Consider the following 72,089-nt stretch of genomic DNA (forward strand, 5'->3'; position numbering starts at 1 on the left):
CTTTAAAAATAAAATCAAAATTAGTCAACAGAGTCAAAATGAAAGTTGTAGAGCACGGTTTTACCTACGCGTGAATATAAAGAGCGTCGAAAATGGAGCTTGTATGCGAAAGTTATGAATTTTTGAAGTTCGAGACACAAACTTCGAGGCTAGAAGAACGCTCAGCATACTAAGGGGTACATTTAGTGTATAGATGTACGCCCAGCGTACTTATATTTGCTTGGTTTGGAATTAGCCATGTCGTCTTTCCTTTGCATGCAGACACGTATCGCATACGTCCGAAGCTTGGATTTTGATCAGACGCCACGTTTGCTTTTACGCGCAGCGTACGCGGTCTACAGCCACCATAGAGCCTTTTAAGGAAGTACGCCCCACGCACCTGAAGATTATGCCCCGCCTAATGCAAGGCTTCGGCCACTATAAATAGAATGCGAGGCATCCAGATTTTTATTTACAAAATTTACACCTTTACACCTTCTACTTTCTTTTAAGCTGCAATAAATCCCCACAAGCCTAGGGTACCTTCCTAGCACCTTAAAAAATCCTCGGAGAGCCCGAAGTCTCTAAGAAAAAGAGTTTTTGAGTCGAAACTCTGCCCGCACAAAGCCCGGTTTTTCAGTAAACCTCCCGATTTCGTCGAAAAAGATTGTTTTAAGGGAAGAAGTGTTGTCTAACCACCGTCCAATCAAGTAAGTGTCTAGTTACTTTCATCTTACACATAGATATAAAGTATTTTCTATAAAATATGTGTTGTATGTGTGTGTGTGTGTGTGTGTATATATATATATATATATATATATATATATATAGTTTTGTTTATTAGAGATGGGTGTTGAATGAATGTTTTATACAGGTTTTAAAACTGTATATGTATTTTTATCTTCAAATATGTTGGGTAAAACATGGGTAGATTAAATAGTTGATGTGTGATAAAATGATGAGAGGCCTCGATGTTGTTGTTGTTCCAGTCATCTAGCGGAGTATAGATGATGACCACGGACCTTTATAGACAGTTCAGTGGAACGCTAGCAGGCTCGCAGCCTGTAGGTGTTTGTGAACGATGTGTTCACCGGTGTACGCCATCCCCCTCATGGTTGCCTTACGGACATATATGGTTGAGGAATCCCCTTAGCAGTATTGTCCATCCCGATAATGATTCTTAGGTTAGGTCCTTGTAATAGGTGTTTAGGGACGTAAAGTGAGGATAACGGGAATGGGTAATCAGGGTTATTGTTGGTTGATGAAATTAATAAATTTATTATTGGATGATGAAATTAATAAATTTATTATTTGTTGGTTGAAAACCCAATATGCTCACCAGGCTCCTAGGCCTGACCTACTCAACTTTCTATATTACATGTAGTGGAACAAGAGCATAGTTGGATGATGACGAGGGATTTTTGGAATATAGGCCAATAGATGTAAATAAATGTTGTAAGGCCTATATTGTAATGTTTATGCTTTTGATCTGTACTGATGCTGACATCCCAAGTTTGTAATGAAATGAAAATATGCTTCTTTAAGAAATGCTTTGATAAATTTTTATCATATTTATGGCACAAAATGCAAATTTTTCACTAAGCATAATAGTCTCCAGTATCTCTTTAATCAGAAGGAATTGAACAAGAGACAACGACGCTGGCTAGAGTTGCTTAAGGATTATGACTGTAAAATACTTTACCACCCTAGTAAAGTAAATGTTGTAGCTGATGCTTTAAGCAGAAAAGTGAGACTTGAAAAGAAAAGGCCAAGAGCATTAAGAATCAAAGTTGTCTCAATGATTGTAGAAAGCAGCAAGAAAGCTCAAGAAGAAGCTTTAGAGAAAAATGACCGAAAGGAAGAATGTTTAGGCAAAACGTTAGTGTTCGATACAAACGGTCAAGTACTAAAGGTATTCAAAGATAGGATTTGGGTACCTAAGACGAGAGGAATAAGAGATCTTCTGATTGAAGAAGCTCACAAGACCATGTACTCGATTCATCCCGGCAGCACAAAAATGTATAGGGATCCAAAACCCTATTATTAGTGGCCGAAGATGAAGCTTGATGTTAAAAAGTATGTGGCTGAGTGTGTGACATGTGCGAGGGTTAAGGCACATCATTAGAAAGCGTATGGGAGTTTAAAACCTTTACCTGTACCCATGGGTAAATGGGAAGACATCACCATGGATTTTGTGACTAAACTGCCTAGAACGAAAAGCGGTCACGACATGATTTGGGTAGTCGTTGATCGTTTTCCTAAAGGTGCACACTTCATAGCAGCTAATGAAAAATGGTCTATGGATAAACTTGTAAATGCTTATGTGAAGGAGATAGTAAGACTTCACAATGTTCCATTAACGATAGTATTAGATCGTGATAGTCGTTTTATGTCAAGGTTTTGGAGAAGTTTACAAGAGGAATTGGGTACGAAAATGTGTCTAAGTACAGCCTACCATCCGCAAACCGATGGTCAGAGCGAATGAAGAATTCAAACATTGGAAGATATGTTGAGAGCATGTACCCTGGAATTCCACGGTAACTGGGCTGAACATTTACCTTTGGTAGAATTTTCCTACAATAATAGTTTCCACTCGAGCATCAAGATGACACCTTATCAAACTCTGTATGGACAAAAGTGTAACACCTGGTTCCTACGTAATTTAATTATAAAATGTTTCATTTTGTTATGGGACGCGGCAAGTTGGAGGCCCCAACTCGTCGAGTAGAGGTTAAAATTAGATGCAGGAAGAAGAACCTACTCGCCGAGTCGGATGCCCTAAATCGACGAGTAGGCTTATTGGATGAAACTCTAATATTTAAGGTTTTCACCCTATTTAAACACCTTAACTCTCCATTTGTGGCCTCCCTCATCGCCTCCTTGTGTCCAGAAATCCCTAAATCGAAACCCTAACCTTGTTTAAGTGTTCTTGAGCCCTTTTTGTGTGTTTGTGGTGGTTGTGAAGCTTGAGAAGGAAGAAGGGGTGTGGGAGTTCAAGTGAAAGCTAGTAGATCTAGAGGTTGTGTCCCATTTCCAGCTTGTTGGAGGTAAAAAGCTCCAACCTTGACCCTCTATCTCTTAGATCTCTAGCTAGGTTTCATTTCCACCTTTTCTAAGCTCTTATAGAGTCATACTGTGATTTTGTGGCTATGAAGGAGCATGACTTCGGATCTGGAACCATAGAGGGTTCTTATGGTATAAAGGTGCCAACTTTATGGCCATAAGCACCCCATGCATCTTGTAGACTACATTTTATGGTTCAATCTTAAAAACACACACATGCATTCTTGATTTATTGGTTCCTTCTTCTGCACATACAAATACACTTCAGATTTTAGATTTTTGAATTTTCTCTTCAACACGCACACATACACGCTCCAAATTTTAATTTTTTGGTTTGTTCTTTAACACACAAACATTCATAAGCACGCACACACACTCCACATTTTAGATTTATGGATTTGTTCTTTAACACATGCACACAAACCCACACTCATGAACAAACATAAGGTTCAAAATCTAAAATTAGATTTTAGATTTCCAATTTGTGTTTGAAAATCAATTTTATATATCATGTGTGTGTTGCTAAAGCAATTTTGTTTCTGAGGATGAACAATCAAGAACTCAAGATCTTCGTATGTGATTTTAATTTATGGAACTCAAGAACAATCCCATTATCGAACTTCAAAACCCTTAATTGAGTTTTCTGGGTTTGGTGGTGGTGGTTGGTTCTTTGAATGATAGTTAAGATTTGGAGCGAAGGTGGATGTTGTGACAGGTAGTCCTTTTAACGGAGGTTGAGTTCAAGCAATTAGGTGGAGTCAAAAGAAATGGTGGTGGTTTCTCCTTTGAGTGGCTACAGTTTTTTAAGGCAAATATAGAGGTGATCATGTGTAACGCCTCGTTTTGAATCGTTCCCATTTCAGGGTGGTGATCAAGGAGTGGGTATTGGCTGAGTTAGAACCCTTGAAGAGCTGATTTTGGACTCATTTCGAGGTGAATCATGTGGTTTGGATGAGCTGATTATTCGGTTTGTACTTTGGAGCCCAAGGGTACCGGTAAGGAAGTCGATTCGGGCCTTTTAGGGACTTTGAATTTAATTTCAGTTGGCTTTCACGCTAAATAAAGTTGATAGAAGTATAGGGCTTCTCTTTAGCTTTCCGTGGATATAAATAACATCAAAATCGGAGTTATAACGAAGAAGTTATGGCCATTTGAAGTTAGAAGGGTTTGGGTCAAACCGGATACGCATGGCGTACCAAGTAAGAAAGCATGACGTTCAAAAGGAAAATGGACGCGGGTGCATATGGGAACGCCCTACGTTCGTCTGGGCAGACTAAACCGTAATTTTCATGTCTTGGACCCTATTTAAACGCCTTAACTCACCCCAACCCTTATTTCCTTCAGCCTCCATCCTATCTAACCCAAAGAATGAAATGATAAACCTCTTGCATGCATTTTGATCTTACTTTAAGTATTTTTGGTGTTGATTGGGTGATTTGAAGAAGAAGGTGTTTAGATAAGAAGCAAGAGATTGAAGAGAGCTTGTAGATCCAGAGGTTTTACATCATTTTCAACCTATTAAAGCTATAAAGTTCTCATCTTGGTGCTTCTACATCATAGATCTAGGTTCTGATGGATATTGTCCCTTTTTGGTTTCAGTAATGGATTTTTATGGTGCAAATCCATTTTTGGACTTAGGGTTGCCACCCATGAAGCTATTTGAGCGGCTTGGGCAGGAAAGTTGCCATCTTTAAGGTCCTAATGGGTTCATGCAAGAGTTATGACCATCTTTAAGGAAATTGATTGCTATTACTTGAGATTGGGACTTTTGGATGCAAGAAAAGTCACTTTTCCCGTGATTTTATGGTCATAGAGGTCCTAAATAGCTTGGATCTATGTCTGGGTAGCATGACTTAAGCATTAACTGCTAAATGGCCAGTTTTTGGAATCTGGACGTGAACGCACTGTGTAGGGCTCGAGAATGCATTGTATTCCCGCTGAGACTCACGACAAGGATTTCAAAGGAACGCCCAGCATTCCACAGGGGAACGCTCTGCGTGCGTGGCATCCTTGGACTAGATTATTATGGGCCTCAGTGGATTATTCTTTTGGGCTGACATTGGATTTATTTCATATTGGACTTGAGGGAAGGCCCATTTGAGAAGATGGGCCCAATATAGAAGAGTAGGTCATTAGTGGGCTTAGTAAGAATATATAGATTTGGGCCTAGGTCATGGGTCCATTTAGCTTAAGGGTAAAATGGTCATTTTACCCTAAGATGGATTGATGTTTTGGACTAAGTGATATTTTGCTATTAATAGCTCAGGAAGATGAAAGATCAACAGTTCAGGGATCTGCCAGCTAGCAACGAGGGTTATTCGCGGGATTCCACAGTCATCCTTAGGAGGTGAGTTTTCTCCAGTAGGAACGGGTTTAAGGCAACAATGTCAACATGTTTATGTGTGTTAGTGTATACCACATTTAGATCCAATGTCGTGGTTAGCCCGATGCAGTTTATATGTTCCGAATTTCGGTCCGATGATGGGTGGTACCCGAGGTAGTAATGTATGTTTAGTTATACTTGTTGCCTTTGTGATACTTGTATGTTCCTGGTAGGGAGGTGAGTGTGGGTAGGGGCCTGTATCTCATCACTAGCTGAGGCTGGACGAGGTTCCATATCTCATTAGAAGCAGAGTAGGGGCGGGGCGTAAGATAGGCGGGGCCTTGAGATTAGCAGTTGCAGTATAGCAATTGTTTGTTATGTATTAGTTTGATTATATGTTATTATTTGTATGTGTATAGTGGGCGGGGCCCGGAGATAGGAGGGGCCTAGTAGAAACAGATCTGTATACCGAGCAGGGCTCGATGCCAGGCAGGGCCTCATGCCGGGTGGGGCCGATATCGGAGCTAGTCCGATGTCGGACGGGTCCCGATGCAGCGGGCAGGGCCCCAGTATATGTGCTTATGTGTATGTTGTGTGGTAGATTGCGGAGCTCACTAAGCTTCATGCTTACAGTTTTCAGTTTTAGTTTCAGGTACTTCCGATAGCGGAGGGAAGAGCTCGGGATGACTACATGGCACACACCAAGAAGTTTAGCCTGGGATGTTTACACTAATCAAAAGAATATGTTTTGAAATGATACGATGATTTGATATAACAGTGTTTGTTTATGAACGAAATGGTTTGATAAATGTGGTTTTGTTAATGGTTTAAAACGAAATTTTTGGACTGTATTTTTAGGATGTTTCAAGTTGGTATCAGAGCCTTGGTTTGAGGGATTCGGACACACTCTCGGGTTATCTGAACTCAATCTAAGGAAGTGGTATAAAATTTTCAAAGGAAAATTATTTTTATAAAAGAACTTTGAGAAAAGAGGAAAGAGCTTTGAAAAGGAGAAAAAGGGTGTGGTGCAAGCAATCAGCCGAGCTCATGTAAGTTCTCCCAGATTACCCATACAAGTTTATATTATGATATTTGTATTAGAACGACATGCTAGTTTAGGACTAAGGATCTAGGAGGATGTCGTATGTGTCTGTTATATGTGTATGAGCTTTATGAGTTGCATGCTAGTACAGTTTCCTGATTAGAGGATAAACAACCTAATTGGATTTTGTGGTTAGATTTTCTTTTTGTCTGAATGTTACTTGCTTTGTGATTTATGGGAATTTGAGTGATGGGAGTTATCCATTAGGTGAATATGTCAAGTCACATGTGATCAAGGTTGAATAATCTCAGAGTGCTGGATTTGGCCCTATTACGTAGCTCTCGTTTGAGTCTAACAGTTGTAGGTACGAGTCCGTAACTCAAAGGATTATCTGAACCTCGTCTGTAGTGACTTAAGAACATGGTTTGGTATGCAGAATTAAAGAATACACAATGAACTTGGTGATTTGGGTGTTTAAGAGATGTATTCGAATATGTATAGTGTTACAAAAAGGATCTCGATCTAAATCTACATAAATAACACACACTTACACACTCAATGTTTACACCTCTCAAGCATACCTCTACATGTGGAATGAACTCACCTTATATAGAGGTGTTTACATGTCTCTCTCTCACTCTCTATCTCATGAGTCAAAAGGCTACTGCACCACATACAAGTGGGTCTTACAAAATTCAACACATTACAAAGTCATACATGGATAACTTTGTATCCCAACATTCTCCCCCTCAAAGTTAGGAATGTATTACCCACTTCAAATCTTCCAAAATCAAGCAACTACGCGATTCGAGCCTCAAGCGTGACACATGTCGAAATGAACTTCAAATCTTCAATTCTTCCATGATTCTTCAATTTGGGCTCTAGGATGTGAGATCATATGAACCGAGCATCAACGAATGATTACGGGATTCTCAAACTCTAATTAATCACCCAAAAGTCGAGCATAAAAACACACCCCGAAAATCTTCAATAAATCCAAACCCATTTCGAACCGAAATCACTTCCAAATCTCCAATCGTATCATTTCATAAACTTCAAAAACTCAAGGTCACTTCGGTCTTCAAATTCGCATAATATGAAAAATTCAACTTCGAATTTCCATATAAATTTCCTCCCTCTTATAATCAAAATTTGATTATAAAACCTTCAAAGAAAGAGAACATGCTCAATTCAGAATTTTTCGTGTCAAAACTCCCCCTTAACATGTAGCATAAACTTTATGCTTTAATCCAGAAAATCCAAAAAATCTTCAATTTTTAGCTTCGTTCACGAACCGCCTTTGACAGAATTTCTCAAAAATGGGTAGAAATTGTCATTTTCAAAATTCTGCAGTGACCCGGTGCGTCCAAAACAACCAAAAATACGAAACTCTCCCCTTTTCCAAAGTTGGGTAGAAAGCATCAATTCGCATAAACTGCAGGGGCCTGAAATGCACATTCTTCAAGTTTTCAGTAAAATCAGTCCAATTTCGAAATTGTGTATGAAGAGCCAAATTTTCGAAACTTCAAGGACTACTTTCAAAATTTCTACCTTTTGTCCCAAAATGTCGAAAATATGTCCTGATGTCGAATATGGACTAGTGCTGCCAAGCTGTCAAAATTTCAGGGACCAATGTCGAAAATTCTCCATTATTTCTTTCAAACTATCAAAAAATACCCCAACTTTCGAAAGTAAGTAGAAACTGCCAAATTGTCGAAACAATAAGGACCAATTTCGAAACTTCATCTTTTTCATTCCAAACATACGAAAAATTGTCTCAACTTTCGAACTTACCACCTGATTTCAAAATGAATTATAAAGTGACAATCATTCGAAATATAAAGGGCAGTTTTCGTAACTTTAACAGATTCTTCTCCATTTTTTGTTTCGTAACGAATACACCCATCGCATATTCCTTCGCTAATAAAATTTTTGAAACCAATTAAAATCAACCATTCGCTTTTTATTCATCAACATATTGTCCTTCACACATCGACTCCAAACCATGACCCATATTTCGAAATCATGATCAATGTCAAAACCATCGACATCAAATCCATTCACGAGCACATACAACTCTATCGACATTTATATCGATTCCAAATCTTCGATTCGCACATTGACCAACACAATGAGCCTTTGCCATCATGATTTCTTGTTTTCGTTAACACATCAATTATAACCATTCGAAATCAAAATCTCAACTTTCATTCTCAATTCACTTCTCTAAATCATTCAACAACTATAAACCCAACCAAATTCAAAATTGATTTTCAGAGTTGAATAAAACCTATTTATTGTGTTCGACACCATGAACTCCAAACCAAACAAATTTCAAAATTAAACCTCAAATCAAGTATGATGTCAACATCCACAGCCCAAATATAACTTGTACAAGCTAATTTCACCTTCCAATTCAATGAATTAACCCATATAAGTTGAGCTTGACTTTTTCTGGGATTGACTTTTTGAAGTCAAACATCAATAAACACGAAATTGATGAATCTAATGTCCAATTTCAGATTAAAAAGTGTTTAAACAATAGTTCTTTGTCACACCCCAAAACCAAGAATGGCGGAAACGTTCTGGGGCGGAGGACGTCATGTACAGTATCACAACAATGAATAGTAGTAAACAAGCAACAACATCATCCATTGCATTAATAATATAATTTTAATACAAGTGTTCTGACATGTTTAATAGACACTAAATTATAAATCAAAATGAAAGATGAGTCTTGAATGAGCTCCATCTTCTCTAAACCTTGCATCGGTACCTGTCTACTGTTGACCTGAGGATACAAGTTATTTTGAAAGAGAATATAACTTTAAATCTGGTGAGATCATAAGAATTCTAGTGTCTGTATTTGTAATAATGTATTTGTAAGAATGTATTTGTAAGACTGTATTTGTAAGTATGAGTATGTAAAAGTTTTGAATAACCTAGAAAACCCTATACTTCCTACTGAAAGTAGCCTTCTACCAAGGCATCTAGTATCTAACTGTGTCTATTGTAAGTGTGTATTTTCCCAAATCTAACTATCATTAACCAAAAATATAGTATTTACATTACCGTGCATCGTGTGAATGTTCACGAAGTGAATGTAATGGGGAAATAATAAAGTACTGTAGTTTTATAATAAGTGACTACTGCTGTAATAACTACCTTAAACCAAATGAAATTTAAAGTAACATGTGATCGACCTGTATCCTGCTACCGACTCAATAGTAAAACGACGATGTAAGACACCATAAGAAATGACATTTGGCACCCGTAGACTTGCAAGTCCCACTGTAGTGAGTAACAAGGTGTAGGATAGTCAATCCAATATAGATCTATACGCAAACTCATACGCTCCCCAATTAAGGAGATTCTGGATACAAAAACGATCATGGTAGGTAGTGCCATGACCCGTTTAATAGCTCCCATAACTGAATGTAATATATATGTAATGTATGTGCTAGCTGTATTGTGTGTTCTTCCTCTGTCTAGCCTGTATGTTTGTTTCTCATCACTATGTATTATGTTTGTTTCTCATCACTATATATTATGTTTGTTTCTCATCACTAAGTATTATGTTTGTTTCTCATCACTATGTATTATGTTTGTTTCTCATCACTATGTATTATGTTTGTTTCTCATCACTAAGTATTATGTTTGTTTCTCATCACTATGTATTATGTTTGTTTCTCATCAATATAAGTTATGACTCATGTATGGACTGACTCTTTGTATGATTCATTGTTCTAGTATTAGTATTAGTAAGACCCTAAACTACGCCTATTGTAGCTTACTAGTAATATAACTTGTACGTATGAACATGGAAGTATACCCTTGCTACCCACGGGGATTGAATTGACTGGAAGAACCTTTATGACTATATATATACACATGATATATAATTAATAGTTAAACGACCTTCGGACGGATACCCGATACCCTACTAGACCGCATCCCAACGGGGAAAAGGAAATAAGGCGGGTTAGCCTTCCTAAGTCCTTCAAACATTACTTATATAACTATACATATCTAGGCATGCAATTGACAATATAAAAGTATAAAAGAAGTTTTGTAAAAATCTTTGAAGAGTTTAAAAACTAAGAAAAGGTGACTTGATGTCAGTTTGTAAAATAGTTTGAAAACAGTTTATTTGATAAGAACAGTTTAAAGTATAATGAATCCTTTGTTTTGGAAACACAATTGTAACAAATTTTTGAAAAGAAACATTTAGTATGTAAGACAGTTTGATAAAGAGTTGTAAACTAGTAAAAATGTTTTGGAAAGTCATTTGAAGTAATCTGTTTGGTAAAACCGCTAAAAGTGTAGTAAATCTATTTGCATGCTAGTTATTAATCACATGTGATTGATTTAATAACTAGCATGTTTCAACTTGTATCCCCCTTATAAAGCATTTAAAAACATTTAACAAGGTTAATTAAGGGGTATGAACTCACCTGTAGTGAGCGGATCGGATAGAAGTGTCAGACAAGGTGCTAGGTGTCAAGTGAGGACTTGAACACACACAATGGTCCTAGTTAACATATAATCAAACATATATGTATCTAATTAGTTAATTAATAACTAATTAATCAAGTTAATACACCCTAGATCATAGAAACACTTTGATTCAAGTGCTACAGGTACGAAAGGGTTGTATGACATGGCATTGGAGTTTATGGCCCATGAACCACCCCTTTATGGAGTTTGTGGCCCATGACCATTTCCCCATGAGTTTAGGGCCACAAAATCATGGTACTAAGTGCCAAATTGTGTTTTGAGGTCTTACAAGTCATGATTGGGCATCAAATGATCAAGTCCAAGCCTTAGGAAAGCATTAGGGGCATAATAAGAACACCTTGTGGAGTTTACGGCCAAATGACCATATTCTTATGTGTTCATGGTTGTAAACTCTCTTAGGGACATGTTTTGATTGTTGTTTAAGGTCTTAAACACTTCTAGGAAGGTTCAAGGTTGGCATCCAAGGCTTAGGAAGGGACTAATGTCCATTTTACCACTTAAATAGGGGATTACGACCCAAGAACATCCTTGGCCGTAAACTCCTTTGTTCTTGTGTTATTTGATGATTTTCAAGTGTTATAAGGGTCATACTAAGCATACAAGAAGCTATAGCAAGTGCACTTACAAGATCGGAGCTTGATTGGGTGTTTAAGTTCCAAGAACACTATTGTGTGTTCTTGGTGTTTTGAAGATCTAATGAAAATCAACAATTGAATGGATGAAATGATGTATAATCACTAGTTGTTATGATATAACAACAAATCAAGCCAAGAAGTACTTACGTTTTTGAGAAATCGGGTAAAAGATGGGATGGTAGTTGAGAGTGTTTTTGAGTTTGCTCTTGAGATTGGCAGTAAGAAGTGAGGTGTTTTGGGGAGTAAACTCATGCTTAAGGCATGAGTTAACGGTTTTGGAAGGATTTATGGCCCAAACATAAAAGTTTGGCCGGGAATTTCCTAACTACGTGGTACTAGCGGTTTTGGAATTTCAAGACTCGAGACGGCACTTCCTTTCACCCGTTCGTTTGAAGATTATTATAAAAATAATCAAACGAACTTTAAATTTGCTAACAACAAATAAAAATGAACTTGAATTATAATTTGAAGTGATTGACTTTAGGGTTTGACTGAACGAAAATTTCGGGTTGTCACATTCTTCATCTCCTTCAAATGTTTTTTATCGATTTTATCAAAATCAAAGATATAATTTGACATTTTCAAATTTGACTTGATCATAATCAATTTTTAATGGAACAACTCAAATCCAATCGATTCACAAGTCTAGATAACAAACAACTGTTAATCGATTAACATAAAAATGGAAACGAGAACAAAAACGCAAGATTATGCTGAACAAAACACGAGTCTAGGTTATCACTAACGTACATCCTTTTAAGCATATGATGAAGATGAGTTACAACGTATTTGTATCAAATGGGTTTAATAAATCATTGGGCTCAAACAATTCGGATAAATAAAAAAAACGTATGGGCTCAATGAATAGTATCTGATAGAAATTTGGGCCATATGAATTGTAATCAACAATTATAAATTGATCGAAGATTTGTTTATATTTTTGAATATGAATCAAAATGATTTCAAATTCAATTTTGAGTTTGATTTTTAATTCAAATGAGCAGTTACAACTGATAATCGAATCAAACACATGATAATTGGATTGGATTGGACTTTGATCAACAAAAAATTTTATTGGATCATACCAAGTGGGTTTTTCAAAAAAAAATTGATCCAACGAGTCAAAATGATCAAAAGTCAAGAACGCAACGCATGAATCAACAAGATTAAGAGAGATCATAGAGAGAGACTCACCAAAAATGCTCCAATTGTGACAAATTTTGCCAAACCGAGAATCGTTCTTCAAGAAATCGCGTTGATCTTTGAAGAGTCGCTTTGATACCAAATGTAGTGACTTAAGAACATGGTTTGGCATGCAGAATTAAAGAATACACAATGAACATGGTGATTTGGGTGTTTAAGAGATGTATTCGAATATATATATATATATATATATATATATATATATATATATATATATATATATATATATATATATATATATATGGTGTTATAAAAAAGGATCTAGATCTTAATCTACATAAACAACACACACTTACACACTCAATGTTTACACCTATCAAGCACACCTCTACATGTGGAATGAACCCACCATATATAGAGTTGTTTACATGTCTCTTTCTCACTCTCTATCTCATGAGTCAAAAGGCTAATGCAACACATGCAAGTGGGTCTTACAAAAGTCAACACATTACAAATTCATACATGGATAACTTTGCACCCCAATAATGTCACATGTAATGGTATTCAGGTAGTGGCTAATTGGCATTATGAAGATACCTTTAGTAGCTGAGGACTAGGTTTGGGTTGGAGGTTACCCTAGGGCAAGCCTAGGATGAGAATAGTGTTGGGAGCAATAGTAGTAGTAAGGGACTTGGTGGAGTCAAGGCAATTCTTGAGGAAAGTACAGATAAATGTGGAAGGTAGTATGGGCCCATAATACTGAAAGAAGAGGATATGTACTTGATTTAAGAAGGGTTGAGATAAAACCTGGGAACTTGTAGTGCATGTGTGATCCCTCAGTAGTGATGAGTATTTTGATGATAGTTATGTTATATTGCAAGAATGGTGACTTTACGTGAGAGACCAATGGGCGGTTCAGACGCCGGAAAGGGATCAGGCTCGGGTTCAGGAGCCGAGCACATCGATGAGCAGATGAGAGAGTTTATATCCGCTAAGATTACCCGCAGTATTCTGGACCGAACTCCTATGATCTTTGGTACGGTCAAAGAGGGTATATTGGAGATTTTGGATGAGAGGCTGAGAGCCTTCCCCGCTGAGATGGTGGCCTTGATGGGGGAATGTACACTGACATTTCGAGAGTTCAGAGCTTGTGGAGCTCCAGATTACCATGGGGCTAGGGACCCCATTGCTAGTAGTAGATGGTTGGAAGATGTTGCCAACGCTTTTCACACTAGCCGGTGTCCTGAGGTGAACAAGGTCTGACTCGCCTCCTGTATCCTAAAGGATAGAGCACGTTATTGGTGGGAGGAGGTTGGACATACCATTGGGGATGATTCTATGTTGTATGCGATGACATGGAGCGACTTCTCGGCCAGGTTCAGGGTCAAGTTTGCACCAGTTATTGAGGTGAAGCAATTAGCATGGGAGTTTCAGGACCTCCAGCAGACTACTGATACAGTAGCGGAGATCACTGCCAAGTTCAGAGAGAGAGAGAGAACTCCTGGTTTCACAGTATGTCGAGGATGAGGAGATGAAGAAGGCTTGGTACCACGAGATGATGAAGAGTGACATAAGGTTGTTTGTGATCCGGTCCAGTTGCAAGACACTAGAGGATATTATTGCTCGAGCCAAGAGAGGGAGATTGACTTAGAGGCAGACAAGAAGAGGAAACCAGGCGAGGTACAGATATCCGCAAGATCTGGAAAGAGTCCTAAGACATTAGATTCTAGATTGAGAGGTCATCAGGACCGCAACCGTTGTGGGAAGTGTGACATGACACATGAGGGTGCATGTAGGAGCGGCAGTAATGGCAATTCCATTTGATTCAGGTACGGCAAGATCAGTCATTATAGCAGGGATTGTACTACTACCACCACTCAGGGATTAGACCAAATATGATTCCATTGCAGTCAGCGGGGCCACAGAAGGCCTAGTGTTCGACTTTGGTTACTGCAGGACATGTGATAGCACCTGCCCCTGCGACTTTGAGGATTCTTGATAGTCGTGTGGGCCAGGAGGAGGCACCAGCGGTGAGAAGCAGGGTATTCCAACTGGTTACAGAGGAGACACGAGCAGCCCTTGATGTGGCAGGTGCATATCTTTCCCTTTTCCTATTAGCTTTTGTTTATGATTTTATTGCTATGGTATTGCATCAATGTTAGTAAGTATATTTTAGAATATTATATTTCATTCTTATGATGAAGTTATATGCCATCTGCATACCATGGATGTTAAGTTAGTAGTACGAAGATGTTTTCCTTAGGGCAGGTTCTAAGGATGCGGTAACTGCAGCAAGTGTGAGTGGGGCTCAACAGGTGTTTTGTTAGTCTTCTAGAGTGGTTAAGAGTTGGGACTGGTTAGTTTTGGAACATTAGCGATAGGAAGTATTGGTTGTGATTGACCCTTAGATGGAGAGAAGGATTGAGAATCCTTTCCAAGCTGGGAGCTGTAGGGATCTAGTTGAATCAAAATGGGGGAGAACCATCCATGTGGTCAGGGAAAGAAGTAAGTGCAAAACCAGGATGAGTTCGCAACTTCATTGGGAAGAGGAAAGCGGCCCAAGTGGCTGTCTGGATAGAGAATCGCACGAGTTTGTAGTTTGGGAAACATCCAAACATTGAGTTCGTGTATTCACTAGTAGTGGGACAGTACAGGAAGTGTCGTAGGACTACAGGTGAGTCGTAACATTGTTAACAACAAATTAGGGGAGTGTGGGCGAGGACCCATATCTCCTAGTTAGCAGAGTGTGGGCGAGCCCCGTATCTATTAGTCAGCAGGGTGTGGGTGAGGCCCGTGTAATAGAGCAAGTGAGATCAGGATCAGGAAAGGATAGTAGGTTGAGATTTGAGGAGGAGTGAACCTACATATCCCTAGATAGGTGAGACCTGTGGGAGAGGCCGCTCCGAAATCTAGATGGGTGAGACCCATGGGCGAGGCCCGTGTACTTATAGCAGTGCAGGTGGAACCTGGTAGAGACCGTAGGGTCAAGGTAGGTGATCGAGGATCCCAGGACTGATAGAGCTAGAGTGGCAAGGTAGATAGAGCAGTTTTTGATAGCCGAAGCTTCCTTCAGAAGTTGCTAGGAGCAACTAAGAGATGGAGTTTGAGTTCAGTAACCGGTGGGAGTCCAGTAACCAAGATGATGATAGATTAGTTAAGACCACGGTGGTCTCGGTTCATACGAAAAGCGGATAAGAGACAGTGGGACCTCCGGACAGAAGCAATGATAGGAGAATCCTTGCGTGAAGCATCCAGTTGACCGATTGGTGCTAAGCCCTCACAACATGGTCAAATAATCTCAGAGGAAAGGATTTGACTCTGTTGCACAGCTCTTTTCTGAGTCTAACTGTTGCAAGGATGAATCTTTTACTCGAAGGATTATCCGATCCATCATCTGGGTTGGGTGTTCAGCACTAAGACACGATAAGAGGATGCATCAGTAAGTAACGACGAAATGACCGGTATTGGGAGTGATTGGGATTCAGTTGCGGTGGAGGATTTATCCTTCATGGAGATGGAAGAGGGTTTTTCCACTTATGTATAGTTGCCTTGGCAAGGTCATCGATTGTGAAACGTAATGGTTACGACCCTCAGGATGCCAAGTGTAGCAGTCCTTTCGGGGATCAGACCGAGTAGACAAGGTTGTGCGTTGTATAAGACTTGTTGTGAGCATTCAGGTTAGTTCAGAGTGACTACAGTGTCCTGTGAGAAGCATCAGTTAGTTCGAGATAGATAGTGGAAGTCGAGGGGGTGGCGTGTGAGAAGTATCTGGATAGGTAACCGCATAAGACTTTGAGGATGAAGTCGAGTTTAAGTAGGGGAGAATTGTAACGCCCCGTTTCGAATCGTTCCTATTTCAGGATGGTGATCAAGGAGTGGGTATTATCTGAGTTAGAACCCTTGAAGAGTTGATTTTGGACTCATTTCGAGGTGAATGATGTGGTTTGGATGATTCGATTATTCGGTTTGTACTTTAGAGCCCAAGGGTACCGGTAAGGAAGTTGATTCGGGCCTTTTAGGGATTTTGAATTTAATTTCGGTTGGCTTTTAGGCTAAATAAAGTTGATAGAAGTGTAGGACTTCTCGTTAGCTTTCAGTGGATATAAAGATGGTCAAAATCGGAGTTATAACGAAGAAGTTATGGTCATTTAAAGTTAGAAGGGTTTAGGTCAAACCAGGTAAGCATGGTGTACCAAGTAAAAACACATGGCATTCAAAAGGAAAATGGATGTAGATGCATATGGGTACACCCCGCGTTCCCAAAGGAAACACATTGTGTTCGTCTGGGCAGACTAAACCCTAATTTTCGGGTCTTGGACCCTATTTAAACGCCTTAACTCACCCCCAACCCTTATTTCCTTCAGCCTCCATCCTATCTAACCCTAAGAATGAAACCCTAAACCTCTTGCATGCATTTTGAGCTTACCTTGAGTATTTTTGGTGTTGTTTGGGTGATTTGAAGAAGAAGGTGTTTAGAGAAGAAGCAAAAGATTGAAGAGAGCTTGTAGATCCAAAGGTTGTACATCATTACCAACCTATTGAAGGTATAAAGTTCTCATCTTGGTGCTTCTACATCATAGATCTAGGTTCTCATGGATATTGTCCCTTTTTCGTTTCAAGAATGGATTTTTATGGTGTAAATCTGTTTCTGGACTTAGGGTTGCCACCTATGAAGCTATTTGAGTCCCTTAGGCTGGAAAGTTACCATCTTTAAGGTCTTAATGGGTTCATCCAAGAGTTATGGACATCTTTAAGGATGCTGATTGCTATTACTTGAGATTGGGACTTTTGGGTGCAAGAAAAGTCACCAAGTCTGTGACTTTATGGTCCTAGAGGTCCTAAATAGCTTGGATCTATGTCTGGGTAGCATGGCTTAAGCATTAAGTGCTTAATGGATAGTTTTTGGAATCTGGACACGAACGCGTTGCGTTGCCGCTGAGACTCGCGACAAGGATTTCAAAGGAACACCGAACGTTCCACAAGGGAACGCCCTTCGTTCGTGGCATCAGTGGGCCTTTTGGGTCATTTCCTTGGACTAGATGATTGTGGACCTTAGTGGATTATTCTTTTGGGCTGATATTGGATTTTTTTTTCATATTGGACTTGAGGGAAGGCCCATTTGAGAAGATGGGTGGTTATTAGTGGGTTTAGTAAGAGCATATGGATTAGGGCCTAGGTCATTGGTCCATTTAACTTAGGGGTAAAATGGTCATTTTACCCTAAAAAGGATTAATGTTTTAGACTAAGTGATATTTTGGTGTTAATAGTTGGGGAAGACAAAAGATCAGCAGTTCGGGGATCTGCCAGCTAGCAACGAGGGGTTACTCGTGGGATTCCACAGTCAGCCTTAAGATGTGAGTTTTCTCCAATAGGAACGGGTCTAAGGCACCAATGTCGGCCCATTTATGTGTGTTAGTGTATACTGAATTTAGATCCGATGTCGGGGTTAGCCCGATGCAGTTTATATGTTCCGGATTTTGGTCCGATGACGGGTGGTACTCGAGGCAGTAATGTATGTTTAGTTATACTTGTTGTCTTTGTGATACTTGTATGTGCCCGGTAGGGAGGTGAGGCTGGACGAGGTTCTATATCTCATTAGAAGTAAAGTAGGGACAGGGCCTTGAGATTAGCAGTTACAGTATATCGATTATTTGTTATGTATTAGTTTGATTATATGTTATTGTTTGCGTGTGTATAGCGGGCGGGGCCCGGAGATAGGCAGGGCCTTGTAGAAACAGATCTGTATATCGAGCGGGGCTCGATGCTAGGCGGGGCCTAATGCCGGTGGAGGCCCGATGCCGGAGCTAATCCGATGTCGGGCGAGGCCCCAGTATATGTGCTTATGTGTGTATGGTATGTGGTAGATTGGGGAGCTCACTAAACTTCATGCTTATAGTTTTCAGCTTTGGTTTTATGTACTTCCGGTAGCGGAGGGAAGGGTTCGGGATGACTGCATTGCACATACCAAGAAGTTTTAGTCTATGATGTTTACTCTGATAAAAAAAAAATATTTTGAAATGATACGCTGATTTGATATAACAATGTTTGTTTATGAACGAAATGGTTTGATAAAAGTGGTTTTATTAATGATTGAAAACGAAATTTGTGGACAGTAATTTTGGGATGTTTAATCATGATGGTTTTTCTTTTGAATGATGAATGAATGTGAGGATAATAGTGGCTAAAGGTGGTGATGGGTAGTAGCATGGTAGTAACTACATCTTCAAAAAAGAAAGAGGGTAATTTTAGGGCTAGGTGGGGTGAGGTGGGTGTAAAACTTGTTTATTTATTTATTTTTAATTATAACTAGTTTTAAAATGTAAAACTTAAAATGGAAATAAAAATTAATAAAAAAGTAAAATAATGTTAATTTTTATTAATAAAAGAAAATGAAACCATATGGATAACCATAAAAGAAAATGAATCATATAGACCCAACATATACTCGTTTCCATAATTACGCAAAAAATTTAAATATTGGAAATCACGTAACCAATCATGTACTTTTTCTGATTAAATAAAAATAAAAATAATACTAAAATATTAAAAGGATAAATAAAAAATAAGATTGACTAAAAAGATATCTTATTTTTCGATATAAACATCCTATTTGGTTTTTAAGATATTTTTATTGATTAATTTTGTATTGTTTTCCAAAATAATTCACAAGCATTTAAAGGAGTTGAGGTAACAACTTCGAGGACTAGGCATGTAATTTTTGAAAACCATAAGGACTAGTCTTGTTAAAAATTAAAAAGTTACACTAAAACTACATATGGTGTAAACGAGAAGGACGAAAACTATAAGTTACTCTAATTTTAAATATATCATAGAATTAAAAAATGACTTGTAATAAGTTCTGTGCATAACAGCATTAATACATTGCAATCATTTATTTTTGTAAACTTATAGATTTCTATTAGTTTTTACAATGATATGGCATGTCGTTTTCTTATTACAATTTTTTTCAATAATTTATACTTTACATAATTTAATCTCTTTACAATGTTATAGCAACTATAAAACACGTAGTCTTTTCATGTAATTACGCGTCGAAGAAATACAAAGCTTTATGATTATCTTATAGGTTAGATTACTTGAAGATTGAAAAAGAAAACAAATGAGGTCAAGGTAACTTACGATGGAAACAATCTCCAACGACTCGGATAACTGGTGAATATATCCCAAAAGAAGTTTTGTAAGGTTACCTAAGTGGTTACTATTTTTAATATGAAATAAAAAGTAGACTCTACTACTTGAATAATCCACATTAATCGCGAAATTCTAGTTATATTTTGGGTATGTTCGGTTTTTAACCTTGAATTTCATGTATGAAATTTCACTCTTCAACCACCCGACTCATCATCATGATTGCTAATTTATTATGTTTAACAAGATGACCATCAACGTTTATGGATTTGCATGACTATGATGTGGATGCTTGGATCCCATTTGGCATGTAATTTTACCTCTCTCTCTCTCTCTCTCTCTCTCTCTCTCTCTCTATATATATATATATATATATATATAAGGATGCAAATATAATAATGTTGTAAAAATTCTGATTAGATTCCGATTTATCTCCAACTAATCTTAGGTGCTACCCGACCAAATAGAAGGCACCTTATGATTAATCTCTATATATATAATCATCGAAGTAATGGCAACCGATGAAATTTTAACAAATTGAATAATATCTATCTCAATAGAAACTATCTAAAAAATTATTAGTGTTTTGTTAATCATATTAACCCATTTGTTATGATATTAATAATATTTACGAAGTTTCTTATGAATTAGTCATATTTAATTTTTTTAAATTCAACGAATTAATATGGTCCCTAATTAATCTTCTTATTAATTTTTTATCCAACCAATTAATCTCTTAATCTCAGTCTTCTAACTAGCTAACATCAATCAACCGTTTTTTAGAATCTTAAACTATAGTAACTTTTGAGTCCTAGATCCATGTGGAAAGAAACCGAGATCCTAGCTCATTTTTAAAATGAAGAAACTTACCTTCTCGTCTGGCACCGAAGTTTAAACTATTGTGAAATGAGGAAGGAGAAGAGAAAGGATTCCAAACTTCTTAATCTAATAACGAACATAATTAAAACCACGCACTAATTAGGAATGTATTCAAATTTCGTTTAAATTGTTGGATTTTGATTTGAAACTTTTTCTTACTACTATTTACGATGATCCTAACAAAAAGTATGTTGTATTTTTATAAATGGGTTTTACAAATTAATTTAATATAATAAAAGAAGAATGTAGGTAGATAGGAAGTCAAAAGTCAAAGGGAAATTAGGAAGTAGAAGAGTGGAAGAAAGCATTAAAAAAAGTATAAAAAATAAATAAAAGGTGGGCCAGGGGTAACGTGTCAAACATCAGATGGCTCCCATTGGCCTTTTAGAGAAATTGGAGCCTAACTTCTACTTACCACGTGGTTTACGTTGCGTCCCACGCTCTCCTCTATCTCTATTTTTTGCCCACGTGTTTTTGATTAATTATTAATTTAACAAAATTCGTTCTTTAGAATAAGTTTAATCACCTCAAAACCCAATAAAAAAAGAGGTTTCTAAGTAGACTAAGGTGCTGTTTGTTTTTTTTGAGGCAAAATGTCTGCAGTCTGTGGATCACATCTGTAGACATCTGTAGTAGAAGAGGTGGACCAAACGTCTGCAGTCTGAAAAACGAAGACTGTTTGTTTTTTTAACATCTGCGGGCTACTAAAATAAATTGAAATATAAATAAACTGATTTTTTTAATTTCAAAGTGATTTTTTTAATATTTTTATGACTGTGTTATAAATAATTAACAAATCTATATTAACTTTTATGTATTATTGTATAAAAAATAAAAATAAAAATGATATAAATTAACGTATATATTTGATAAAAATCAACAACTTTGATTGCAAAGTTATAACTAAACATTATAATTAGTGATCAAAGAATTTGATACATAAATAGAAGGAAATAAACTTCGATTTTTTTAATTAAATCCATTAAAAACGTACCATAAATATTTTCTCGAGAAATTGACAATACTTCAACGACTATTAAATAATGTTTTACAAAATTTGGCAAAAAAATATAAGAATATATTATGATTTTTTTTCATATTTATATAAACAACTTCAACGACTATTATTGTAATAAATTTGTCAAAAATATCATGTTTGTATCGCCGGACGTTTTTTTTTTAAGTTTGTAATTTTTTTTCAAATTGTTTATCATTAATAAAGTTGGAAAAAATATAAATTAAAAAAAAACTTAAAAAAAATAAAGATATATATGTTTTTTTAGGCTACAAGATGTCTGAAGATGTTAGAAGACTCTGATCCACATCTGCGCCAAGAAGAGGGCGCGCAGACATTTTTAAGTCTACAGTCTTCAAAAAAACAAACAGTCTGCGAAGGTTAATGTCTGCGCGTGGTCTGCGCGGCGCAGACAGAAGAGACCACGCAGATCTGCAGACAAAAAACAAACACTACCTAACGCTCAGTATAGAAGAATAATAAGTTTTTATTTTCAAAAACCAATTTATGATAGAAAATATTATTTATTGTCTTATATGCTGGTATATAGTTTTCTTTTTGTCGATGTGGGATTAAATTTGTACCCCAACAATCTTCCCTTCAAACCCAAGTTCTAATTTGTACCCCAACAATCTTCCTTTCAAACCCAAGTTCCGCCCTTTGCCACCCTGTTCAACGATTATTCATCAGATCCAATCTTTTTCATACCACCGATACTTTCAGGACACGCTCACCTGATCTGGGCCATCAAGAAGATTTTTTATACAATGCTTCAGGATCAACTTCATTGGACCAGGAACTACTGGGGATTACGCACCAATGAGAGATTGAGTTTGCACCCCAACAATCTTCTCCTCAAACCTAAGTTTAGCCCTTGGGCTCCCCTTCAACAACAGTTCATCAAATTCAATCATTTTCCATACCGTCGATACTCTCAGGTAGGGGCGAGAAAAAATCGTACCGCAAGTAAACTTAACCACAACCGCAATAAAAACTGATGGTGATGTTTTCTATTTTTCAAAAACTGCAAATTTATGGTATGATGCGGTTATTAGTTTTCAAAAACCACAAAAAAACACACACACACCGCACAACATATATTATATACATTCTATTTTATTAATTATTAATATATTAAATATTAAAAATAAGACAAGATTCATGGATGAAAAAAATGATAAAATATTAGAAGACAAAAATATTAGTTTATTATAATGTTTAACTTTTGAAAATTGTAAAATTTGATAAGTTAATTGTCTTATATTTTATGGTTTCTCATTACAAGTAAAATGAATGAAATCTTAAAGCCGTTTGATCTCTAAACTATGGTTAAAAACCACACAAAATAATCGCATTAAATCCATACGATTAATAACTGAAACACAAAAAAACAAAACCGCACCGCAATAATAACCGTTTAACCACACCGCAAAAATAACCGTACCAAGCGGTTTTGAAAATGGATTAACCGCATTTGCAATTAGTGGTGAGGTTTTGGCCAATAACCGCACCGAACTGCACCGCGCTCACCCTTACTCTCAGGACACATTTACCTGACTTGGGCCATCAAGAAGACTTTCGATACAAGGCTTCATGATCAACTTCGTTGGACCGGGAATTACTAGGGATTACGCCACTTGCACTGACCACATCATTCGGGCTATGAACGTAGCTCTGATACTACTTGTTATGATCGCTACTAGTTCAACCATGTTCATCATAGAAGAACAACGATGTTCAATTTTCTAAAACTAATTGGTGATAAAGAGATTACTCATTGTCTTATATACTAGCATATAGTTTTTCTTTTTGCCGATGTGAGATTGTGTTTGCACCCTGACAAAACGATTGCTTGAAAAGTTAGTTATCAAGATACTTGCGGATATTTTAGCCACTAAGAGGAAAACCAACGAGTGAATGGTGTTATTTTTATCATAGTATATTAGGTTTATTCCACTAAAACCATTATGTTTACAACCTTGTTCTGTTTTAGCTCTAACTTTAAATTTTGTTCCTTATTTGCTATTATATTATAGAAAACGTTTTATTTTTGGGTCCTTGGCCGGTCACCAGCAGGTCATGGTGACGTGTGGGTTTCGTATTTTTCACAGTTTGCATCTAGCCCCAACATTTACGTATGAGTTTGCATTTAGCCCTAACATATACCTATGAGTTTGCATTTATCCCCAACATTTTTTTGTTCCATATTTGCCATTATTTTCGAGAAAAAACTTCATTTTAGCCATTGGCCAATCACGAATTGGTATTTTAAAATGTAATAACTTGAAAAAAGAAAAAATAATACAAAGGCAAGAGTCGAAGTTGCAACTTCTCCTTGAGTGGTGGAGTGTGTTAGCTACTAAGTCAATGGCTATTTTTTTTGTATTATCAGTGTTTGTTGTATTTAATGTACAAATATATTTTAAAATGATGGAAAATACCTAGTGTAAGTCATGAGTTCGTGACATCTAATAAACAATATGACATCCTAATCTTTGAGTCAATCAAAACTGTTAATTCATTCATAACTAATCTAAAGAAAATTAGCCATTTCTAATGACATATGTGTTGAGAAACCAAACACTTCTAAAGAGTAAAAACTATGGCTTCTCTTGGAGGGGCAGGGCGTGTTAGCTAGTAGGTCAACTATAACACCCGTTCCTCAAGGTATTATTTAATTTATTAAGTTAATAGTTGTTTAGGACTATCACTTGGACATTGGATTCATTTAGAATGGACTTAGGAAGTGGGCCGTGAAGATGGACCGCCCATAAGCCGTATGTCGGGCGTAACCTGGTGTACGCGGGGAGTAATGGCCATTGGATTTCAAGTCACACCCCAAAACCTGAACGGCGGAATCGTTCGGGGGTGGAGGACGTCATGTATAGTATCACAACAATGCAAAGTAGTAAACAAGCAACAACATCATCCATTGCATTAATAATATAATTTCATACAAGTGTGTTATGTCAAGTTATATAGACACCAAAAAGAACATCAAAATAGAAGATGAGCCTTGAACAAGCTCCATCTTTTCAAAACCTGGCACCGGTACCTGTCTACAGGTGACCTAAGAATACAAGTTATTTTGAAAGCGAGTATCAGCTTTAAAGCTAGTGAGATCATAAGTATATTAGTTTCTAGGTTTGTATGGAAGCATCTGTGAGATGTTTGTAAGATGTAATGTATAAGTTATGTAAAGTTTGTATTTGTTTGAACACTCCTAGAAAACCCTATGTTTCCTACTAAAAGTAGCCTCCTACCAAGGCATCTAGTAACTGTGTGTGTCTATTGTAAGAGTGTGTATTTTCCCAAATTCGACTATCATTAACCAAAAATATAGTTTTTACATTACCGTGCATCGTGCGAATGTTCACGAAGTGAATGTAATGGGAAAATATTATAGTACTGTAGTGTTGTATTAAGTAATACATGTTGTACTAACTACCTTAAACCAATTGTTATTTAAAGTACCCTGTGATCGGCATGTACCCTGCTACCGACTCAATAGTAAAACGACAATGTAAGACACCGTAAGAAATGACATTTGGCACTCGTAGACTTGCAAGTCCCACTGTAGCGAGCAACAAGGTGTAGGATAGTCAATCTAGTATAGATTTATACACAAAATCATACGCTCCCCAATTAAGGAGATTTTGGATACAAAAACGGTCAAGGCAGGTAGTGCCATGCCCTGTTTAGTGGCTCACATAACTGTATTAATGTATATGTAATGTAAGTGCTAGTTGTATTGTGTGTTCTCTCTCTATCTAGCATGTATAGTAATGTACTGTGTGTACTAGCTGTTTTGTGTGTTCTCTCTCTATCTAGCATGTATAGTAATGTACTGTGTGTACCAGCTATATTGTGTGTTCTCTTTCTATCTAGCATGTAGTGACTCATGTATGAACTGACTCATTGTATGATTTATTGTTCTAGTAATAGTATTAGTAACTTCCTAAACTACGCCTATTGTAGTTTACTAGTAATATGACTTGTACTCATGAACATGAACGTATACCCTTGCTACCCAACGGTATTGAATTGACTGATAGGACTTTTATGTCTATATATGTATACATAATATATAACTAATATTTAGATGACCTTCGGACGGATAACTGATGCCCTAAAGCCACATCCCAACGAGGAAAAGGAGATAAAGCGAGCTAGCCTTCCTAAGTCCTTTAAACATTACTTATATAACTATACATACATAGGCATGCATTTGACAATATAAAAAGTATAAAAGAAGTTTCGTAAAAAGCATTTGGTATGTAAAAGAGTTTGTAAGATAGTTTGAAGTAAAATAGTTTGGTAACACAGTTTGAAAGTAAGAGATTCACTTGTTGATAGTTATTAATCACATGTGATTAATATAATAACTATAGTAGATTTAATTGTATTCCCTCCCCCCCCCCCATAAAAGCATTTAAAAACATTTAAAAGGCTAATTAAGGGGTATGAACTCACCTGTAGTGAGTGGTATGGATGACCTGATGAAACAAGATTGCTAGGTGTCAAGTGAAGTCTTGAACACACACAAAGATCCTAGTTGGCATATAATATCACACATATGTATTCAATTAGTCTTTAAACAACTAATAAACAAAGTTAAGACATCCTAGGACATGCTAAACACCTTATATAAGTGTTATAAGTCCCAAGGATTGCATCTAAGATTTGTAGGACATTGCTATTGGGTTTAGGGTTCAAGGAAACCCCTTTAAATGAGTTTACGGTTTTGTGACCATCACCCATTGAGTTTACAGTCGTAAACTCATGAGTTTACGGTCGTAAACTCATGAGTTTATGGTCGTACACTCATGAGTTTACGGTCGTAAACTCATTCCTCTTTGACCATAAGTTGTTTTGAGGTTCTACAAGTCCTTAGAAGCATTTCTACTTGATGGTTAGGCCTTTGGAAGAGATTAGAGCACCATTTCCCACCTTTGAGGAGTTTATGGCCCTAAGACCATTTCCTTTTGGGTTTGCTACCGAAAACCCTTATGTATTATGGTATTTTGATGTTTTCAAGTCTTAAACGTATAAAGGAATGAGTCTAGACTAGTTTCCAAACCTTGTGAAAGGAATAGGGTCACTTTGGCCCCTAAATTAGGGTTTATGGTCCAAGGTGTTCTGGGACCGTAAAAACCTTTGATCTTGCATTTGAATGGTGTTTTCTTGATGTAAAGAAGTGTATCAAGCCTTAACATACTTTAGGATAGAAGTACTTACAATATAGAAGCTCGAAATTGGTCCAAAAGTCCAAGAACACTAGTGTGTGTTCTTTGTGTTCTTGGTGAAACTTGAAGAATCAACCTTTTGGAAAGATTTCATGGATATAAGTGTGTTAAATCAGTTGGTTAAGTGATATACTAACTTAAAAGGGCTAGAAACACTTACTAGATGAAGATCTTGAAGAATTCTTTGGATGATACTTGAGAGAGTTTGAGTTTTTGTTCTTGGAAGTTGGAAAAAATGATATAAATAACTAAGTGTCACATTTATACCTCTTTCCTTTAGGGTTTAGGGCCGTAAACTCCTTGTTTATGCCGTAAACTCTAAACTTTTGATGTGTCGGGACTTTATTGTTGCACAATAAACCCTAGGGAATCCTCTCTCTTGATATCTCCTAAAGTGCTAATCTTAAAGTACACAAACTTATTCCAAAAAGCTTGAAAATTAGCAGCAACAGTTTTGGCTTCTATTGAACGGAAATGTTGTACAGAATAGAAATTCGGGTTGTCACATCATCCCCCTGTTAGAAGGAATTTCATCCTAAAATTAGAGTTTAAGCAAATAGGTAGTTACAAATAACTAAGTAAAAAAGAAGAGAATATTTTAGTTTCATTTGATCCTCTCGCTCCTACGTGAATTCAGGTCTACACATGGCGTTCCAGCGAACCTTCACTATTGGGATACGGCTCTACTTCGTTTGCTTGACTTATCGGTCCATGATCTCTACTGGTTCTTCCACGAAGTTGAGGCTCTCGTTGATCTCGATCTCGTCGAGTGGGATAACAAGAGTCTCGTCGGACAGACACTTTTTCAAGTTCGAGACGTGGAAGGTAGAATGTAGGTTAATGAGTTCGCGTGGTAAGTTAAGTTTGTAAGCTAGAGGGCCTATTCTTGTGAGAATCTCGAAAGGCCCTATATACCTTGGATTTAGCTTTCCACGCTTTCCGAAGCGTATCAAGCCCTTCTAGGGTGAGACCTTCAATAGAACATGGTCGCCCACTTGGAATTCCAACGGTTTTCTTCATTTATCAGCATAGCTTTTCTGTCGGTCTCTAGAGGCTTTCAATCGCTCACGAATCTGAACGATCTTCTCTGTCATTTCCCGTATGATCTCCGAACCTGTGAGAGTCCTGTCAGGAATTCATCCTTTAGCTAACTGGGTATCTCCCACCTCAGCCCGGCACAGAGGGGATCTACACTTTCGGCCATAGAGGGCCTCGAATGGAGTAGCCGTTATGCTTGTGTGATAACTGTTGTTGTAGGAAAATTCGACCAGGGGTAAATGAGTATCCCATGCTTTCCCAAAGTCGATCACACAGGCTCGCAACATATCTTCCAAGGTTTGGATAGTCCTTTCACTTTGCCCGTCGGTCTGTGGATGGTAGGCTATACTCATGTCCAGCCTAGTTCCTAGGGAACTTTGTAACGACTGCCAGAACCTCGAAGTGAATCTACTATCTTTGTCCAAGATAATGGATAAGGGAACACCGTGCAATCGTACAATCTCCCTAATGTAAGTTCTTGTTGGCTTCTCCATCTTGTCTGTTTCTTTGATCGGCAGGAAGTGTGCAGACTTGGTCAATCTATTGACGATGACCCATATGGTATCAAGTCCACCCATTGTCTTGGGAAACATGGTTATGAAATCCATAGTAATCCGCTCCCACTTCCATTCCGGTATCTCAGGCTGTTGTAGTAGACCGGAGGGTTTCTGATGTTCGACCTTGACCTTAGCGCAAGTAAGGCATTTACTCACGAAGGTAGCAATTTCTGCTTTCATGTTAGGCCACCAGTATAACTTTTTAAGATCCAGATACATCTTATCTGAACCTGGGTGTACGGAATAACGAGTGTTATGCGCCTCGTTCATGACCAAGTCTCTGAAATCACCTAGTTTCAGGGTCCAGATCTAATCCATGAAATAATAAGCTCCGCCACCCTTAACCTCCAAGTTCTTATTCATCCCTCTCAGGGATTCACCCGCCACATTTTCAGGTTTCAAAGCGTCGAGCTGAGTTGCCTTAATTTGTGTGGATAAGTGTGAATGGATAGTCATAGTTAATGATTTGACTCTACGACCAGAATATTCTTTCCGAGTTAGGGTGTCAGCTACTACGTTGGCTTTACCCGGATGATAACGAATTTCGCATTCGTAATCACAAAGTAGCTCGACCCACCGTCGTTGTCTCATGTTGAGCTCCTTATAATCGAATATCTGATGCAGGCTTTTGTGGTCTGTAAAGATAATGTTTTTCGTATTGTACAGGTAGTGTCTCCAGATCTTCAGAGCAAACATAACTGCTCCCAGTTCAAGATCGTGGGTCGTGTAGTTGACCTGATGTGTCTTCAGCTATCTCGAGGCATAGGCGATGACTTTACCTCGCTGCATCAGAACACATCCGAGCCCTTGATTTGATGCATCGTAATAGACTTCGAAGTCTTCTATCCCTTCAGGGAGGGATAGTATTGGTACGGTGCACAAGGCTCGTTTGAGCGTTTGGAACGCTCTCTCCTGCTTCTCTTCCCAGTCAAAGGCCACGCCCTTCTGGGTCAGTGTTGTAAGAGGTTTCGCAATGCGGGAGAAGTTCTGAATGAACCTGCGATAGTAGCAAGCGAGGCCTGGAAATTGACAAATTTCTGTAGGAGTCTTCGATGATGACCAGTTCTCAATGGCTTTGATTTTGTAAGGGTCCACGTGTATTCCCTCTTCACTAACCACGTGCCCTAAGACTTTGACTCGTCGGATCCAAAATTCGCATTTTGAGAACTTCGCGTAGAGCTTCTCCGAACGTAATGTTTCTAGGACTTGTCATAGATGCTGACTATGTTCCTCCTTACTATGAGAGTAGATAAGTATGTCATCAATGAAGACGCTAACGAACTGATCCAAGTAAGCACGGCACACCCTATTCATTAACTCCATGAATACAGCAGGCACGTTGGTTAATCCGAAGGACATCACTATGAATTTGTAGTGCCCATAATGAGTTCGAAAGGCTGTCTTCGGAACATCCTCCCTTAGTACTCATAGTTGGTGATATCCGGATCTTAAGTCATTTTTTGAAAAGAAGTTCGCCCCTTGAAGTTGGTCAAATAAATCGTCGATACGAGGCAACGGATAACGATTTTTGACGGTCAGTTTGTTGAGTTCCCTATAGTCGATGCACATACGAAACAATCTAGCTTTCTTCTTGACGAACAAGACTGGAGCTCCCCAGGGTGAGAAGAGTGGTCTTAGAAATCCCTTGTTGAGTAGTTCGTTAAGTTGACAGGATAATTCTTGCATCTCTGCAGGTGCTACTATAGGGAGATTTGGCTACGGGGGTAGCCCCTGGAACTAAGTCAATTCGTAACTCGACTTGACGTTGTGGAGGTAATCTTGGGAGTTCTTCTGGAAAGATGTCGGGAAAGTCGCGTACTACTGAATGTTCTGAATGTCTTTCGTTTCTTGGCTCACATCGACCACATGAGCAAGGAATGCTCGACATTCCTTTCGTAAGAATTTCTGAGCTTGTATGCTCGAGATGATACGAAGGTTCGTGTCGGGTTTGTCGCCATAAACTATTAGGGTTTCGCCAGACGGTAGATTTAGGTGAACAGCCTTTTCGTAACACATGATGTTGGCACGATGAGAACTCAACAAATCCATGCCGATAATGACGTCAAAACTTTTAATTGAGGCTGGCATGAGATCGATTGAAAATGAATGGCTATCTAATGTTAGGGTACACCCTATGAATATACTGCTAGTGCTCTCTGTCTTGCCATTAGCCATTTCTATAGTGAACGATTCTTTAAGCGATCGTGATTTTTTCTTAAGTAAATGAGCAAATTTTTGGTTCACGAAACTTCTCTCCGCTCTACTATCAAATAGAATGCATGCATAAGCGTTATCGAGAAGGAACGTCCCAGTGACCACTGTGGGGTTGGCAATCGCTTCCTCATGGCCTATGGCCAGAACTCTTTCCACTCCACCGGCAAACCCTGCTTCGGGCAGTTCCTTTTGAAGTGGCCTACCTCACCACATCTGTAGCAAGCTTGGCCCACTCCTGCATCGGAGACTTGGTTGATTGGCTTCGCCGGAGCTTTACAGAAATGGGCAGTGTGCCCCTTCCTATTGCAGTTCAAACACTGCATTTCCCGGCAGGCACCAAATTGATGGAAGTTGCATTTGTTGCACTTGGGCAAACTTCCAGCGTACTGCTTTACCGGAGTAGCAGCGGCAGGTGCTATCGCAGCATGTACTATCACGACCTGCTGCTTTTTGGCAACCTTTGTCTTCTTTTTGTCATCCCAAAACTTCCACTTGGAATCAGCGGTTCTTGCGGGTTCTAAGATGACCAGGGTTGTTATTGCGGCTGGGGTACGAACGACATGGTCTATGAGCCGTTGTGCCAATCGTTTAGCACTATCAAATGTAGTGGGGTGTGATGCCAAGACATTTACCTGGTATGGTGGCACCAGCCCCCATATATAACTCTCAATTTTCTTTCCCTTAGTATGAACCATGTTGGGACAGAGGGCCACCAGTTCACAGAATCTGGTGGTGTAGGCGGCTACGTTGGAGCCCTTCATGGTTAGGCTCCACAGTTGTTCCTCCAGCTTCTGGATCTCGCCCTCAGGCAGTACTCCTCAATCAGGAGGTCTTTCAAAGTTTCCCAGCCCATAGCATTAGCCTTTATGAGAGATAGCGACTTAACATGGCTATTCCACCATGTTAGGGCTTTTGTTTCAACGATGCAAGCAGCGAACTTGACCTTGCTCTCCTCTGGACAGGAGCAGATTTCGAAAACCGATTCGGTTTTCTCGAACCATTTCAAGAGGGCAATGACTCCGCCAGTCCCCTTGAAAGACAATGGCTTGCAGTTGGTGAAGTCCTTGTAGGAGCACTCTTTCAAGCGCACATGGATTTCACCATGAGTAGATAGGACAGGGGTTCCTCCTCCAGTGGAACCGGATGAATGATATTGAGCCATGGTTGTAGGCTTGTAGCCACAATTGCAGATACAACATCATTTAGAGTTGTCATATCGAACTGAGGAGTAGGTGGTGTTGGTGCAGGAGGATTGCATCTTGTTGACTTACGTGGAGGCATCTTTGATCTATAAGTTTATGAAGATGAAAATATTGATAAGAATTTAATAGAGGAATTGATGAGAATGACTCATGGGCTAACTCACCATAGCCTAACAGTACTAATGAATAACACAATTAATTGCAAATGGAAGCATTTGGATATAATTTCCATGAGATTTAGATATCTGTCAATAATACTAGAATTACAAATGTAAATGAGTTCGGGAAAAACAACCTAACAGTAGGTCTTACATCTAACCATATGAGGGAAAATGTTTGACAGCTTAGAATACTATATAGTGTACTGAAAGATAGGAATATTGTACAGACAAGTGCTGCATAGAGCACAAATATGAAGGCTATTCCTTAACAAAAGAAAAGATGTACTAAACATGTTTTAACGGCGATGGGAATTCCTCGGGTGAACCCTAAGGTCTTCCATCTGACGGACCACTTCTTGGAGGTGTCGCCCGTGAGCCCTCTGGCAAACTCGAAGTTCTGTGACTTCAGCTCACGAGGCAGCTAGTTGTTGCTGCAGAGTCTCATTAGTTCTTCTGGACCTTTCCATCACCTCTTCGAGATGGTGAATGCGGACCGTGTTGACACCAGTGTTGGCATCAATCTCCACTACTCGGCCAATGGCTGCTCGACCTTGCTCCACATTCCGAGCAATTCGATGGACCATGACGGGTAGGGCTCGATCAGCCGAGCCACCCTCGCTTATGTTGTAGAAGCTTCGGTCCCCGTTGTAGGGTAAGGGTTGACCTTTCTCGTCACTCTAGCGGTTCAAGTTTGTTGCCCACAAGGGTGTGGGTCCCTGAAACGCTAGTCGGGGGTTGTTAATTGGAGTTTGACCTACTTGAGGTAGGTTGTTGACTTCGGGCTCAAAGTCAGATCCATCCGAGAAGCCTTCTGCGTGATGATCATCCAAAGGGATTTGATGCTCATCATCGGACTCTGCTTCAAGCCATCCAGCATTGCTGTTGGGTGGAAAGTACGGGTCGTCATGATGATGGAATCCAACCATGATATCTATGCGACAAAGGGGTAAGGAAATAATTAATAGATGAACTAACTATATAATTATAAGATGATGTTTATCAGTTACTCCAATACTTGTCTAGAGCATACCAGTTATATGTATTCCGGAACATGATAGACCTTCGAATAAGTGATCCTAACTCTAAGCCCACAACCAAACAAGGATAGGAAATAAAGCAATGATTCTCAGATTCATAGTCTATGACATCCTAGGTACATATAATCTTAGTGTATCCATTGGACAACCATTGACATACTAATAAAGACCTTTAGTTCTCAGATGAGTAATTATAGTAATACAAAATACTCCTATAGTATTGTAAGTTTAATGTTCTGTTCTACTGTTCTTATTGTAGTAGTGTTGGTAAGTTTTTAGACTTGTTGCAACCTCACAACTACACTTAGGCACATGCTAATCACTCCTCGGATAATGTACTTGATCAGGCTACATCTTCCCAGGGTTGACCATATGTCTCTAAGTCTACTTGTGCTGTCCAACAATCGTAATACTTTTGTTCTGTCCTAGTGACACTGATTTTAGTATGAATGCGGGTATGTATACTTAGTTAAATATTTTATTATTTAAAAGTATAAACTCTTTATCAGAGTAATTTAATCCCGCTTGTGTTTATAGTTCGTATATATTTTATGGGTTGGTACACTCGATTCACTATAAACAATTGCTCTGATACGAATCTGTCACACCCCAAAACCTGAACGACAGAATCGTGCGGGGTGGAGAACGTCATGTATAGTATCACAATAATGCAAAGTAGTAAACAAGCAACAACATAATCCATTGCATTAATAATATAATTCCATACAAGTGTGTTCTGTCAAGTTATATAGACACGAAAAACTACATCAAAATAAAAGAGGAGTCTTGAACAAGCTCCATCTTCTCAAAACCTGGCATCGGTACCAGCTTTAAAGCTGGTGAATCATAAGTATATTAGTGTCTGAGTTTGTATGGAAGCATTTATGAGATGTTTGTAAGATGTAATGTATAAGTTTTGTAAAGTTTGTATTTGTTTGAACACTCCTAGAAAACCCTATGTTTCCTACTAAAAGTGTAACATCAAAAAATACCCAAAAATTTTTGTTCTAATAATAATAAAAGTCATATACTGAACGTCATCTCATAAAAAAATACGTCAAATATCTCAAATCATAATAAAATGTCATGAAACAACTATATCAAATCAAACTATGAATCAAAACAAACTCCCAGGACAAAGACTGAAGCTGTGGTGTGTGCGATGCCATCATCCCGAGCTCTTCCCTTTACTTGTGGAAGTACCTGAAACCAAAACTGAAACTGTAAGCATGAAGCTTAGTGAGCTCCCCCAAACTACCACAAACCAAACAATACATACAAATCACATACTGGGCCTTGCGCACTGCATCGAACCGAAATACGGAACTGATTGGGACCATGTCCCCTGCTTCGAACCCGTGTCTGGAACTAGCTGCATCGGACCGAAGTCCAGAACTGATTGCATCGGACCAAAGTCCAGAACTGACTGATCATTGCATAACATAAACACATATCAACTAGCATAACACATATCATTTAGCATAAACACATATACTACATACTGCATCAGGATGTATCCCGAAACACATAACACATAAATCCTATCTAAGCCACGAAGGCATCAAACATACTATCTATGGCATCGGACTGAAGTATGGAAACTACTGCTAGCTAAACGGGCCAACATTGTGGCCTTAGACCCGTTTCTACTAGAAAGAAATTCACCTCGTAATCTGGATACTGAATGAACTGCTCGAGAAACTGTTTGTTGCTGCTCCGGTATCTCCCCAGCTACAATTTCCATAAGTAAACTCAATCAATCACTAATAACTACAATGAGGGTAAAATGACTATTTTACCCATGGTCAAAGTCAACATATTGGTCAAAGTCAACATACAGTTGACCTGACTCATCGAGTTGGATCACCAACTCGTCGATTCGTTACTCTCACTTTCTTGCTTCTGCTTGCTACTACTCGTCGAGTTTGGTATGGACTCGACGAGTTCCTCTTCGATACTAACACTCAGTCAATATGTATCCGACTCACCGAGTTGTATGAACAACTCGTCGAGTCCTTCTTCAACACATGACACTCTGGCTTTGACTCGCCGAGTTGTATGAACAACTCATCGAGTTTGTTCTTGAGGTATGAAGATTGCATTGGACTCGCCGAGTCAGGGCATTGACTCGTCGAGTCCCTTCAGGAATGATTCCGATCTCTGACTCACTGAGTCCACCCATAACTCACTGATTCCACTCGACATGACACATAAATGGGGCAGAAATCGGGGACTCGCGACCCGAGTTGCCGAGTCTGAAGAACAACTCGCCGAGTCAGTTGCATGCAACACTACTCCGATGATTCTGCTCAAATATAATGCATACAACTTATAGATCTAGGTTCATAAAGCTTAGCTACCACATAAAGATTCCAACTTAACGTGTACATATGCATGAAAATGGATTTAAAGGCTAAAAAGACACTTAAAGGAATAAATCTAGGGCTTTCAAGCAAAAAGGCTTCATAAAGGTGTTAGATCCACAAATTTGGGACTGAAACGTGGCTAGACTCGAAGTCTGATCACCCCAATGTGATTTTTTATACCATAAATAAGCTAAGGAATGGATAAAATGGTCTAGATGTGATTCAAAAAAAGAGAATCAATCATAGCAACAGAGGGAATCCGGTTTTTACCTCAATAATTCTGCAATAGATGTAAGATCTTGGACTTTCTTCTACTCCCTTGGATCTAGCTACCTTATTCTCTTCCAAAACTTCAAGATTCACACAATAAATGCTCAAAATGCTCAAGGAAAGGTTAGGGTTTGCCAAATCATGCTCTGAGGGTGAAAGGGACGAGGTTGGGGCTCATAAGATGGCTTAAATAGGGTGCAAAACCTGGGGATTTAGGGTTTCATTCAGACTGATGGGCTCGCCGAGTCCAGGATATGGACTCGCTGAGTCGCCAACTTAAACATGCTTGAAATCCCGTCTCTACTCGACGAGTCGGGCTACTGACTCGTCGAGTCCCTCTTCAAACTTGAATAAATAATAATATTAAATAACATACCGCAATCGGGGTGTTACAACTCTCCCCCACGTGTCTTAGACTTCGTCCTCGAAGTCTGCTGCTTCTGCATCTAGGAACAACTCTGTGTAGTGCTCCCTCATCTCCTCCTCTGCCTCCCACGTCCACTCAGATCCCTTTCGGTACTGCCACTGCACCTTTACCAACTGAACCACCTTGTTCCTCAAGGTCTTCATCTTTCGATCCAAGATCGCAATCGGTCTCTCAATATAATTCAAGCTGCCATTAACCTGAATGTCCTCTAAGGGTATGACTGTTGACTTGTCCACCAAACACTTCCGCAACTGGGAAACATGGAAAGTGTTGTGGATCTGGCTAAGCTTTGCCGGAAGATCCAACCGATAAGCGACCCGACCCACCCGGGTCAAAACCCTAAAAGAACCGATGAACCTGGGGCCCAGCTTGCCCCTCTTTCAAAACCTGATGACACCTTTCCAGGGTGATACCTTCAGAAGGACCATGTCGCCCACCTGAAACTCCAAGTCTGAACGCCTCCTGTTGGCGTAACTATTCTGCCGACTCTGCACAGTCCGTAGTCTACTACGAACCTACTGGATCAACTCTATCGTCTTAAGCACCACCTCGGTGCTCCCAATGACGCGCTGATCGACCACGCCCCAACAAATTAGGGTCCTGCACTTTTTCCCATAAAGCATCTCGAAGGGAGGGTGGTCAATACTCGCATGATAACTGTTGTTATACGAAAATTCCGCTAATGAAAGATACGTATCCCAACTGCCACCGAGATCTAGGACGCATGCCCGGAGCATGTCCTCAAGAGTCTGAATCATCCTCAAGAGATCTAGAACATATATTGTAACACCCAAAAATTCAAGCCAAATTTAAACTTTCAAAACATGTCGAATTCATCAAAACATTACAAATTTGTTTTCAAAATACATTTATATCAAAGTTTTCCCAGAAACATAACATAATAGGAGGAGCTGTACGATCATGCCTTCGCCTTGCCGCGATCCCCTGATGTACCTAAAACAATAACCTGAAACTGTAAGCCCGAGAGCTTAGTGAGTTACCCCCAAAATACCGATACACATACAGTCCACATAACCATGTCACACCATAACATATCATAACAAACTGAGCAGAACAGCACATAACGGGTCCACAACTTTACAGATTGGAATACCCCTGGGCCCACGGTGTGATTCTGGAATGCCTACCGGGCCATCAGCTTCCATTTGTGTTGCCACCGAGCCCTCAGTACGAGTTTGGAATGCCTACCGGGCCCTCAGCTCGTATCTGGAATGCTCTCAAGTCCTCAGTATGAGTCTGGAATGCCTACCGTGACCTCAGCTCATATCTGGAATACTCTAGGGTTTGTTGGCTACCGCACAGACCATTACAACCTCAATCCATCCCACATAACATATCAACATGTAACAGATAAGGCATATACAGGCAATCAATCAGTATCACAGGTAGTCCTACAGACCTACCCTCCAACGTTTCAACTAGCATGCATAACTAACTCATACTCAACATAATACAACTACTAGAATATCATATCAAATGGGTCGGCCTTGGTGCCTTAGACCCCTTAGTATAGTGAGGATAACTCACCTCGCAACTATCGTCGGAAATAAGAAAGCTCAACTCCCGGGTCCAACACGAACTTCACCACCTATATGTTGTTGGATAAGGTGTCTAAGTCCATAACTATTTCTGGTATGTACTTGACCCGACCCGGCATGGTCCATTTGGGTTTCATGGCACCGTGCAATTGGATAGACTAAATGAGAGAAATAACACTTGGAGATTATTAATATATTATAAGTTCTAATATATTAATAATATTATTTGATTAGTTTGATCAAGAATTAATTTAGAATTAATTATGTGATCAAAAGATAACTAATTAAATATATGGGTTGATTATGTAAATCATCCATATCTTGTATAGTAAGCTAAGAGGCTCCATGGATTATCAAGTTGGGTTCCACCCATAGGATGCTCCATGGATGCTCCATGGGAGTTACAAACCCATGGGTCATGGAAATGAAGAGTCATGACACATTAGGGTTTAACCCTAGATGTGTCAACACTATATAAGAAACATGTTCTCCACCTAAAATCGGCTACACACTAAGAAACAAGAGGGCTTGGCCGATTTTGAGAAGTGTGTGTTCTCTCATAAGTTCTTCCAAGAGCATTTGGTGTTGTGTGAAGCATTTGAGGCATCACACTTGGGGTGCTAGGCTCACAAGGTTTCAAGGAACACAAACAACAACAAGGTAAGTTATCCTATCTATACTTTAAGTTAAAATTGTTCCCCATGTATGCTAGATAGGAATATAACCCTGGAATTCAACTTTGCATGATAATTAGACAAACATAGATCCAAGGTTATTAGGGTTGCATGTACACTTAGGAAGTGTTAGAATGCTCAAAACCCATCAGTGGTATCAGAGCCTAGGTTTGTTTGCTTTTTATTTGTGCTTAAAAGTTGAAAAAAAAAGTCGAAAATCTTGCTGTCTACGAGTGGACTCGTCGAGTCTATAGGGGGGACTCGGCGAGTTCACGTGTATCTTCAACCAACTCAGCGAGTAAATTCATGAACTCGGCGAGTAGGATCGACTGATTGCAGAATTTCGATTTTAGTTGCTGGAAATGGACTAGAAACATTACCCTAAACTGTTTTGGTACTTGAAAACTTGTTTTGATGGTGTAATGTTCTTTCTAATTCATTCACAACAACTAGTTATCAAAATTACAAAGTTTTAAATGTAATTTTTGATTGTGTTCATATTCATGTTCTTGTTCTTATGATGTTTTAGATGATCATAGGAATTATTTGTAACCTATGTGGTAGATTAATTCTTGATCATAATGTGTTTTAATGGAGTCCATAACTTGTCCTCAAGTTATGGAAAACCAAGAGTCACACTTGAATTAAAACCATTAAAACAAACACAAGAGTTAGAAAAATGAAGAGTCTTCATTTTATTACTCTATTAAACTCATAAGTTACAAGAAATGAAAAGTTTTGAAAGTTACAAAACTTGCCCTCAAGTTTTGGAACAAGAAAAGTTAAGTTAAAACTTTAAGTTCCAACCCCTAGAATTTTAAAAGTTAAAATTCAACCCTTATACTTATATTATGATGATTTAATAATTATATATATGTATAAGAATAAAGTCGTCTTACCGCTAGTACGCCTCATTCACGAAGCCGGACTATAAGGTGGGTATAAGGTTGTTGCCTATAAAATGGTGACTTAATGGGTGTCTACTCTCACCCACCGCTTGCTTGACTGGTGGAGGGTCGTTAGCCGAACGGGTAAGACAAGGACTTATAAACTCTCATTCAAAGTATGATGAATATTATAAAGTAACTAAATGTTTTATTAAATTCCCAATCTTAGTTACTTTAGGAAAATGTGAATAAAGTGCTAATCCATGAAATTACACTTTACACTTTGTCTAAGTCGTTGGTGGAGCGTGTGTGGTTAACCGGCACACTAAATTGGACTTAACAAGGTAGGTAAAGGGTGACTTAAGGTTTATTATAGTATCGGTGGAGTGTGTGTGGTTTACCGGCACATCGATTGAGTGATAAACTTTAAGGGTACCAAGTGATTTGCATGGTTACTTCACACCTCGTTTTGTGATCCTCGGTATCCCAGTCACAAAACTTGGAGGGCACTCTCGAGATTGAAACATGCCTTTGAAAAAATTCATTGAATCTCAAAGAATCTAGGAATTTCTAAAAACCAATAAAACCTAATATCTAATATTTCGGTTTTCGTGGTGGAAATTGGTGAATCGTCATTCACCTACCTTTCAAATATGGTATAGCTTAGATTACGGCATACCTCTTCTAAGTTATATTATATTGTGATTGGATCCTAGCCTTAATATTACATTTGGGTGTTTTATTAAGAACTCTCTTAAATCTATACTAAACTTGTTCTCCTCTTTCAGATGTCTTCAAATAATGCTTCTGGCTCAAATCCTAATGGCTCCTTTACTCTTATGAGTTTGTGTGGGAAAGTCACCTTTGATGGATCCAACTTCAATGAATGGATCAGAAACATCAGGATGATTACCCACTACGAGGACAAAGAATATGTCCTTGACAAGGAGCTTAAGGAGATTGATGAGACCACTGCAACTCCTCAGGAGATCGCTGACTTTCAGGCACATGAAAGGGATGCTACGAAAGTAGCATGCATCATGATGGCCACAATGACAGCTGAACTCCAAAAGTCCTATGAGGATTTCTACCCTTATGAAATGCACCAAGATTTGATGGAAAGATACCATCAAAGTGCACGACAAGAGAGGTATGAAATCATCTGCTCCATGATAACAACCATGATGAAGGACGGGGATTCCGTCATGAGCCACATGCAGAAAATGCAAAGGTATGTGGATCGATTGCTGAAACTTAATGTGAACCTCCCTGAGGAGCTAGCAATAGATATAATTTTGCGCTCCCTACCATCGTGCTATGATCAATTCCGCATGACATATCACATGAATAAGGAAGAGGTCACTCTCAGCAAACTTCAGGGACTTCTCAAGACTGCAGAAACAAGTCTTAAGGGGAAGTCGGTTGCTATCACTCCTACTCCAAACTCAACTCCGGTTTTGGCAATCGGGAAAAGTCGAGGGAGGAAGAGAAAGAGATCTTTGAAGGGTACCAAGGCTCGGACCCTTGATGGCTCTTCTTCAAATGGAACCAAGAAAGGTTTCATTACTCCTTCTGACCCAAAAGAGGCTGAATGCTTCTATTGCCATGAAAAAGCTTATTGGAAGCGGAACTGCCCAAAGTACCAGCAGGATGTGAAGGATGGGAAAGTCAAACCCAACCATGCAGGTATTTACACTATCATTTCTAATAACTCACCCCATTCTAAATCTTGGGTCCTTGATACCGGTTGTGGTATTCATATTTGTTGTGACTTGCAGGGACTAAGAAGAAGTGAGAATGTGGAGCAAGGAAGAATAAACTTGATCATGGGGAATAGGAAAGCTTCACCTGTCACCAAGATTGGAGTTTATACTTTATCGCTAAGTAGTGGGTTTAGTTTAGATTTGAATAAGTGTTGTTACTCGCCAGGAATGGCAAGAAATATTATTTCTTTTCATGCTTTGTACAAACAAGGGTTTACCTTTTCGTTTAATAATGAAGTTGGTTCTATTGATGCTTTCTTTAATAATGTTCTTTATTTTAAAGCATTACCTTGTGATGGTGTGTATGAAGCTGTGTCTGTTGTAGATAACTTGGGAAATAATGTTTTGTGTATTGATTCTACTAATAATAATAACTTGGATAAAGTATCATTATGGCATTGTCGTCTTGGACATATAAGCAAGAAACGCATAGGCCAACTCCAAAAGGATGGAGTCTTGGAGTCATTTGACCTAAAGTCAGATGATAGTTGCGAATCATGCTTACTTGGAAAAATGACAAAGTCACCCTTCACAGGCTCGTGTGAAAGAGGTGAAGGTTTGTTGGACCTTATACACACGGATGTGTGTGGGCCATTCAAACATGCCACAAGGGATGCTAATCGTTATTATTTGACTTTTACTGATGATTACAGTAGATATGGATATGTCTACTTAATCAAGCATAAGTCAGAGACTTTCGAGAAGTTTAAGGAATTTAAACAGGAAGTCGAGAATCAATTGGGCAGGAACATTAAGATGCTTCGATCCGATCGGGGTGGTGAGTATCTTAGTTCAGAGTTCCTCGACTATCTAAGGGAATGTGGGATTGTCTCACAATTGACACCTCCCAGGACACCACAGTTGAATGGTGTGGATGAGAGGCGTAATCGAACCTTGTTGGACATGGTTCGTTCCATGATGAGTCGAGCTTCGCTACCAATCTCATTCTGGGGGTATGCCTTAGAGACTGCCGCCCATATCCTTAATCTAGTCCCTACAAAGAAAGTTGCCAAAACTCCTCACGAGATGTGGACTGGTAAAGTACCTAAACTAGACCACATCAAGATTTGGGGTTGCGAGGCTTTCGTGAGACGCGAGACTCATGATAAGCTCGAACCCCGAAGCGAGATGTGTATTTTCATCGGCTACCCACAACAATCCTTTGGTTACCTCTTCTACAGACCTAGTGACAATGTGGTCTTTGTAGCAAGAAGAGGAGTCTTTCGAGAAAGAGAGTTTATAAGCCAAGGAGACAGTGGGAGGCAAATTGATCTTGAAGAAATTCAAGAGTCAAGTGGTGATGGAACTTCAAAATCTAACCCTCAACTTGAGGAGGAAACTCCTGTTGAGCCAATTGACGAATCTGTACCTCTGAGGCGTTCCACGAGAGTTAGGAGTGCACCTGAGCATTACTATGGATTCCATATTACTGCAGAAGGTGAGACACTTATTAGTGATGGGACACTAGTAAGTCAAGATGACCCTAACAGCTACGAGGAAGCCATGGCAGGCCCCGAGTCTGCTAAATGGAAAGAGGCTATGGATAGCGAGATACAATCCATGTATGACAATCAAGTTTGGAACTTGGTTGAGAATGTACCAGGTCGAAAGACTGTAGGGTGCAAATGGGTCTTCAAGAAGAAGACCGACATGGATGGTAAAGTACACACTTATAAGGCTAGATTGGTTGCAAAGGGCTTCTCTCAAATTCCTGGAGTGGATTATGATGAGACCTTTTCTCCGGTAGCCAAGATTAAGTCTATTCGGGTTCTGTTAGCCATAGCCGCATTTGATGACTATGAAATTTGGCAAATGGATGTCAAAACCGCTTTTGTTAATGGAAAGTTGGCTAAAGATGTTTACATGAGTCAGCCAGAGGGTTTTGTCAGCAACGAGTACCCTAATAGAGTGTGTAAGCTTGAGAAGTCCATTTATGGATTTAAGCAAGCACCTCGCAGATGGAATCTTTGCTTTGATGAAAAGGTCAAGGAATTTGGCTTTTCTAGGAGTGAAGATGAATCTTGTGTGTATGTCAAGGCTAGTGCGAGTATAGTTAGCTTTTTGGTATTGTATGTGGATGACATACTACTCATAGGAAACGACATTCCAACCCTGCAGGAAGTAAAGTCCTGGCTTGGAAAGTGTTTCGCTATGAAGGACCTTGGTGAAGCTGCCTATATTTTGGGGATAAGGATCTTGAGAGATCGGAGTAAAAGACTAATTGGACTTAGTCAAAGTACCTACTTGGAGAAGGTGCTGAAGAGATTCAGAATGCAAGACTCCAAGAAAGGAGAGTTGCCCATCCAGAGTAACGCCAAACTGAGTAAGACACAAAGCCCTAGCACTGAGGCTGAGATAGCACAAATGAGTCGAGTACCTTATGCTTCGGCTGTAGGATCGATCATGTATGCTATGACGTGTACTCGACCTGATGTAGCTTTTGCCCTGAGCATGGTTAGCAGGTTTCAGGGGAACCCTTGCAAGGCACACTGGACTGCGGTAAAGAATATTCTCAAGTACCTACGAAGGACTAAGGACTGGGTCCTTACCCTCGGTGGGAGTGATGACTTGAGAGTTGTAGGGTACAGTGATGCTAGCTTCCAGACTGATAGGGATAACTTCCGCTCTCAGTCGGGCTGGGTCTTTACCCTAAATGGAGGAGCAATTTCTTGGAAGAGTTCCAAGCAAGAGACAGTGGCAGATTCTACTTGTGAATCAGAGTATATTGCAGCTAGCGAGGCGGCAAAGGAGGCGTTATGGCTGAGGAACTTCATTGGAGACCTTGGAGTTGTACCAGCTATTAAAGAGCCAATGGAAATTTTCTGTGATAGTGAAAGTGCTGTTGCCTTAGCCAAGGAACCAAGGGATCACGGGAGATCCAGACACATCGACAGAAAATACCATTTCATCAGACATCGGATCGAAGAAGGACTCCTCGTGGCAAAGAGGGTATCATCAGATGAGAATCCGGCAGATCCCCTCACGAAGGGACTGACTCGGGTTAAGCATCTCCAGCATGCTCGGAGCATAGGGCTGAAGGATGATATTAGATTTAGTAGTTAGATAACCTCGAAATTTGTAAAGTGTAATTGACATCTGATGATGAATAAAAGTGTTTTATTTATGAGTAAAGTGTTGCTATCTCTTGTCGATCGTTTACTATATTTCTTTTGCATGTTTTGACTTCCAGAATAATTTTTGTTTGGTATAACATATTATTCAAACCTCCACAGTCGGTCATATGTTGGAAGTAGATATGAATCAAGACTGTCATGTTTGGTTGTAGAGGTCTTGGACAAGGCTACAGCAATCATGAGTGCTCAAAAGTTCTGAGCATTGGACTCAACCCACGCTCACTGGAATCACTTCATGGAATTCTATCTCGAGTGATCGTGAGACGGTAATATCGTATAAGTCTTCAAACCTAGAGATATGATTTGTTATTTACAAGTTGGTTATGCATTGATTGTACGAAAAACGCATTGGTAACTCGATGTTATAAATCGTGCTCTTGTGTGTAATTCAATGAGTGGTAGAACAAACATATGATTCGAAGTTTATCTGTTCCTTCTTGGATTAGAAGCTGATATCTGGGCCCCTCGATGATTTTGTTTTGACCTATGTACCGGGCCCGGTCAGAACTAAGTTGATGTGTTCAATTAAGTTCTTTGTCGAACAAATCGGAAATCGGGAAACAAACTGTTGGACAATAAGTAAGACATTGCTTCGTGTATTTGTCCGACTGATATCTAGAACAGAGGATTATATGATCACTTATCTTAAATGGCGTACCATCATCTTCTCAGTTCCGAGAAACCTTGTAAAGAGCTACGATTGCCGATCGGTTCCTGAAGTCATACTTGCAGTAATAGTTATTAGACTTATCCAAGTGGGCGACTGTTGGATAAGGTGTCTAAGTCCATAACTATTTCTAGTATGTACTTGACCCGACCCGGCATGGTCCATTTGGGTTTCATGGCACCGTGCAATTGGATAGACTAAATGAGAGAAATAACACTTGGAGATTATTAATATATTATAAGTTCTAATATATTAATAATATTATTTGATTAGTTTGATCAAGAATTAATTTAGAATTAATTATGTGATCAAAAGATAACTAATTAAATATATGGTTTGATTATGTAAATCATCCATATCTTGTATAGTAAGCTAAGAGGCTCCATGGATTATCAAGTTGGGTTCCACCCATAGGATGCTCCATGGATGCTCCATGGGAGTTACAAACCCATGGGTCATGGAAATGAAGAGTCATGACACATTAGGGTTTAACCCTAGATGTGTCAACACTATATAAGAAACATGTTCTCCACCTAAAATCGGCTACACACTAAGAAACAAGAGGGCTTGGCCGATTTTGAGAAGTGTGTGTTCTCTCATAAGTTCTTCCAAGAGCATTTGGTGTTGTGTGAAGCATTTGAGGCATCACACTTGGGGTGCTAGGCTCACAAGGTTTCAAGGAACACAAACAACAACAAGGTAAGTTATCCTATCTATACTTTAAGTTAAAATTGTTCCCCATGTATGCTAGATAGGAATATAACCTTGGAATTCAACTTTGCATGATAATTAGACAAACATAGATCCAAGGTTATTAGGGTTGCATGTACACTTAGGAAGTGTTAGAATGCTCAAAACCCATCATATGTACCATACAAATTTTTTCATAAATCTCCTAATTACCAGAAACCAACAGAATTCAACTGGTTAACCCTTGGTCCAAGTCAAAGTCCACAGTCTGAGTCAACAGTCTATGTTGACTCGACTCGTCGAGTGTAGATCACCGACTCGTCGAGTCCTTCCTGAATTCGAGAAGTCGTGAAATCCTTGATTCGCTCGTCGAGTTTCCCTTTTTAACTTGTCGAGTTCATACGTGGCCAAGATTTAGAAGAAACCCTAGCCAACTCGCCAAGTCTTCTAACAACTCACCGAGTTCAAGGCAATCTTCAACGAACTCGCCGAGTTGTTCATCCAACTCGCCGAGTTCATGGCCATTTTCAACGGACTCGCCGAGTTTCTCATTCAACTCGCCGAGTCCTTGTAGTTCTTAATCCATGCAGATGCTTTTTAAGCCACGGCAAGGTCCCATATTAAAGATCCAAGCTCCTAAGGTATGTTTATCACGTAAAGTTGCAAACTTTATGCACATGCAAGGCTCTAAAGGCCCTAAATTGTCAATCTAAGCTCTTAATGGAGTTTTACACCTTCGGAGAGTCTCATCCTTGAACAAGCTAGGAACTTTATGAATCTAGAGGTCAAGGGAAGTCTAGATCTGAAGTTACAGCTTCAGATCTTAGCTTAAACATGGAGATCCCTTCATAACACCCATCCAGGAGAGGTTAAAAGAGAAATGAGCTTTAGGAACAACCTAATACCTCCCAGAGAGTGATAAATGAGGAAATCCCTTAGCTTCCCATGAGTTCTTGGCCTTGCTTTTCCTTTCTACCTCAAGTGCTTCCTTCTCCAAGGTTACTCCTACAAGCTTGAACACACCAAGGAACACACACACACACACGATTTAGGGTTTGAGAGGGACAAAAAGCAGTAAGGGGAGGCTGGTGGAGGCTAATGATCACTTATATAGGGTGCAAAACCCCCAGAATTTAGGGTTTCATCTGTCAGATCCTACTTGCCGAGTCCCTTAGTGGACTCGCCGAGTAGGTCACTAAACACACATTCTATTCCCGCTGCTACTCGACGAGTAGGGCAACCAACTCATCGAGTAGGACATAATGCCAATTATTCTTTATTTAATTCCATACCTGGAATCGGGGTGCTACAATTCTCCCCCACTTGAACTAGACTTCGTCCTCGAAGTTTGCTGCGGTGAACACTCCCGGATAATGCTCTCGCATTTCTGCCTCTGCCTCCCGCGTCCATTCGGACCGCATCCGGTGCTGCCATTGTACCTTCACCAAAGGTATTTCCTTGTTCCTTAGTATCTTCATCTTTCTCTCCAGTACGGCCACAGGCCTCTCCACATAATTCAGGTGCTCATCGACCTGAATATCATCCAACGACACCACCACCTCCTGATCCGTAACGCACTTTCGCAGCTGCGAAACGTGGAAAGTGCTGTGTATTTGACTAAGCTCCTCTGGAAGCTCTAGCCTGTAAGCCACCTTGCCAACCCTAGCAATGATCCTGCATGACCAGATATATCGGGGACCCAATTTTCCCCTCTTCCTAAAGCGGATCACGCCCTTCCAGGGCGAGACCTTAAGGAGTACCATGTCCCCCACCTGAAATTCCAACTCGGATCGGCGTTTGTCGGCATAACTCTTCTGTCGACTCTGAGCGGTCTGCAAGCGATGTCTAACTTGCTGGATCTTTTTGGTAGTCTGCAAGACTACCTCCGTACTACCCATCACCCTGTGTCCAACTTCGCCCAACAGACCGGGGTGCGACATCTCCGCCCATACAACAGCTCGAATGGTGGGGCGCCAAGGCTAGAATGATAGTTGTTGTTGTAGGCGAACTCCGCAAGCGGTAGGTGAGAGTCCCAACTCCCACTGAAATCAATGATGCATGCCCTCAACATGTCCTCGAGTGTCTGAATAGTCCGCTCGCTCTGGCCATCGGTCTGAGGGTGGAATGTTGTGTTGATGTGCAACCGCGTGCCCAACTCCTCGTGAAACTTTTGCCAAAAGCGGGAGGTAAACCTGACATCCCGATCAGAGACAATGGAGATAGGAACCCCATGGCGAGACACGATCTCCCGAACATACAATTCGGCCAATTTCTCAACCGATGATCCTTCTCGTATAGCATAGAAATGGGCGCTCTTGGTCAATCGATCCACGATGACCCATATAGCATCAAACCCCTTTGCCGTCTTCGGAAATTTGGTAATAAAATCCATCGTGATCTGTTCCCATTTCCACATGGGAATCTCTAGGGGCTGCAACTTTCCATGCGGCCTCTAATGATCAGCCTTGACCATCCAACAGGTCAAGCACCTCTCAACGTACCAAGTTATTTCCCGCTTCATGCACGACCACCAATAGCTCAACCTCAAATCTCGATACATTTTGGTGGCCCCTAGGTGAATAGAGAAATGAGACTTATGAGCCTCCTCCAAAACCGTCTGCCTAACCCCACCCGTCATCGGGACCCAAACCCGACCGCATCGGGTTAATAGTCCCTGACTATCCTGCACAAACTGGGAGTTCTCACCTTTGATCCTCTCCAACTTCCAATTTTACGGGCGGATGCCCTCAACCTGGGCATCTCTGATCAAACCCACCAGCGTAGAATCCACTGCTATCCTCATACATACTGTTGGGGTGGAAGACCCTGTTGATTTGTGGCTCAAAGCATCCGCCACTACATTCGCTTTACCAGAATGGTAAAGGATCTCACAATCGTAGTCCTTGACTACGTCCAGCCACTTGCGCTGCCTCATGTTCAGGTTCGACTGATCTATGATATGTCTCAAGCTCTTGTGATCCGTGTAAATGGTACAACGGACCCCATAGAGGTAATGTCTCCATATCTTGAGGTTGAATACCACTGCCCCCAGTTCCAAGTCATGCGTAACCAAAACTGGACCTCCCGTAACCAAAACTCACACTTTGAGAACTTGGCGTACAGCCGTTCCTGTCTCAGAACTCCCAACAGCTCTCACAGATGTTCCTCATGATGCTCTTGGGTCTTGGAATACACCAAGATATCATCTATAAACACTATGACCGAGCGATCAAGCATCGGTCTACAGACCCAATTCATCAGGTCCATGAACACCGCTGGCGCGTTGGTGAGACCAAACGGCATCACCACGAAATCATAATGTCCATAACGAGTTCGGAACACGGTCTTCTCCACGTCCTCCTCTCTGACCTTGACCTGATGATACCCAGACCTCAAGTCTATCTTGGAAAAACCAAGTACCTTGTAACCGGTCGAATAGATCGTCTATCCTCGGGAGTGGGTAACGGTTCTTCACCATCAACTTATTCAACTCCCGGTAATCGATACACATCCGGTGCGAACCATCCTTCTTCCAGACGAAAAGTATCGGTGCTCCCCATGGAGAACTGCTAGGTCTAATGAACTGCTTGCCCAGTAGTTCCTGCAGCTGCGATGACAGCTCCTGCATCTCTGGTGGTGCCAATCGGTACGACGCCTTAGCAATAGGGGCCGCACCTGGCACCAGGTCGATCCTGAACTCGACCTGCCTTTCCGGAGGTATCCCTGGTAACTCCTCCGGGAATACGTCTGCGAACTCCCTGACCACCGGTACGTCGGAAACTGAAATCTGATCCCTGGCTCTCGTATCTACCACATACGCTAGATAACATGCACACCCGTGTTGAATGTACTGTCGTGCCCTGGCAGCTGAGCAAAACCCCTGATTCCACTCTTGTGCCCTCGCCATATACAATCAGTTCTCCCCCACTTGGGTTTCGAACTACTACACGCTGCCTCTCACAGTCGATCATGGCACCGAATCGACTGAGCCAATCCATGCCTACAATCACGCATACCTTCCCCATGGGAATCGGAATCAAATCTATCGGAAATGACACCCCGAAAATCTCCAGGTCACACCCTCGATAAACTGAAGAAGCAGAAATCCCGTGTTCGTTGGCGATAGGCACTCGTAACGGACACTCTAACTTGCCCACCGGCACACTGAACTCCCTACTAAATGTATGAGATACGAAGGACCGACTCGCCCCCGAGTCAAATAAGACCAAAGCAGGCAAGGAGTTCACTAAAAACGTACCTAACCACATGTGCAACAGATAAGAATGCAACAGATATAGAAAAACGAGATAAGGATAGAAACATACCAGCAACCACATCTGGTGCTGCTCTGGCCTCCTCCGCTGTAAGCTGGAAGGCTCAACCCTGAGCCTTTGGAGGCTCTGCCTTGACTGGTCTCCCATCCATGATCCTCAAAGTAGTCGGTGCTGGAGCCTGCGTCGGATTGGCGGCGAATAACGGGCAATTGGCCTTCAAATGGCCAACCTTATCACAATGGTAACATAACCTCACACTCTGAACTGGAGTGGCCTGGCGACAGTCCTTCGCTTAATTCCCTTCCTTGCCACACTTGTGGCATCCAGTACCAGATCGACACACACCAGAATGACCCTTGCCACACTTCCCACATGTGCGGCTCTGCTGACCCCCAGTCCTAGTATCAACGGTCTTAGACGGCTTTGGTGCCGGCTGAGAATGTGTCGGGGCCTGCTGATGTTCTCTCAACTGCTGCTCAATCTCCAACTCACGTCGTCTGGCGGCCTCCTGCAACTCTAGAAGAGTATCTGTGACAACCCGATATTTCAACTCTTTGTAATGGCCTAATAGGTCAAGAATTGTAAACATTTTTGAGTTAATAAAATTAACTTTGATAATAAAATATCCAAAAAGTTTCTATTTAAATTCTTCTATGTTTAAATATCATTAAACCATGATCGTACATAAAAGGAATGCCGAAATCCGACTTCGTATATTGAAGTTATGATTTTTCCAAGTTCAGCTTAGCAACAGACAGCTAAAAACTCGAATCGGAGATCGAGTGACATTTGGCCGGAATGACCTAAACGAGAATCGAAGGTCTCGACAATGGTATTTCAACGGTAAAAGTCTGGCAAAAACCGGCGTCAGATAAAGAAGTTATGAATTTTTAAAGAAATTCCTTAATCACGTCATTTTAATAAATAAATAATAAAAATAATTTCGAAATTTGCCAACGGAATCTAAACGAAAGTTGTAGATCGTAGTCTCACCTTCGTGGGGATATAAAGAACATCGAAAACGGAGTTTGTATGAAGGAGATATGAATTTTTGAAGTTTGATAAATAATTTATATATAATTTTTATTAAAAATGTTGGTAATATCCGAAGGGGAGTCAGCCTAGGGCCAAAGTACGCGCCGCGTACCTTCGTACGCCCCGCGTACTCGAGGCCACGGCCTCGGATCGTCCACGTCGCCCTATGCGAAGCTACCCGACCCGTCGTCCCATCCGACCCGCCCCATCCGAAATACGTAAGCGATGACGTACGGGTACGCGCTGCGTACGCCCGTACGCCCCACGTACGGAGGCGGTTCAGCACCCCTATAAAAGGGATGCGAGCCTTTCCAAAAAATTTGTTCATTTTCTCTCTTTCTCTCACGGTCTTGCCTCGATTTCCGTGCCCGTTCAAACATGAAGCTCTGGTCTTTTTGCTCCAGTCCCAAGGGTCGATTTTACTCCCGAGATTCCCGAGAATCCCGAGAAAAATCCGTTTCCCGAGATGAAACGCTACCCAGTTTTCGATCTCGCTATCTTCAAACTTCCAAGTGAGTTCATACCCCTTTATTCAACCTTTGAAATACTTTTAAATGTTTTAAATACTTTATTGGGGGGGGGGGGGATACAAGTTAAACACTTATAGTTATTGCTTCGATCACATGTGATTGCATTAATCACATGTGATTAATAACTAGGAAACCAATGATTTTATCACTGTTCAAACTGTTTTACTTCAAAATGTTTTACAAACTCTTTTACTTATCAAATGCTTTTATTTAAACTTTGTTTTACTACTTATAAATTGCATGCCCATATATGTATAGATATATAAGTAATGTTTAAAGGGCTTAGGAAGGCCATCCGCCCTATTTCCTTTTCGCGCACTGCGATGTGGTCTGGTGGGATTTCGGGTGACCATCCAAGGGTCGTTTCAATATTGGTTATATATCACATATACATGTATAGACATAAAAGTACTTCCATATTCATACTTATCAGCACATCATTAGTAAGTTACCATCGGGGTAACACAGGATCATACTACTACAATTTCTAGATCAACGAGTCAGTTCATTCAGGAGTCAATACTTATTACTAAGAGAACATATACAACGATACTAGAACAAGTAACATTATATTACATATACACGAATACGTTAACAATTGTGATCCACTGTATGGGAGCATGTCTTAATTGTCATGACCTGAGTTGTAGCCAGAGTCTCTTGGAGGGAGAGCGTGAGTTTGCGTATAGATCTATATTGGATTGACTATCCTACACCTTGCTGCTAGCTACAGTGGGACCGACAGGTCTGCGGGTGCCAAACGTCATACCTTATTTTTCGACTATACGTTGTCGATGTTACCAGTCGATAGTATGGTGCAATTTATCACATGATACCTTAATATAAATCCGGTTTAAGGTAGTTAGTAGAGCGGTAGTTCCTAAAAAACAAAACTATAGTACTACAATAATTTACCCATTACATTTTGGTGACAAGCTCACTTAAACGTTAATGTACAAACTATATTTTGTTAAAAGATAGTTACACTTGGGAAATTACACACTTTTACATCAAACGAGCATACAAAACAGTTAAGCCTTGGTAGAGGGCTACTTTAACAGAAAATATAGGCTTTTCTGAGAGATTCAAACTTTTACAAACACTTACATACATTTACAACTCATACTTGCGACAGGTTCAAACGTTTTGATAACAAATATCGACACTAAAATACTTATGAATTCACCGGCTTAATGCTGATAAACTCTTTCAAATTAACTTGTATTCTCAGGTCATCAGTAGACAGGTACCGATGCTAGCTTTTGAGAAGATGGAGCGCATTCAAGACTCGTCATATTATTTTGATTTACATTATATTTTTGGTGTCTAAAACTGTACAAAACACGCTTGTATTAAAATTTTATATTTAATGCAATGGATGATGTTGTTTGCTTATTTACATTTACTGTGTTGTGATACTTTACATGACGTCGTCCGCCCCAGAACGTTTCCGCCATTCTTGGTTTTGGGGTGTGACAGATTGGTATCAGAGCATTGTTTATAGTGAATCAAGTATATCAACCCATAAAAAAATATACTAAACTATAAACCTATTTGGGATTAAAACACTCTGACCAAGAGTCTATACTTTAAATACTAAAATAGTTAATTAAGTATACTAGTCTGCATTCATACTAAAACCAGTGTCACAACGACAAGAACAAAAGTATTACGATTGTTAAATATCACAGGTAAGCTAGGGGATGTATGGTCAGTCCTGGGAATGGCATAGCCTGATCAACTATGCTGGTACGAGGAGTGATTAGCATATGCCCTAGAATGGTTGTGATAGGTTAACAAGTCTAAAAACTTACCAACAATACCATAGGAAGATTAATAGAACTTAAACTTTAAAATACTATAGGTGTATTTTGTACTACTAATTACACGTATACTATATTCTTATACCTCTCTTCTCGCGTAGATCTAAATGGTTGGATTCCATCACGATGACCCGTACTTTCCAAATGAAGGCAACATAGGAAGGCTCGAAGCAGAGTCTGACGATGAACACAAAATTCCGTTGGATGATCATCAAGTTGAAGGCTTCACGGATGGAACGGACCGGGAGAACCAATGACACCCTACAACAACATCTGGTTGCCTCTCAAGCAGAAGTCATGGAACTTCGAGCTCGTCAAAGGGTTCATGAGCGACGCCTTCAAGAGGTGGTCTGTCAAATGAGAGACCTTAGGGTTCTCCCGAGGAATATTCATCGCCATTAGATGATGTCTAGTACATCATTATCTTTAGGGTTAAGGATTAGCCTTTAACATCTGTACTCTAAGTAACACTTTTCTGTAAAATATTCCTAACTTTCAGTACTCTAATTAGGAATCTAAGAACTGTCAAACTTTTCTATATGGTATGATGTATGACCTACTGTTAGGTCGATTTTCCTTGAACTTATTACATCAGTAATACCAGTATTATAGAAATCTATCTAAACTGTGGGAAAAATCTATACACTTGTGTTTTCCTACTAATATTTCTTGTTGTGATTTCAAACACTCATTCAACTGTTGGGCTATGGTTAGTTAGTCCATGTGTCACTCTCACGTTGCTTACAAATTGATTCTTACCATTTTCTTACCTTTATAAACTTATAGCTGAAAGATGCCTCCTCGCAAATCTCCCAGGAATAATCCTGCACCACCACCTCCTCCACCTCCAGTCATCGATACAGCAGCCCTAAATGCTGCCGTAGCTGCAGTAGTGGCAACTCCCATGGCACAGTATCACTCTACTGATGCCAGCATAGGTGGAACCCCTGTTAACTCCATTCCGGTTGAAACCCCTGTGCGCTTGAGAGAGTGCTCTTACAAGGATTTCACCAACTGCAAGCCGAAGTCCTTTCATGGGACTAGCGGAGTCATTACCCTCTCACAATGGTTCGAGAAGACTGAAGCGGTCTTCGAAATTTGTTCATGCCCTGCTGCGAGCAAAGCGAAATACGCCGCATGCACCTTTGAAGGAAAGGCCCTGACGTGGTGGAACAGCCACGTTAAATCTCTAACTCTCGTCGTAGCCAACGACATAGGCTGGGAAACGATGAAAGACCTCATGATTGAGGAATACTGCCCGAGGGGCGAGATCCAGAAACTAGAGCAGGAGCTTTGGAGCCTGACCATGAAGGGCACCAACATTGTCGCTTACACCGCCAGATTCAGCGAACTGGTGGCCCTCTGCCCTAATATGGTTCCCACTGAGGGGATAAAGATCAAAAGGTACATATGGGGGCTAGTACCTCCATATCAGGGGAACGTCCTATCATCAAACCCCGCTACCTTCGACAGTGCCAAACGACTAGCACAACGACTCATTGACCATGGGGACAAACCCCCCACAACAACAACAACGCTAGCCATCTCAGAACCCTCCAAACCCGCTGACACAAAGAGGAAACTCTGGGAGGAAAGGAAGAAGACGAATCGAGCTTCCAAAAAGTAGCAAATTGTGGCGGTACATGCTGCAATAACCCCTGTTGTTGCTGGTACTACTGCTCCGATAGGACAGTATGCTGGAGGTTTCCCCAAGTGCAACAAATGCAACTACCACCACAATGGCTCCTGCCATGAAATGCAGTGCTCTAACTGCCACAGGAGAGGACACACAGTCCGTTTCTGTAAATCTCCGGTGAGACCGATCGCCCAAGTCCCTGGCTCTGGCGCGAGCCCGACCTGCTATGGATGTGGCGAAGCAGGCCACTATAAGAGGGACTGCCCCAAGGTGAAAAATGCTGGCGGAACAGGGAGGGTACTAGCGATAGGCCACGGGGAAGCAGTTGCTGACCCGACAGTGGTGACTGGTACGTTCCTCCTCGATAACTCCTATGCATGCATTCTATTCGATAGTGGAGTGGAGCGAAGCTTCGTAAACCATAAATTTGCTCGCATGCTTAATCAACCACCGCACGCACTCAAAGAACTATTCACAGTAGAAATGGCTAATGGAAAAACTGAAATTACATGTATCATATACTTAGGTTGTACCCTAACTCTAGATAACCATTCATTCCCAATCGACCTCATGCCAGTCTCAATAAAAAGTTTCGACGTTATCATTGGCATGGATTGGTTAAGCCTTCATCGCACCGACATCATGTGCTACGAGAAAGCAGTCCGTCTAAACCTTCCGTCTAACGAAACTCTTATAGTCTACGGCGACAAACCCAGTGCAAGTCTTCGCATCATATCAAGTATTCAAGCACAGAAGTATCTGCGTAAGGAATACCATGCATTCCTTGCTCACGTCGTCGACACGAGCCTCGAAACGAAAGAACTAAAGAACATCCCTGTAGTGAGCGACTTCCCTGACATTTTACCAGAAGAACTACCTGGGTTACCTCCGCAACGACAGGTCGAGTTCAGAATCGACTTAGTCCCAGGAGCTACCCCAGTAGCCAAGTCACCCTACCGCTTAGCACCAGCTGAGATGCAGGAACTCTCTGGTCAACTTAACAAACTGCTCAGCAAGGGCTTTATAAGACCGAGTTTCTCACCTTGGGGAGCACCGGTCTTGTTCGTTAAGAAGAAAGACGGATCATTCCGTATGTGTATTGACTACAGAGAACTCAACAAACTGACGGTCATGAATCGTTACCCTCTGCCTCGCATAGACGATCTATTTGACCAACTGCAAGGGGCGAACTATTTTTCTAAAATAGATCTGAGATCCGGATATCACTAGTTACGAGTGCTAGAGGAGGATGTTCTGAATACAGCCTTCCGAACTCGTTACGGACATTATGACTTCGTGGTGATGCCATTCGGATTGACCAATGCGCCCGCAGTCTTCACGGATCTGATGAATAGAGTATGCCGACCTTATTTGGATCAGTTCGTCATTGTTTTCATTGACGACATCCTGATCTACTCCCGAAGTAAGAAAGAGCATGACAATCACCTGCGACAAGTTCTAGAGACATTACGAAAAGAGAAGCTTTATGCGAAGTTCTCGAAATGTGAATTTTAGATCCGGAGAGTCGAATTCTTAGGACACGTGGTAAGCGAAGAGAGAATCCACGTGGACCCAGCCAAAATTAAAGCCATTGAGAACTGGTCAGCACCCAAGACGCCTACAGAAATTCGCCAATTTCTAGGTCTCGCTGGCTACTACCGCAGATTCATTCAGAACTTCTCTCGAATAGCGAAACCTCTTACAACCCTAACCCAGAAAGGCGTGGCCTTTGACTGGGAAGAGAAACAAGAAAGAGCGTTCCAAACGCTCAAACGAGCCTTGTGCACCGCAACAATACTATCCCTTCCTGAAGGAATAGAAGACTTCGTAGTCTATTGCGATGCATCGAATCAAGGGCTCGGATGTGTCCTGATGCAGCGAGGTAAGGTCATCGCCTACGCCTCGAGACAGTTGAAGACACACGAGGTTAACTACACGACCCACGATCTTGAACTAGGAGCAGTGGTGTTTGCTCTGAAGATCTGGAGACATTACTTGTATGGTACGAAGAGCACTATCTTTACCGACCACAAGAGTTTACAACACATACTCGATCAGAAGGAGCTCAACATGAGACAACGACAGTGGGTCAAGCTACTCAGTGATTACGAATGCAATATTCGTTATCATCCAGGTAAAGTCAACGTAGTAGCAGACGCCCTAAGTCGGAAGGAACATTCTGGTCGCAAATTCAAGTCATTGTCAATAACCATCCATTCACACTTGTCTAATCAAATTCAGGCGGCCCAACTTAAAGCCATGAAACCTGAAAATGTGACGAGTGAATCCCTCAGAGGAATGAACAAGAATTTAGAAGCCAAGGGTGACGGAGCCTTATATTTCATGGACCGGATCTGGACACCAAAACACGGTGGTTTCCGAGACTTGGTCATGACCGAGGCGCACAACACTCGGTATTCCGTCCACCCAGGTTCAGATAAGATGTATCTGGATCTTAAAAAGCTATACTGGTGGCCTAATATGAAAGCATAGATTGCTACCTTCGTGAGTAAATGCCTTACTTGCGCAAAGGTTAAGGTCGAGTACCAGAAGCCCTCTGGTTTATTGCAACAACCAGAGATCCCGGAGTGGAAGTGGGAGCGGATCACTATGGATTTCATAACCAAGTTTCCCAAGACAGCGGGTGGACTTGATACCATATGGGTCATCGTTGATAGATTGACCAAGTCTGCACACTTCCTGGCTATCAAAGAAACTGACAAGATGGAGAAACTTACGAGAACATACATTAGGGAAATCGTACGGCTACATGGTGTACCTATGTCCATTATCTCCGATAGAGATAGTAGGTTCACCTCAAGATTCTGGAAATCACTGCAACATTCCCTAGGAACAAGGCTGGACATGAGCACAACCTACCATCCGCAGACCGACGGACAGAGTGAGAGGACCATCCAAACTCCAGAAGATATGTTGCGAGCCTGCGTGATTGACTTTGGGAAGGCATGGGATACTCATTTACCCCTTGTTGAGTTTTCCTATAATAACAGTTATCACACGAGCATTAAGGTTGCTCCATTTGAAGCTCTCTATGGCCGAAAGTGCAGATCCCCTCTGTGCTGGGCTGAGGTGGGTGATACCCAATTAGCCAGGGGCAAGCTTCCGACAGTACCCTCACCGGTCCGGAGATCATTCGGGAAACGACAGAGAAAATCGTTCAAATCCGTGAACGATTGAAAGCCTCTAGAGACCGACAGAAGAGTTACGCAGATAAACGAAGGAAACCTTTGAAATTTCAGGTGGGAGACCGAGTCCTTCTCAAAGTCTCACCCTGGAAGGGCTTGATACGCTTCGGCAAGCGTGGGAAGCTTAATCTGAGGTACATAGGGCCTTTCGAGATTCTTGCAAGAGTCGGCCCCGTAGCTTACAAACTCGATCTACCAGGCGCACTTCATAACGTACATTCTACATTCCACATATCTAACTTGAAAAAGTGTCTATCCGACGAGACTCTCGTAATCCCACTCGACGAGATCGAGATCAACGAGAGCCTCAATTTTGTGGAAGAACCAGTAGAAATCATGGACCGAGAGGTCAAGCAAACAAAACAAAGTCGCATACCCATCGTGAAGGTTCACTGGAGCGCTAAGCGGGGACCTGAATTCACATGGGAACGCGAAGATCAGATGCAACGCAAGTACCCACATCTGTTTCCCTAATCCACAAGTGTTTTCTTACTTCGAATTTCGAGACGAAATTTCCACTAACGGGGGGATGATGTGACAACACAATATTTTAACTCTTTGTAATGGCCTAATAGGTCAAGAATTGTAAACATTTTTGAGTTAATAAAATTAACTTTGATAATAAAATATCCAAAAAGTTTCTATTTAAATTCTTCTATGTTTAAATATCATTAAACCATGATCGTACATAAAAAGAACGCCCAAATCCGACTTCGTATATTGAAGTTATGATTTTTCCAAGTTCAGCTTAGCAATAGACAGCTAAAAACTCAAATCGGAGATCGAGCGACATTTGGCCAGATTGACCGAAACGAGAATCGAAGGTCTCGACAATGGTATTTCAACGGTAAAAGTCTGGCAAAAAACCGGCGTCAGATAAAGAAGTTATGAATTTTTAAAGAAATTCCTTAATCACGTCATTTTAATAAATAAATAATAAAAATAATTTCGAAATTTGCCAATGGAATCCAAACGAAAGTTGTAGATCGTAGTCTCACCTTCGCGGGGATATAAAGAACGTCGAAAACGGAGTTCGTATGAAGGAGATATGAATTTTTGAAGTTTGATAAATAATTTATATATAATTTTTATTAAAAATGTTGGTAATATCCGAAGGGAAGTCAGCCTAGGGCCGAAGTACGCGCCGCGTACCTTCGTACGCCCCGCGTACTCGAGGCCACGGCCTCGGATCGTCCACGTCACCCTATGCGAAGCTACCCGAACCGCCGTCCCATCCGACCCGCCCCATCCGAAATACGTAAGCGATGACGTACGGGTACGCGCTGCGAACGCCCGTACGCCCCGTGTACGGAGCGGTTCAGCACCCCTTTAAAAGGGATGCGAGCCTTTCCGAAAAAATTGTTCATTTTCTCTCTTTCTCTCACGGTCTTGCCTTGATTTCCGTGCCCGTTCAAACACGAAGCTCTGGTCTTTTTGCTCCAGTCCCAAGGGTCGATTTTACTCCCAAGATTCCCGAGAATCCCGAGAAAAATCCGTTTCCCGAGACGAAACCCTGCCCAGTTTTCGATCTCGCTATCTTCAAACTTCCAAGTGATTTCATACCCCTTTATTCAACCTTTGAAATGCTTTTAAATGTTTTAAATACTTTATGGGGGGGGATACAAGTTAAACACTTATAGTTATTGCTTCGATCACATGTGATTGCATTAATCACATGTGATTAATAACTAGGAAACCAATGATTTTATCACTGTTCAAACTGTTTTACTTCAATATGTTTTACAAACTCTTTTACTTATCAAATGCTTTTATTTAAACTTTGTTTTACTACTTATAAATTGCATGCCCATATATGTATAGATATATAAGTAATGTTTAAAGGGATTAGGAAGGCCATCCGCCCTATTTCCTTTTCGCGCACTGAGATGTGGTCTGGTGGGATTTCGGGTGACCATCCGAGGTTCGTTTCAATATTGGTTATATATCACATATACATGTATAGACGTAAAAGTACTTCCATATTCATACTTATCAGCACATCATTAGTAAGTTACCATCGGGGTAACACAGGATCATACTACTACAATTTCTAGATCAACGAGTCAGTTCATTCAGGAGTCAATACTTATTACTAAGAGAACATATACAACAATACTAGAACAAGTAACATTATATTACATATACACGAATACGTTAACAATTGTGATCCACTGTATGGGAGCATGTCTTAATTATCATGACCCGAGTTGTAGCCAGAGTCTCTTGGAGGGAGCGCGTGAGTTTGCGTATAGATCTATACTAGATTGACTATCCTACACCTCGCTGCTAGCTACAGTGGGACCGACAGGTCTGCGGGTGCCAAACGTCATACCTTATTTTTCGACTATACGTTGTCGATGTTACCAGTCGATAGTATGGTGCAATTTATCACATGATACCTTAATATAAATCCCGTTTAAGGTAGTTAGTACAACAATAGTTCCTATAAAACAAAACTACAGTACTACAATAATTTACCCATTACATTTTGGTGACAACCTCACTTAAACGTTAATGTACAAACTATATTTTGTTAAAAGATAGTTACACTTGGGAAATTACACACTTTTACATCAAACGAGCATACAAAACAGTTAAGCCTTGGTAGAGGGCTACTTTAACAGAAAATATAGGCTTTTCTGAGAGATTCAAACTTTTACAAACACTTACATACATTTACAACTCATACTTGCGACAGGTTCAAACGTTTTGATAACAAACATCAACAATAAAATACTTATGAATTCACCAGCTTAAGGCTGATAAACTCTTTCAAAATAACTTGTATTCTCAGGTCATCAGTAGACAGGTACCGATGCTAGCTTTTGAGAAGATGGAGCGCATTCAAGACTCGTCATATTATTTTGATTTACATTATATTTTTGGTGTCTAAAACTGTACAGAACACGCTTGTATTAAAATTTTATATTTAATGCAATGGATGATGTTGTTTGCTTATTTACATTTACTGTGTTGTGATACTTTACATGACGTCCTCCGCCCCAGAACGTTTCCGCCATTCTTGGTTTTGGGGTGTGACAGTATCACATCGTTGGGTAGACACAAACTGACGGATATCCGTCTTGAGCATGCTCAGATAACGGGTCATCTGAGCCTGCTCTGAAGCAAACTCCAGGCAAAACATCGCCCTCTCAGTGAACATCTGAGTGATCTCCATCACCGACTCCCCCATCTTGTTTCAAACTAAAAAACTCCTGTGACAATCGCTCCCGCTCAACCCGTGGAATGTAACGGGCACGGAACATATCCCTGAACTGCTCCCAAGTAACAGCAGCTCTCTGATCATCAGAGTATGAACCAGTCGCAAGTCTCCACCAGTCCTTGGCCCCAGACCTAAGCAGGTTCAAAGCACACCTGACCTTCTGGTCAACAGGACACGAGCAGGTGAATAAACACCCCTCCACATTTGAAATCCACCTTGTAGCCTTGATGGGATCCTGCATCCCATAAAAAGTAGGGGGCTTCGTGTTATCGAAGTCCCTGTACTGAAAACCTCTACCAACTCCTCCTCTCGCCGCTAATACAACTGATGCAGCTGCTGCAGTGGCTATCTCTGCAAGGGCTGCATAGCGCTCATCAAAATACTCCCCCATGGCGGTCTTGATCGATCCGAACATCTCCGGTAACTGAGCTCGGAATGCAGCAGCAACCTCATCATGCAGGATCTCTCGAATCCTGGCATCCAACTCCTCTGTACCCATCTGCACCACTAGCTCAGGTGCTGTCGGCCCCTCCTGGCCTCCATCCCCTGATCCTAATCCCGAACCGGATCCAGCCACAAAGCGCCTCCTCATCACCTTTCTGAAACATATCACAAGATATCAGATAATTCATATAAATCTTTGGGAGCCAACTCCTTACTAACCCTAGGGATTGCGACTTACTTGATACGCGTATAGGTTATGTGCTTTCAGTAGCATGGGCCCCTACTACCTTCCACACCTACCCATATTTGTCCCAAGTATCCCCACAACACCCTAACAATATGCATAACATGGCGAGCGCTCAATCCTTACTCCTAGAGGAATGCTAAATATCTCATAACTGACCTCCCGGTCTCACTCAATCCCTCTTATCCATGAAACTTTCACCAACCCTGCAGCACTAATGTATGCTAGCCATACATAACGCTGGACCCTATAGACTTTCGAATATCCAATCCTACCCTAAGCTCCCAGTCAAACAAGAACAGAACATAAGGCCAAATCAAAAATTCTCAGGCTATAAGATCTTAATTATGTACAACTGTGATGCACACATTAGAAAACTACAGTAATGATGTCAATCTCACATAAGGAAAACCCTAGGCTAGCATGCATCATGTATTCAGACAATTCTATCATGCAATTCCTGAAGATCCCTAGCCTAGCACTAACATGTTGTTCTATCATTTCATATATTCAATTAACTTGTATGGTATTTTGGGGTCTACTTACTGGCTCCGGGTGATCGTACTCCCTGCATCCTCCTTTATTTATTTTGAAAACCTTTTTGAAAAAAATAATTTTGAAAATCCTTTCCTTGATTTGAGACTGGAGTCACATGAGTGTTCCTCTAATTCACTCAAACCAAGAATCTGATACCAACTTGTAACACCAAAAATTCAAGCCAAATTTAAACTTTCAAAACATGTCGAATTCATCAAAACATTACAACTTTGTTTTCAAAATACATTTATATCAGAGTTTTGCCAGAAACATAACATAATAGGAGGAACTGTACGATCATGCCTTCGCCTTGCCGCGATCCCCTGATGTACCTGAAAAATAAACTGAAACTGTAAGCCCGAGAGCTTAGTGAGTTACCCCCAAAATACCGATACATATATACAGTCCACATAACCATGTCACACCATAACATATCATAACAAACTGAGCAAAACAGTACATAACGGGTCCACAGCTTTATAGACTAGAATACCCCTGGGCCCACAGTGTGAGTCTGGAATGCCTATCGGGCCCTCAGCTCTCATCTGGATTCCCACCGAGCCCTCAGTATGAGTCTGGAATGCCTACAGGGCCCTCAGCTTGTATCTAGAATGCTGCCAAGTCCTCATTATGAGTCTGGAATGCCTACCGGGCCCTCAGTTCATATCTGGAATACTCTAGGGTTTGTTGGCTACCGCACGGAGCAGTCTAACCTCAACCCATCCCACATAACATATCAACATGTAACAGATAAGGCATATACATGCAATCAATCAGTATCACAGGTAGTCCTATAGACCTACCCTCCAGCGTTTCAACTAGCATCCATAACTAACTCATACTCGACATAATACAACTACTAGGATATCATATCCAATGGGCCGGCCTTGGTGCCTTAGACCCCTTAGTATAGTGACGATAACTCACCTCGCAATTGTCGTCGGAAATAAGAAAGCTCAACTCCCAAGTCCAACACGAACTCTACCACCTATATGTACCATACAACCTTTTTCATAAATGTCCCAATTACCAGAAACCAACAGAATTCAACTGGTCAACCCTTGGTCCAACTCAAAGTCCACAGTCAGGGTCAACAGCCTATGTTGACTCGACTCGTCGAGTGCAGATCACCGACTCGTCGAGTCCTTCCGGAATTTGAGAAGTCGTGAAATCCGATTGGCTCGTCGAGTTTTCGTTTTTAACCCGCCAAGTTCATACGTGGCCAAGATTTGGAAGAAACCCTAGCCAACTCGCCGAGTTTAAGGCAATCTTCAACGAACTCGCCGAGTTCATGGCCATCTTCAACGGACTCGCCGAGTTTCTCATTCAACTCGCCGAGTCCTTGTAGTTTTTAATCCATGCAGATGCTTTTTAAGCCATGGCAAGGTCCCAGATTACAGATCCAAGCTCCTAAGGCATGTTTATCACGTAAAGTTGCAAACTTTATGCAGATGCAAGGCTCTAAAGGCCCTAAATGATCAATCTAAGCTCTTAATGGAGTTTTACACCTTGGGAGAGTCTCATCCTTGAACAAGCTGGGAAATTTATGAATCTAGAGGTCAAGGGAAGTTCAGATCTGAAGTTACAACTTCAGATCTTAGCTTAAACATGGAGAGCCCTTCATAACACCCATCCAAGAGAGGTTAAAAGAGAAATGAGCTTAAGGAACAACCTAATACCTTCCAGAGAGTGATAACTGAGGAAATCCCTTAGCTTCGAACGAGTTCTTGGCCTTGCTTTTCCTTGCTACCTCAAGTGCTTCCTTCTCCAAGGTTACTCCTCCAAGCTTGAACACACCAAGGAACACACACACACGATTTAGGGTTTGAGAGCGACAAGAAGCAGTAAGGGGAGGCTGGTGGAGGCCAGTGATCCCTTAAATAGGGTGCAAAACCCCCAAAATTTAGGGTTTCATCTGCCAGCTCCTACTCACCGAGTCCCTTATTGGACTCGCCGAGTAGGTCACTAAACACGCGTTCTATTCCCACTGTTATTCGATGAGTAAGGAAACCAACTCATTGAGTAAGACATAAGGCCAATTATTCTTTATTTAATTCCGTACCTGGAATCGAGGCGCTACATATATATCGGCTAGCTTCTCAGTGGATATGCTCTCCTGGATCGGTATAAAATGAGCACTCTTCGTCAACCGATCCACTATAAACCAAAAGGAATCCACTGCACGTGTGGTTCTGGGAAGCTTGGTGATAAAATCCATAGTGATATCCTCCCATTTCAACACTGGAATGTCCAACGGCTGTATTTGTCGTGAGGCCTCTGGTGCTCCGCCTTAACCTTCTTGTAGGTCAGGCATCTTTCCACATACCAGGCGACATCCCGCTTCATGCGGGGCCACCAATATTCGGGTCGAAGATCCCCATACATCTTCATTGCTCATGGATAGATGGAAAATCAAGACTTATGGACCTCGTCCATCAACACCTGCCGTACTCCACCCCAGTACGGTACCCGTACTCTCCCATCAAGGGTCACCAATCCTCGGTTGTCGTAATAAAAAGAAGCTACTCGGCCTACAATCCTCTCACACTTCTGCCTCTCCTCCTTGAGGCCCTCGGCCTGCGCCTCTTTGATTTGCTCCAATAATGGAGTAATCATTGTCATCCTCAAACAAATATCTCTGATCGGCGCCGCTGCTGCCTTGCGGCTCTGGCGTCAGCCACTACGTTGGCCTTCCCTGGATGATAAAGGATCTCACAGTCGTAATCCTTCAACACATCTAACCATCGCCTCTACCTCATGTTCAGATTTGGCTAATCCATGAGGTACCTCAAGCTCTTGTGATCCGTGTAAATGGTACATCAAACCCCATAGAGGTTATGTCTCCAAATCTTGAGGGAAAACACCACTGCCCCTAGCTCTAAATCATGCGTAGGATAGTTAGCCTCGTGAGGCTTCAACTGTCTCGAGGCGTAAGCTATCACACGACCTTGCTGCATCAGCACTACTCCCATACCTGTGATCGAGGCATCACACTAAACTACAAAATCTTCTATGCCGTCTGGCAGGGTTAGAATCGGTGCCTCGCACAATCTCTGCCTAAGGGTCTCAAATGTTGCCTGCTACTCAGGCCCCCAACGAAACACCACCGACTTCTTGGTCAGTCGGGTGAGCGGTACTGCTATCTTGGAGAAATCCTGGATGAATCTCCTGTAATACCCTTCCAGACCTAGGAAACTCCGAATCTCAGATGGAGACTTCGGGACCTCCCACTGCATCACGGCCTCCATCTTGGCCAGATCTACCAAAATACCCTTCTGGTTGACGAGGTGTCCAAGGAACTGCACCTCGCGCAACCAGAACTCGCACTTGGAGAACTTTGTGAAAAGTTTCTCCCTCCTCAAAATCTCCAGCACCTCCCTCAGGTGCTCCTCGTGCTACTCCTGAGTCTTGGAATACACCAAGATATCATCTATGAATACTATCACAGTCTGATCCAGCATCAGCCTGCACACGCGGTTCATGAGATCCATGAACGCGGCTGGGGTGTTGGTGAGCCCAAATGGCATTACCACGAACTCATAATGTCCATACATGGTCCTGAAAGCAGTCTTCTGCACATCCTTGCCTATGACTCGCATCTGATGATACCCGGAGCATAAATCGATCTTGGAAAACCAAGACGCTCCCTGCAGTTGATCAAAAAAATCATCTATCCTCAGAAGTGGTTATCGGTTCTTCATCGTTACCTTATTCAGCTCCCGGTAATCTATACACATACGATGCGACCCGTCCTTTTTCTTCACAAACAAAATCGGTGCACCCAGGGAGAATTGCTCGGCCTGATAAAACCCTTGTCTAGCAGCTCTTGCAGCTGCGTAGATAACTCCTGCATCTCTGGGGGAGCCAACCGATACGGTGCGTTGGCTATCGGAGCCGCACCAGGGATTAGGTCAATCCCGAACTCGACCTGTCTCTCGGGAGGTATTCCAGGAAAATCCTCTAGAAATACATATGGGTAGTCTCACACTACCGGAACATAATCAACTGTCGTCTTGCCCTTCTCTTGGACATCTAAAACATAGGCAACATAACCAACGCAACCCTATTGAAAATAGCGCCTCTCTCTCGCCGCTGAACACAGAACTGGTCCGCGCTGTGGCCTCTCACCCTGAATCACTAACTTTCCCCCATTGAGAGAGCGAACCCTCACTAACTGCAGCTCATAATCTATCAACGCCCCATTAGGGATCAACCAATCCATGCGTACTATAACCTTATTCCCTCGCAGGGGAATAGGGACCAAGTCCACCGGAAACTGCTCATCAAATAACTGCAGAGAACATCCTCTGTGTACCCTTTCAACCCTAACGGTCCTATCAGCTGCTATCTCAACCTCAAGTGAAAAATCTAGCTCCCCTGGAGCTAGCTAAACCTCTTGCTAAGCGCAAGAGAGACGAATGATCGAGTAGCCCCCGAATCAAACAATACTGTAGCTGAAATGCCATTCACTGAGAACGACCTTATACAAAACATATAACCATAAGAAACAATCAATAATAAATGCAGAGACAAGGGAGAAATACATACCCTTCACCACGTTAGGAGTCGCTAGCGCCTCCTCTGCTGTCAGCTGAAAAGCCCTACTCTTCGCCACCGGCGTCTCAACTCGGCCCTGACGGCCATCTGTAATCCTCAAAGTAGCAGGGGCAGGTGCTGACACCTTCCCTACAGCTGCTAAACTCGGACAGTGGGACTTTTTATGTCCCCTCTGATTGCACTAAAAGCAAATCATATATGACGCCGCAATGGTGGTGCTAGTGGCGGTATAATCCTTGCTCATATGCCTAGTCCGGCCGCACTTGTAGCATCCGGAACTCCCTGCTTTGCACACCCCATCGTGCAATCTCCCACACTTGCCACACCGACTATGGCTCTGATGACTCCTGCAACTGTGATCTGAAACCTTGGGCTTTTTGCCCGAACTCCTTGTACCCGAAGCCGCCTCCGGCTTCCTCTTCCTCTGCATCTCAAGGTCAATATCTCTCTCTCTCTCTCTCTCTCTCTCTCTCACTCACTCTCTGGAGCTCTGGCAATCATGTCATCCAGCGTTTTACAGCTGGACCAGCTCACAAACTGGCGGATATCACTCCGCAGCATCTCATGATAATGGGCCTTCTTCATTTCCTCGTCTACTGCATACTGAGGAACGAGAAGTGCCCTCTCCCTAAACTTGGCGGCAATCTTCGCCACTGTCTCTATAGTTTGGGTCAAATCCTGGAACTCGCGTGCTAACTGCCACACCTCAATAACGGGTGCGAACTCAACTCTGAACCTGGTCGTAAAGTCCGCCCAGGTCATGGCATCCAAAGCTGCATCACTCCTGATGGCATGACCAACCTCCTCCCACCAATCTCGTTCCCTGTCCTTCAGAAGACAGGACGCCAACCTGACCTTGTCGCCCTCGGGACACCTGCTCGTGCGGAAAGCATTGGCCACATCCGCCAACCATCTGGTACTTGCTATGGGGTCGCACGCCCCATGGTAATCTGGAGCTCCACATACCCAGAACTCCTTGAAAGTAAGCGTGCGCGACCCCATCATGGCCACCACCTCAGCACGAAATGTGCCTAGCTTCTCCTCCATCAAATCTAATATACCCTCCTTGATCGAATCAAAGATCACTGGAGTCTGCTCAAGAAAGATACGAGTAACCTCTAAAGTGAAGAACTCTCTACTCTACTCATCCAACTACTCAGCTCCCGAGCCTGATCCTGATCCCTCTCTGGCACCTGAACTACCGCCTGCTGGTCTAGGGCGTAAAACCACCATTCTGAAAACACATCACAATAAACGTCAGATCACTCATGTAACTCGAGGGATCATTACTACTACTGACTTTTCGGTCTCATCTCAGCCTTCCTTGACTTAAGTATGGATCCTCTGTTTCCAGTAGTATGGGCCCCTACTACCTTCCACATCTATCCGTACTTTCCTCAAGAACTGCCTCGACTCCACCTAGCCACTACTACTACTACTGATTTGTACTGCTCTCATCCTAGGCTTGCCCTAGGGAAATCTCTGACTCAACCCAACCAGTCCTCAGCTGCTGAAGGCCTCCTTGTAATGCCAATTAACCATTACCTGAATACCATCACATGTGGCGAGGCTCAGATAATCCTTCGAGTAAAAGACTCGTCCCCACAACGGTTAGACTCGGACAAGATCTGCGCAGCAAGGACAAATCCAACACTCTGAGATTATTCAACCCTGTTCACATGTGATGTGGCATATTCACCTAATGGCTAACTCCCATCACTCAAAGTCCCACAAAGAACGAAGCAAACAACATTCGGACACGAAAAACTACTCAAGCAATTCTATCCTTATAATGAGGAACTGTATTAACATACAATGCTAAGCTCATGCTATCAGGCATAACCTAAACAGGCTATCCTACTGCTGTCTACTCAATTTCTAACATGCAATTCTCATAAGGCTGAAACACATAAAGCAGGCACATAAGGCATCCTCCTAGATCCTTAGTCCTATACTAGTGTGTTGTTCTACTGAAGCTGAAACTAAAACTGAAACTGAAAATGATAATCATAAATGTATATGGGTAATTTGGGAGTAGTTACTTGAGCTCGGTTGATCGCATGCACCACACACTTTTCTCTTTATCAAAACTCTTTTATTTGTAAGTTCTTTTCAAAAATGTTTTTCTTTTAAAACCTTTTACCATTTCCTTAGTTTGAGTTCAGACGCACCAAAGAGTGTATCTGAATCCCTCAAACCAAGGCTCTGATACCAACTTGTAACATCCAAAAGTACGACCCAAAATTTTTTTGTTTTAATAATAATAAAAATCATATAGTGAATGTCATCTCATAAAACCATACGTCAAACATATCAAATCATAATAAAATGTTGTGAAACAACTGTATCAAATCAAACTATGAATCAAAACAAACTCCCAGGACAAAGACTGAAGCTGTGGTGTGTGCGATGCCATCATCCAGAGCTCTTCCCTTTACTTGTGGAAGTACCTGAAACCAAAACTGAAATTGTAAGCACGAAGCTTAGTGAGCTCCCCCAAACTACCGCATACCATACAATACATATAAATCACATACTGGGCCTTGCCCACTGCTTTAGACCAAAGTCCGGAAACTGCATCGGACCGAAGTCCGGAACTAACTGCATTGTACCAAAGTCCGGAACTGACTGATCATAGCATAGCATAAACACATATCAACTAGCATAACACATATCATCTAGCATAAACACATATACTACATACAGCATCAGGACGTAGCCCGGAACACATAACACATAAATCCTGTCTGAGCCACGAAGGCATCAAACATACTAACTACGGCATCGGACCGAAGTCCGGAAACTACTACTAGCTAAACAGGCTGGCATTGTGGCCTTAGACACGTTCCTACTAGAAGGAAACTCACCTCGTAACCTGGCTGCTGAATGAACTGCTCGGGAAACTGTCTGTTGTTGCTCCGGTATCTCTCCGGCTACAATTTCCATAAGTACACTCAATCAATCATTGATAACTACACTGAGGGTAAAATGACTATTTTACCCCTGGTCAAAGTCAACCTATTGGTCAAAGTCAACATACAGTTGACCTGACTCTTCGAGTTGGGTCACCAACTCGTCGAGTCCTTAGTCTCACTTTCTTGCTTCTGCTCGCTACTACTCGTCGAGTTTGGCATAGACTTGATGAGTTCCTCTTCGATACTAACACTCAGTCAATCTGCATTCGACTCGCCGAGTTGTATGAACAACTCGTCGAGTCCTTCTTCAACACATGACACTCTGGCTGTGAATCGCCGATTTGTATGAACAACTCGTCAAGTCTGTTCTTGAGTTATGAAGATTGCCTTGGACTCGCCGAGTCAGGGCATTGACTCGCCGAGTCCCTTCAGGAATGAGTCTGATCTCCGACTCACTGAGTCCACCCATAACTCACTGATTCCACTCGGCATGACAAATAAAAGGGGAAGAAATCGGGGACGCATGACCCGAGTTGCCGAGTCTGAAGAACAACTCGCCGAGTTGGTTGCATGCAACACTACGCTGATGATTATGCTCGAATCTAATACATACAACTTATAGATCTGGGTTCATAAAGCTTAGCTACCATGTAATGTTTCCAACTTTACTTGTATATATTCATGAAAATTGATTTAAAGGCTAAAAAGACACTTACAGGAATAGATCTAGGGATTTCAAGCAAAAAGGCTCCATAAAGGTGTTAGATCCATGACTTTGGGGCTGAAACATGGCTAGACCTAAAGTCCAATCACCCCAATGTGATTTCTCTACCATAAATAAGCTAAGGAATGGATAAAATGGTATAAATGTGATTCAACAAAGGAGAATCAGTCATAGCAACAGAGGGAATCTGGTTTTTACCTCAATAACTCAGCAACAGATGCAAGATCTTGGACCTTCTTCTACTCCCTTGGATCTAGCTACCTTCTTCCCTTCCAAAACTTCAAGATTCACACAATAAATGCTCAAAATGCTCAAGGAAAGGTTAGGGTTTGCCAAATGATGCTCTCAGGGTGAAGGGGATTAGGTTGGGGCTCATAACATGGCTTAAATAGGGTGCAAAACCCGGGGACTTAGGGTTTCATTCAGACTGATGGGCTCGCCGAGTCCAGGATATGGACTCGCCGAGTCGCCAACTTAAACGTGCTCGAAATCCCGTCTCTACTCGACGAGTCGGGATACTGACTCGTCGAATCCCTCTTGAAACTTGAATAAATAATAATATTAAATAACATACCAGAATCGGGGCATTACAAAAAGTAGCCTCCTACCAAGGCATCTAGTAACTGTGTGTCTCTTGTAAGAGTGTGTATTTTCCCAAATCCGACTATCATTAACCAAAAATATAGTTTTTACATTACCGTGCATCATGTGAATGTAATGGGAAAAATATTATAGTACTATAGTGTTGTATTAAGTAACTATTGTTGTACTAACTACCTTAAACCAATTGTTATTTAAAGTACCCTGTGATCGGCCTGTACCCTGCTACCAACTCAATAGTAAATGGACAATGTAAGACGCCGTAAGAAATGACATTTGGCACTCGTAGACTTGCAAGTCCCACTATAGCGAGCAGCAAGGTGTATGATAGTCAATCTAGTATAGATCTATACACAAACTCATACGCTCCCCAATTAAGGAGATTATGGATACAAAAACGGTCAGGGCAGGAAGTGCCATGCCTCGTTTAGTGGCTGACACAACTGTATTAATGTATATGTAATGTAAGTGCTAGCTGTATAGTAATGTACCGTGTGTACTAACTATTTTGTGTGTTCTCTCTCTATCTAGCATGTATAGTAATGTACTGTTTGTACTAGCTATATTGTGTGTTCTCTCTCTATCTAGAATGTAGTGACTCATGTATGAACTGACTCATTGTATGATTTATTGTTCTAGTAATAGTATTAGTAACTTCCTAAACTACGCCTATTGTAGTTTACTAGTAATATGACTTGTACTT

This window comes from Lactuca saligna, chromosome 7, assembly GCF_052625555.1.
Source record: "Lactuca saligna cultivar CGN05327 chromosome 7, ASM5262555v1, whole genome shotgun sequence".
NCBI classification, from domain to species: domain Eukaryota; kingdom Viridiplantae; phylum Streptophyta; class Magnoliopsida; order Asterales; family Asteraceae; genus Lactuca; species Lactuca saligna.